Source organism: Strongylocentrotus purpuratus, unplaced genomic scaffold (assembly GCF_000002235.5).
Source record: "Strongylocentrotus purpuratus isolate Spur 01 unplaced genomic scaffold, Spur_5.0 spur5_scaffold_12, whole genome shotgun sequence".
Lineage (NCBI taxonomy): Eukaryota > Metazoa > Echinodermata > Echinoidea > Camarodonta > Strongylocentrotidae > Strongylocentrotus > Strongylocentrotus purpuratus.
The window spans coordinates 7780673-7852761 of record NW_022145597.1 but is presented as its reverse complement, the minus strand read 5'-3'; the positions used below and the strand labels follow the sequence as shown (position 1 = coordinate 7852761).

The following is a 72089-nucleotide window of genomic DNA, read 5'->3' as shown; positions in this document are numbered from 1 at the left end:
GGCCCCCTCTTCAATAACGGCTCCCAAGCCTTCGAGAATGACCCCAAAATTTCTAGATTACCATTCTGCCGCTCTTTGAGGGGCCGGGCGCGACCTTTTCAGAAGAGTGTTTCTACACTAATCTTTTCATGCACTACGGCTTAACATAAACAAGCATGCTAAGAATTTTTGAAAATAAGCATAATTCCGACTCAGTTTTGCATAACCTAAATATTAAAATACGGTCAGTCACCCCTCTCCCCCTCAATGCACCCGCATTTCACACACGCACCCTCCCCCTAGTCTTTCCCTTATTCGTCGTTACTGTCACTTAGTGCCATTTCGTTGTATTTCTCTTCCGGCTTCTGTCTTCTTTTTCTTTCTCTTTGTTGAGCTCTCTCTCTCTCTTACTTTTCTTCTCCTTTCTTTTCTCTTCTCCTTTTTTTCTTCTTCTTCTTTTCCTTTCTCTTTTTCTCTTCTTTTCTTCCTCTTTTTTTCCTTCTCAATTTATTTGCGCCGCCAATAGGGAAGGGGGGCCGCGGCCGTTTCGGCCCACCCCTGGATCCGCCACTGATTATAATCAATTATTGTGTGTGTGCCTCTCTCCGCAAATCTTGCAAGTGGTTGGTTAAGGGTTAGAGATAATTGGTCCAGTGTTGAAGTTAAGAATTCGGATAGTATAGGAAATTGGCTAGGAGCAAGTTTCGATAGAGCAAGTAGTGTCGCAAGATCAGCAAGTATCGTATATAAACAAAACTTACCAGAGCTACCATGTTTGCAGCAGATGGCTGTACTTTACTACGGAAATGGTTATGTCGAGCCAGGATTTTGTCTCTATCCCATTGATTATAGATTCCATTGACAACTGGGAGCCATTCCTCAGTCAGGTCGGTGACTTCGGCCATCTCTCCAAAGGAGACTGCCAAAACAAGCACGAGACTCAATGCACAGATCATGGTGATGTGGTGTGTTTGTATAGGTAGGCACTGCTCAGATATGAAACAGCTCTTGGGATGCTAACGTATATATTAGGCCTGGTTACCTACTGACCGACCGACGTAGGTAATTTCACCTTCGAAAGATTTATTAGACTTTCAATATGTCCTTCGGAATCCAATCAGAATATTAATTTTGTGACATTGAATACCAAATTATGCTCATAGCATGCCCATGAGGCTGCATGCACGCTACCGTTATAGCAGGGCTGTCAACAGGCGCGGATCCAGGATTTCTTAAGGGGGGGGGGGGCAAATTTGAAATTATGCGAGCCAAATATTGGTACGTAATGGTGACACCGGCAGTGGCAAAAACGTTGGGGGGGGGGGGTAGACCAAAAAAAATCCCCATCACCTCATTCACTTTATTACTGTCGGATGAACATATTTTGATACCTTACTTGTGACACTGGCAGGACACAAATTGGTGTTGGGTCCAGGGGTCGAAGCCCTCAGAAGTTAAGGGTTTTATACATCAAATTATCGTCAGATAATAATAATTTTATACCTTATTTGTGACACTGGCAGATCAAAAATTGGCGTGGGGTCCAGGGGGTGGATCCCCCGAATTTCAGGGGTTTAATTGGGGCAATAAATTATATGATCAGATGAGCATATTTTTAGACCTTATTTGTGACACTGGCAGGTCACGAATTGGCGTGGGGTCCAGGAGGCGGAGCCCGCGGAGGTTCAGGGGTGTTAGGAAATGGATTACTGTGAGATGAGCATCCAGGGGCCCGCCTTAGGGCCATTGGCTGGGTTCGGGTGGGGGGGGGGGGCAGAGCCTCGGAAGCTCAGGACTTTAGGCATTTAATTACGTCAGATGAGCATAATTATACCTTATTTGTGACACTGGCAGGTCACTAATTGGCGTGGGGTCCAGGGGGCGGAGCCCCCAGAAGCTCAGGAAATTTTGGCATTTTATAACGGTCAGACAAGCATGCAGGGGCCCGCCTTAGGGCCCCTGGTGGGGTCAAGGGGGTGGAGCCCCGGAAACTTAGAGGTTTTACGGTCAGATAAACATATTTTGATACCTTATCTGTGACACTCAGGCTGGCAGGACACTAATTGGCGTGAGGTCTAGGGGGCCGAGACCCCAGAAGCTCAGGGGTTTTAAGCATTAAATTACCGTCAGATTAGCATCCAGCCGTCCGCCTTAGGGCCCTAGGTGGGGTCCAGGGGGCAGAGCCACCGGAAGTCAAGGGGTTTTAGGCACTTAATTACGGTCAGATGAGCATATTTTGATACCTTATTTGTAGCACTGGTAGGTCACTAATAGAGGATTATGTTATAGTTTGATCTTAATTAAGGGTATCACCTTTATCTTATTTGTTTACAGACGGTGCAAATTGTTAAATTTTCGAGGGCCAAAAAATAGTGCTCATTAACCCCCCCCCCCCCCCGGCCACTGAGCGACTTTTCGGCCGGCGCGATTTTCGAATTTTCGGGAGCAAAAAAAAAAATTGGGCCCCCTCCCCTAGGAAATCCTGGATCCGCGCCTGACTGCAGGTCTTCCAGGGGTGGATCCAGGGGGGGGGGCGAGAGGGCCTTGACCCCAACCGCCACCAAAAACTTAAGAGAAGGAGAGAGAGAGAGAGAGAGAGAGAAGGTAAAGCGGAGAGTAAGGGAAAGTAAGAAGAGGAAGAAAAGAAAAGGGGGAAAAGAAGGAGATCGGGACGAAAGGCCTTCGCCATCCTCCCCTCCCCCTTCAGCAAGAGAGAGAGAGAGAAAGAAGGAAATTAAAAACAAAGGAAAGGTTAAGAAGAGACAAAGGGAAAGGAAAAGAAAAGAAAAGGAGAAAAAAGGAGATCGGGGGGCCGAAAGGGCTTTGCCTCCCAGGCTGTTGCCTCCACCCCCCCCCCCCCCAGCAAAAAGTAAGATAGAAGGAAGAGAAGGGAAAGAAAAAAGGGGGATATCAGTTGCAGTTTTCCCGCCAACAAGTTGAGGATCGGGGGCGGCTGTACTTCACTACGGAACTGGTTATGTCGAGCCAGGATTTTGTCTCTATCCCATTGATTATATATTCCATTAACCACTTGGAGCCATTCCTCGGTCAGGTCGGTGACTTCGGCCATCTCTCCAAAGGAGACTGCCAAAACAAGCACGAGACTCAATGCACAGATCATGATGATGTGGTGTGTTTGTATAGGTAGGCACTGCTCAGATGTGAAACAGCTCTTGGGATGCTAACGTATATTATATTAGGGCTGGTTTCTACTGACCGACCGACGTAGGTAATTTCACCTTCGAAAGATTTATTAGACTTTCATAATATGTCCTTCGGAATCCAATCAGAATATTAATTTTGTGACATTGAATACCATATGCTCATAGCATGCCCGTGAGGCTGCTTGCACGCTACCGTTAAAGCAGGGCGGTCAACAGGCGCGGATCCAGGATTTTTTAAGGGGGGGGGGGCAAATTTGAAATTATGCGAGCCAAATATTGGTACGTAAAGGTGACACCGGCAGTGGCAAAAAAGTTTGGGGGGGGGGGGGGGGGGGGTAGACAAAAAAATCCCCATCACCCCATTCACTTTATTACTGTCAGATGAACATATTTTGATACCTTACTTGTGACACTGGCAGGACACAAATTGGTGTTGGGTCCAGGGGGCGAAGCCCTCAGAAGTTTAAAGGTTTTATACATCAAATTATCGTCAGATGATAATAATTTTATACCTTATTTGTGACACTGGCATGTCAAAAATTGGCGTGGGGTCCAGGGGGTGGATCCCCCGGAATTTCAGGGGTTTAATTGGGGCAATAAATTATATGATCAGATGAGCATATTTTTATACCTTATTTGTGACACTGGCAGGTCACGAATTGGCGTGGGGTCCAGGAGGCGCAGCCCACGGAGGTTCAGGGTGTTAGGCAATGGATTACTGTCAGATGAGCATCCAGGGGCACGCCTTAGGGCCATTGGCTGGGTTCGGGGGGGGGGGCAGAGCCTCGGAAGCTCAGGGCTTTAGGCATTTAATTACGTCAGATGAGCATATTATACCTTATTTGTGACACTGGCAGGACACAAATTGGTGTTGGGTCCAGGGGGCGAAGCCCTCAGAAGTTTAAAGGTTTTATACATCAAATTATCGTCAGATGATAATAATTTTATACCTTATTTGTGACACTGGCATGTCAAAAATTGGCGTGGGGTCCAGGGGGTGGATCCCCCGGAATTTCAGGGGTTTAATTGGGGCAATAAATTATATGATCAGATGAGCATATTTTTATACCTTATTTGTGACACTGGCAGGTCACGAATTGGCGTGGGGTCCAGGGGGCGGAGCCCCCAGAAGCTCAGGAAATTTTGGCATTTTATAACGGTCAGACAAGCATGCAGGGGCCCGCCTTAGGGCCCCTGGTGGGGTCAAGGGGGTGGAGCCCCGGAAACTTAGAGGTTTTTACGGTCAGATAAACATATTTTGATACCTTATCTGTGACACTCAGGCTGGCAGGACACTAATTGGCGTGAGGTCTAGGGGGCCGAGACCCCAGAAGCTCAGGGGTTTTAAGCATTAAATTACCGTCAGATTAGCATCCAGCCGTCCGCCTTAGGGCCCTAGGTGGGGTCCAGGGGGCAGAGCCACCGGAAGTCAAGGGGTTTTAGGCACTTAATTACGGTCAGATGAGCATATTTTGATACCTTATTTGTAGCACTGGTAGGTCACTAATAGAGGATTATGTTATAGTTTGATCTTAATTAAGGGTATCACCTTTTATCTTATTTGTTTACAGACGGTGCAAATTTTTAAATTTTCGAGGGCCAAAAAATAGTGCTCATTAACCCCCCCCCCCCCCCCCCCCCGGCCACTGAGCGACTTTTCGGCCGGCGCGATTTTCGAATTTTCGGGAGCAAAAAAAAAAATTGGGCCCCCTCCCCTAGGAAATCCTGGATCCGCGCCTGACTGCAGGTCTTCCAGGGGTGGATCCAGGGGGGGGGGGCGAGAGGGCCTTGACCCCAACCGCCACCAAAAACTTAAGAGAAGGAGAGAGAGAGAGAGAGAGAGAGAAGGTAAAGCGGAGAGTAAGGGAAAGTAAGAAGAGGAAGAAAAGAAAAGGGGGAAAAGAAGGAGATCGGGACGAAAGGCCTTCGCCATCCTCCCCTCCCCCTTCAGCAAGAGAGAGAGAGAGAAAGAAGGAAATTAAAAACAAAGGAAAGGTTAAGAAGAGACAAAGGGAAAGGAAAAGAAAAGAAAAGGAGAAAAAAGGAGATCGGGGGGCCGAAAGGGCTTTGCCTCCCAGGCTGTTGCCTCCACCCCCCCCCCCCCAGCAAAAAGTAAGATAGAAGGAAGAGAAGGGAAAGAAAAAAGGGGGATATCAGTTGCAGTTTTCCCGCCAACAAGTTGAGGATCGGGGGCGGCTGTACTTCACTACGGAACTGGTTATGTCGAGCCAGGATTTTGTCTCTATCCCATTGATTATATATTCCATTAACCACTTGGAGCCATTCCTCGGTCAGGTCGGTGACTTCGGCCATCTCTCCAAAGGAGACTGCCAAAACAAGCACGAGACTCAATGCACAGATCATGATGATGTGGTGTGTTTGTATAGGTAGGCACTGCTCAGATGTGAAACAGCTCTTGGGATGCTAACGTATATTATATTAGGGCTGGTTTCTACTGACCGACCGACGTAGGTAATTTCACCTTCGAAAGATTTATTAGACTTTCATAATATGTCCTTCGGAATCCAATCAGAATATTAATTTTGTGACATTGAATACCATATGCTCATAGCATGCCCGTGAGGCTGCTTGCACGCTACCGTTAAAGCAGGGCGGTCAACAGGCGCGGATCCAGGATTTTTTAAGGGGGGGGGGGGGGCAAATTTGAAATTATGCGAGCCAAATATTGGTACGTAAAGGTGACACCGGCAGTGGCAAAAAAGTTTGGGGGGGGGGGGGGGGGGGGGGGTAGACAAAAAAATCCCCATCACCCCATTCACTTTATTACTGTCAGATGAACATATTTTGATACCTTACTTGTGACACTGGCAGGACACAAATTGGTGTTGGGTCCAGGGGGCGAAGCCCTCAGAAGTTTAAAGGTTTTATACATCAAATTATCGTCAGATGATAATAATTTTATACCTTATTTGTGACACTGGCATGTCAAAAATTGGCGTGGGGTCCAGGGGTGGATCCCCCGGAATTTCAGGGGTTTAATTGGGGCAATAAATTATATGATCAGATGAGCATATTTTTATACCTTATTTGTGACACTGGCAGGTCACGAATTGGCGTGGGGTCCAGGAGGCGCAGCCCACGGAGGTTCAGGGGTGTTAGGCAATGGATTACTGTCAGATGAGCATCCAGGGGCACGCCTTAGGGCCATTGGCTGGGTTCGGGGGGGGGGGCAGAGCCTCGGAAGCTCAGGGCTTTAGGCATTTAATTACGTCAGATGAGCATATTATACCTTATTTGTGACACTGGCAGGACACAAATTGGTGTTGGGTCCAGGGGGCGAAGCCCTCAGAAGTTTAAAGGTTTTATACATCAAATTATCGTCAGATGATAATAATTTTATACCTTATTTGTGACACTGGCATGTCAAAAATTGGCGTGGGGTCCAGGGGGTGGATCCCCCGGAATTTCAGGGGTTTAATTGGGGCAATAAATTATATGATCAGATGAGCATATTTTTATACCTTATTTGTGACACTGGCAGGTCACGAATTGGCGTGGGGTCCAGGGGGCGGAGCCCCAGAAGCTCAGGAAATTTTGGCATTTTATAACGGTCAGACAAGCATGCAGGGGCCCGCCTTAGGGCCCCTGGTGGGGTCAAGGGGGTGGAGCCCCGGAAACTTAGAGGTTTTACGGTCAGATAAACATATTTTGATACCTTATCTGTGACACTCAGGCTGGCAGGACACTAATTGGCGTGAGGTCTAGGGGGCCGAGACCCCAGAAGCTCAGGGGTTTTAAGCATTAAATTACCGTCAGATTAGCATCCAGCCGTCCGCCTTAGGGCCCTAGGTGGGGTCCAGGGGGCAGAGCCACCGGAAGTCAAGGGGTTTTAGGCACTTAATTACGGTCAGATGAGCATATTTTGATACCTTATTTGTAGCACTGGTAGGTCACTAATAGAGGATTATGTTATAGTTTGATCTTAATTAAGGGTATCACCTTTTATCTTATTTGTTTACAGACGGTGCAAATTTTTAAATTTTCGAGGGCCAAAAAATAGTGCTCATTAACCCCCCCCCCCCCCCCCGGCCACTGAGCGACTTTTCGGCCGGCGCGATTTTCGAATTTTCGGGAGCAAAAAAAAAAATTGGGCCCCCTCCCCTAGGAAATCCTGGATCCGCGCCTGACTGCAGGTCTTCCAGGGGTGGATCCAGGGGGGGGGGGCGAGAGGGCCTTGACCCCAACCGCCACCAAAAACTTAAGAGAAGGAGAGAGAGAGAGAGAGAGAGAGAAGGTAAAGCGGAGAGTAAGGGAAAGTAAGAAGAGGAAGAAAAGAAAAGGGGGAAAAGAAGGAGATCGGGACGAAAGGCCTTCGCCATCCTCCCCTCCCCCTTCAGCAAGAGAGAGAGAGAGAAAGAAGGAAATTAAAAACAAAGGAAAGGTTAAGAAGAGACAAAGGGAAAGGAAAAGAAAAGAAAAGGAGAAAAAAGGAGATCGGGGGGCCGAAAGGGCTTTGCCTCCCAGGCTGTTGCCTCCACCCCCCCCCCCAGCAAAAAGTAAGATAGAAGGAAGAGAAGGGAAAGAAAAAAGGGGGATATCAGTTGCAGTTTTCCCGCCAACAAGTTGAGGATCGGGGGCGGCTGTACTTCACTACGGAACTGGTTATGTCGAGCCAGGATTTTGTCTCTATCCCATTGATTATATATTCCATTAACCACTTGGAGCCATTCCTCGGTCAGGTCGGTGACTTCGGCCATCTCTCCAAAGGAGACTGCCAAAACAAGCACGAGACTCAATGCACAGATCATGATGATGTGGTGTGTTTGTATAGGTAGGCACTGCTCAGATGTGAAACAGCTCTTGGGATGCTAACGTATATTATATTAGGGCTGGTTTCTACTGACCGACCGACGTAGGTAATTTCACCTTCGAAAGATTTATTAGACTTTCATAATATGTCCTTCGGAATCCAATCAGAATATTAATTTTGTGACATTGAATACCATATGCTCATAGCATGCCCGTGAGGCTGCTTGCACGCTACCGTTAAAGCAGGGCGGTCAACAGGCGCGGATCCAGGATTTTTTAAGGGGGGGGGGGGCAAATTTGAAATTATGCGAGCCAAATATTGGTACGTAAAGGTGACACCGGCAGTGGCAAAAAAGTTTGGGGGGGGGGGGGGGGGGTGTAGACAAAAAAAATCCCCATCACCCCATTCACTTTATTACTGTCAGATGAACATATTTTGATACCTTACTTGTGACACTGGCAGGACACAAATTGGTGTTGGGTCCAGGGGGCGAAGCCCTCAGAAGTTTAAAGGTTTTATACATCAAATTATCGTCAGATGATAATAATTTTATACCTTATTTGTGACACTGGCATGTCAAAAATTGGCGTGGGGTCCAGGGGGTGGATCCCCCGGAATTTCAGGGGTTTAATTGGGGCAATAAATTATATGATCAGATGAGCATATTTTTATACCTTATTTGTGACACTGGCAGGTCACGAATTGGCGTGGGGTCCAGGAGGCGCAGCCCACGGAGGTTCAGGGGTGTTAGGCAATGGATTACTGTGAGATGAGCATCCAGGGGCACGCCTTAGGGCCATTGGCTGGGTTCGGGGGGGGGGGGGGGGCAGAGCCTCGGAAGCTCAGGGCTTTAGGCATTTAATTACGTCAGATGAGCATATTATACCTTATTTGTGACACTGGCAGGTCACTAATTGGCGTGGTGGGGTCAAGGGGGTGGAGCCCCGGAAACTTAGAGGTTTTACGGTCAGATAAACATATTTTGATACCTTATCTGTGACACTCAGGCTGGCAGGACACTAATTGGCGTGAGGTCTAGGGGGCCGAGACCCCAGAAGCTCAGGGGTTTTAAGCATTAAATTACCGTCAGATTAGCATCCAGCCGTCCGCCTTAGGGCCATAGGTGGGGTCCAGGGGGCAGAGCCACCGGAAGTCAAGGGGTTTTAGGCACTTAATTACGGTCAGATGAGCATATTTTGATACCTTATTTGTAGCACTGGTAGGTCACTAATAGAGGATTATGTTATAGTTTGATCTTAATTAAGGGTATCACCTTTTATCTTATTTGTTTACAGACGGTGCAAATTGTTAAATTTTCGAGGGCCAAAAAATAGTGCTCATTAATCCCCCCCCCCCCGGCCACTGAGCGACTTTTCGGCCGGCGCGATTTTCGAATTTTCGGGAGCAAAAAAAAAAATTGGGCCCCCTCCCCTAGGAAATCCTGGATCCGCGCCTGACTGCAGGTCTTCCAGGGGTAGATCCAGGGGGGGGGGGCGAGAGGGCCTTGACCCCAACCGCCACCAAAAACTTAAGAGAAGGAGAGAGAGAGAGAGAGAGAGAGAAGGTAAAGCGGAGAGTAAGGGAAAGTAAGAAGAGGAAGAAAAGAAAAGGGGGAAAAGAAGGAGATCGGGACGAAAGGCCTTCGCCATCCTCCCCTCCCCTTCAGCAAGAGAGAGAGAGAGAAAGAAGGAAATTAAAATAAAAGGAAAGGTTAAGAAGAGACAAAGGGAAAGGAAAAGAAAAGAAAAGGAGAAAAAAGGAGATCGGGGGGCCGAAAGGGCTTTGCCTCCCAGGCTGTTGCCTCCACCCCCCCCCCCCAGCAAAAAGGAAGATAGAAGGAAGAGAAGGGAAAGAAAAAAGGGGGATATCAGTTGCAGTTTTCCCGCCAACAAGTTGAGGATCGGGGGCGGCTGTACTTCACTACGGAACTGGTTATGTCGAGCCAGGATTTTGTCTCTATCCCATTGATTATATATTCCATTAACCACTTGGAGCCATTCCTCGGTCAGGTCGGTGACTTCGGCCATCTCTCCAAAGGAGACTGCCAAAACAAGCACGAGACTCAATGCACAGATCATGATGATGTGGTGTGTTTGTATAGGTAGGCACTGCTCAGATGTGAAACAGCTCTTGGGATGCTAACGTATATATTAGGGCTGGTTTCTACTGACCGACCGACGTAGGTAATTTCACCTTCGAAAGATTTATTAGACTTTCATAATATGTCCTTCGGAATCCAATCAGAATATTAATTTTGTGACATTGAATACCATATGCTCATAGCATGCCCGTGAGGCTGCTTGCACGCTACCGTTAAAGCAGGGCGGTCAACAGGCGCGGATCCAGGATTTTTTAAGGGGGGGGGGGCAAATTTGAAATTATGCGAGCCAAATATTGGTACGTAAAGGTGACACCGGCAGTGGCAAAAAAGTTTGGGGGGGGGGGGGGTGGGGGTAGACAAAAAAAATCCCCATCACCCCATTCACTTTATTACTGTCAGATGAACATATTTTGATACCTTACTTGTGACACTGGCAGGACACAAATTGGTGTTGGGTCCAGGGGGCGAAGCCCTCAGAAGTTTAAAGGTTTTATACATCAAATTATCGTCAGATGATAATAATTTTATACCTTATTTGTGACACTGGCATGTCAAAAATTGGCGTGGGGTCCAGGGGGTGGATCCCCCGGAATTTCAGGGGTTTAATTGGGGCAATAAATTATATGATCAGATGAGCATATTTTTATACCTTATTTGTGACACTGGCAGGTCACGAATTGGCGTGGGGTCCAGGAGGCGCAGCCCACGGAGGTTCAGGGGTGTTAGGCAATGGATTACTGTCAGATGAGCATCCAGGGGCACGCCTTAGGGCCATTGGCTGGGTTCGGGGGGGGGGGGCAGAGCCTCGGAAGCTCAGGGCTTTAGGCATTTAATTACGTCAGATGAGCATATTATACCTTATTTGTGACACTGGCAGGACACAAATTGTGTTGGGTCCAGGGGGCGAAGCCCTCAGAAGTTTAAAGGTTTTATACATCAAATTATCGTCAGATGATAATAATTTTATACCTTATTTGTGACACTGGCATGTCAAAAATTGGCGTGGGGTCCAGGGGGTGGATCCCCCGGAATTTCAGGGGTTTAATTGGGGCAATAAATTATATGATCAGATGAGCATATTTTTATACCTTATTTGTGACACTGGCAGGTCACGAATTGGCGTGGGGTCCAGGGGGCGGAGCCCCCAGAAGCTCAGGAAATTTTGGCATTTTATAACGGTCAGACAAGCATGCAGGGGCCCGCCTTAGGGCCCCTGGTGGGGTCAAGGGGGTGGAGCCCCGGAAACTTAGAGGTTTTACGGTCAGATAAACATATTTTGATACCTTATCTGTGACACTCAGGCTGGCAGGACACTAATTGGCGTGAGGTCTAGGGGGCCGAGACCCCAGAAGCTCAGGGGTTTTAAGCATTAAATTACCGTCAGATTAGCATCCAGCCGTCCGCCTTAGGGCCCTAGGTGGGGTCCAGGGGGCAGAGCCACCGGAAGTCAAGGGGTTTTAGGCACTTAATTACGGTCAGATGAGCATATTTTGATACCTTATTTGTAGCACTGGTAGGTCACTAATAGAGGATTATGTTATAGTTTGATCTTAATTAAGGGTATCACCTTTTATCTTATTTGTTTACAGACGGTGCAAATTTTTAAATTTTCGAGGGCCAAAAAATAGTGCTCATTAACCCCCCCCCCCCCCCCCCCGGCCACTGAGCGACTTTTCGGCCGGCGCGATTTTCGAATTTTCGGGAGCAAAAAAAAAAATTGGGCCCCCTCCCCTAGGAAATCCTGGATCCGCGCCTGACTGCAGGTCTTCCAGGGGTGGATCCAGGGGGGGGGGGGCGAGAGGGCCTTGACCCCAACCGCCACCAAAAACTTAAGAGAAGGAGAGAGAGAGAGAGAGAGAGAAGGTAAAGCGGAGAGTAAGGGAAAGTAAGAAGAGGAAGAAAAGAAAAGGGGGAAAAGAAGGAGATCGGGACGAAAGGCCTTCGCCATCCTCCCCTCCCCCTTCAGCAAGAGAGAGAGAGAGAAAGAAGGAAATTAAAAACAAAGGAAAGGTTAAGAAGAGACAAAGGGAAAGGAAAAGAAAAGAAAAGGAGAAAAAAGGAGATCGGGGGGCCGAAAGGGCTTTGCCTCCCAGGCTGTTGCCTCCACCCCCCCCCAGCAAAAAGTAAGATAGAAGGAAGAGAAGGGAAAGAAAAAAGGGGGATATCAGTTGCAGTTTTCCCGCCAACAAGTTGAGGATCGGGGGCGGCTGTACTTCACTACGGAACTGGTTATGTCGAGCCAGGATTTTGTCTCTATCCCATTGATTATATATTCCATTAACCACTTGGAGCCATTCCTCGGTCAGGTCGGTGACTTCGGCCATCTCTCCAAAGGAGACTGCCAAAACAAGCACGAGACTCAATGCACAGATCATGATGATGTGGTGTGTTTGTATAGGTAGGCACTGCTCAGATGTGAAACAGCTCTTGGGATGCTAACGTATATTATATTAGGGCTGGTTTCTACTGACCGACCGACGTAGGTAATTTCACCTTCGAAAGATTTATTAGACTTTCATAATATGTCCTTCGGAATCCAATCAGAATATTAATTTTGTGACATTGAATACCATATGCTCATAGCATGCCCGTGAGGCTGCTTGCACGCTACCGTTAAAGCAGGGCGGTCAACAGGCGCGGATCCAGGATTTTTTAAGGGGGGGGGCAAATTTGAAATTATGCGAGCCAAATATTGGTACGTAAAGGTGACACCGGCAGTGGCAAAAAAGTTTGGGGGGGGGGGTGGGGGTAGACAAAAAAAATCCCCATCACCCCATTCACTTTATTACTGTCAGATGAACATATTTTGATACCTTACTTGTGACACTGGCAGGACACAAATTGGTGTTGGGTCCAGGGGGCGAAGCCCTCAGAAGTTTAAAGGTTTTATACATCAAATTATCGTCAGATGATAATAATTTTATACCTTATTTGTGACACTGGCATGTCAAAAATTGGCGTGGGGTCCAGGGGGTGGATCCCCCGGAATTTCAGGGGTTTAATTGGGGCAATAAATTATATGATCAGATGAGCATATTTTTATACCTTATTTGTGACACTGGCAGGTCACGAATTGGCGTGGGGTCCAGGAGGCGCAGCCCACGGAGGTTCAGGGGTGTTAGGCAATGGATTACTGTGAGATGAGCATCCAGGGGCACGCCTTAGGGCCATTGGCTGGGTTCGGGGGGGGGGGGGGGGGGGGAGCCTCGGAAGCTCAGGGCTTTAGGCATTTAATTACGTCAGATGAGCATATTATACCTTATTTGTGACACTGGCAGGTCACTAATTGGCGTGGTGGGGTCAAGGGGGTGGAGCCCCGGAAACTTAGAGGTTTTACGGTCAGATAAACATATTTTGATACCTTATCTGTGACACTCAGGCTGGCAGGACACTAATTGGCGTGAGGTCTAGGGGGCCGAGACCCCAGAAGCTCAGGGGTTTTAAGCATTAAATTACCGTCAGATTAGCATCCAGCCGTCCGCCTTAGGGCCATAGGTGGGGTCCAGGGGGCAGAGCCACCGGAAGTCAAGGGGTTTTAGGCACTTAATTACGGTCAGATGAGCATATTTTGATACCTTATTTGTAGCACTGGTAGGTCACTAATAGAGGATTATGTTATAGTTTGATCTTAATTAAGGGTATCACCTTTTATCTTATTTGTTTACAGACGGTGCAAATTGTTAAATTTTCGAGGGCCAAAAAATAGTGCTCATTAATCCCCCCCCCCCCCGGCCACTGAGCGACTTTTCGGCCGGCGCGATTTTCGAATTTTCGGGAGCAAAAAAAAAAATTGGGCCCCCTCCCCTAGGAAATCCTGGATCCGCGCCTGACTGCAGGTCTTCCAGGGGTGGATCCAGGGGGGGGGGGCGAGAGGGCCTTGACCCCAACCGCCACCAAAAACTTAAGAGAAGGAGAGAGAGAGAGAGAGAGAGAAGGTAAAGCGGAGAGTAAGGGAAAGTAAGAAGAGGAAGAAAAGAAAAGGGGGAAAAGAAGGAGATCGGGACGAAAGGCCTTCGCCATCCTCCCCTCCCCCTTCAGCAAGAGAGAGAGAGAGAAAGAAGGAAATTAAAAACAAAGGAAAGGTTAAGAAGAGACAAAGGGAAAGGAAAAGAAAAGAAAAGGAGAAAAAAGGAGATCGGGGGGCCGAAAGGGCTTTGCCTCCCAGGCTGTTGCCTCCACCCCCCCCCCCCCAGCAAAAAGTAAGATAGAAGGAAGAGAAGGGAAAGAAAAAAGGGGGATATCAGTTGCAGTTTTCCCGCCAACAAGTTGAGGATCGGGGGCGGCTGTACTTCACTACGGAACTGGTTATGTCGAGCCAGGATTTTGTCTCTATCCCATTGATTATATATTCCATTAACCACTTGGAGCCATTCCTCGGTCAGGTCGGTGACTTCGGCCATCTCTCCAAAGGAGACTGCCAAAACAAGCACGAGACTCAATGCACAGATCATGATGATGTGGTGTGTTTGTATAGGTAGGCACTGCTCAGATGTGAAACAGCTCTTGGGATGCTAACGTATATATTAGGGCTGGTTTCTACTGACCGACCGACGTAGGTAATTTCACCTTCGAAAGATTTATTAGACTTTCATAATATGTCCTTCGGAATCCAATCAGAATATTAATTTTGTGACATTGAATACCATATGCTCATAGCATGCCCGTGAGGCTGCTTGCACGCTACCGTTAAAGCAGGGCGGTCAACAGGCGCGGATCCAGGATTTTTTAAGGGGGGGGGGGGCAAATTTGAAATTATGCGAGCCAAATATTGGTACGTAAAGGTGACACCGGCAGTGGCAAAAAAGTTTGGGGGGGGGGGGGGGGGGGGGGTAGACAAAAAAAATCCCCATCACCCCATTCACTTTATTACTGTCAGATGAACATATTTTGATACCTTACTTGTGACACTGGCAGGACACAAATTGGTGTTGGGTCCAGGGGGCGAAGCCCTCAGAAGTTTAAAGGTTTTATACATCAAATTATCGTCAGATGATAATAATTTTATACCTTATTTGTGACACTGGCATGTCAAAAATTGGCGTGGGGTCCAGGGGGTGGATCCCCCGGAATTTCAGGGGTTTAATTGGGGCAATAAATTATATGATCAGATGAGCATATTTTTATACCTTATTTGTGACACTGGCAGGTCACGAATTGGCGTGGGGTCCAGGAGGCGCAGCCCACGGAGGTTCAGGGGTGTTAGGCAATGGATTACTGTGAGATGAGCATCCAGGGGCACGCCTTAGGGCCATTGGCTGGGTTCGGGGGTGGGGGGCAGAGCCTCGGAAGCTCAGGGCTTTAGGCATTTAATTACGTCAGATGAGCATATTATACCTTATTTGTGACACTGGCAGGTCACTAATTGGCGTGGTGGGGTCAAGGGGGTGGAGCCCCGGAAACTTAGAGGTTTTACGGTCAGATAAACATATTTTGATACCTTATCTGTGACACTCAGGCTGGCAGGACACTAATTGGCGTGAGGTCTAGGGGGCCGAGACCCCAGAAGCTCAGGGGTTTTAAGCATTAAATTACCGTCAGATTAGCATCCAGCCGTCCGCCTTAGGGCCATAGGTGGGGTCCAGGGGGCAGAGCCACCGGAAGTCAAGGGGTTTTAGGCACTTAATTACGGTCAGATGAGCATATTTTGATACCTTATTTGTAGCACTGGTAGGTCACTAATAGAGGATTATGTTATAGTTTGATCTTAATTAAGGGTATCACCTTTTATCTTATTTGTTTACAGACGGTGCAAATTGTTAAATTTTCGAGGGCCAAAAAATAGTGCTCATTAATCCCCCCCCCCCCCGGCCACTGAGCGACTTTTCGGCCGGCGCGATTTTCGAATTTTCGGGAGCAAAAAAAAAAATTGGGCCCCCTCCCCTAGGAAATCCTGGATCCGCGCCTGACTGCAGGTCTTCCAGGGGTAGATCCAGGGGGGGGGGCGAGAGGGCCTTGACCCCAACCGCCACCAAAAACTTAAGAGAAGGAGAGAGAGAGAGAGAGAGAGAGAGAGAGAGAAGGTAAAGCGGAGAGTAAGGGAAAGTAAGAAGAGGAAGAAAGGAAAAGGGGGAAAAGAAGGAGATCGGGACGAAAGGCCTTCGCCATCCTCCCCTCCCCCTTCAGCAAGAGAGAGAGAGAGAAAGAAGGAAATTAAAATAAAAGGAAAGGTTAAGAAGAGACAAAGGGAAAGGAAAAGAAAAGAAAAGGAGAAAAAAGGAGATCGGGGGGCCGAAAGGGCTTTGCCTCCCAGGCTGTTGCCTCCACCCCCCCCCCAGCAAAAAGTAAGATAGAAGGAAGAGAAGGGAAAGAAAAAAGGGGGATATCAGTTGCAGTTTTCCCGCCAACAAGTTGAGGATCGGGGGCGGCTGTACTTCACTACGGAACTGGTTATGTCGAGCCAGGATTTGTCTCTATCCCATTGATTATATATTCCATTAACCACTTGGAGCCATTCCTCGGTCAGGTCGGTGACTTCGGCCATCTCTCCAAAGGAGACTGCCAAAACAAGCACGAGACTCAATGCACAGATCATGATGATGTGGTGTGTTTGTATAGGTAGGCACTGCTCAGATGTGAAACAGCTCTTGGGATGCTAACGTATATATTAGGGCTGGTTTCTACTGACCGACCGACGTAGGTAATTTCACCTTCGAAAGATTTATTAGACTTTCATAATATGTCCTTCGGAATCCAATCAGAATATTAATTTTGTGACATTGAATACCATATGCTCATAGCATGCCCGTGAGGCTGCTTGCACGCTACCGTTAAAGCAGGGCGGTCAACAGGCGCGGATCCAGGATTTTTTAAGGGGGGGGGGCAAATTTGAAATTATGCGAGCCAAATATTGGTACGTAAAGGTGACACCGGCAGTGGCAAAAAAGTTTGGGGGGGGGGTGGGGGTAGACAAAAAAAATCCCCATCACCCCATTCACTTTATTACTGTCAGATGAACATATTTTGATACCTTACTTGTGACACTGGCAGGACACAAATTGGTGTTGGGTCCAGGGGGCGAAGCCCTCAGAAGTTTAAAGGTTTTATACATCAAATTATCGTCAGATGATAATAATTTTATACCTTATTTGTGACACTGGCATGTCAAAAATTGGCGTGGGGTCCAGGGGGTGGATCCCCCGGAATTTCAGGGGTTTAATTGGGGCAATAAATTATATGATCAGATGAGCATATGTTTATACCTTATTTGTGACACTGGCAGGTCACGAATTGGCGTGGGGTCCAGGAGGCGCAGCCCACGGAGGTTCAGGGGTGTTAGGCAATGGATTACTGTGAGATGAGCATCCAGGGGCCCGCCTTAGGGCCATTGGCTGGGTTCGGGGGGGGGGGGGGGGGGGGGCAGAGCCTCGGAAGCTCAGGGCTTTAGGCATTTAATTACGTCAGATGAGCATATTATACCTTATTTGTGACACTGGCAGGTCACTAATTGGCGTGGTGGGGTCAAGGGGGTGGAGCCCCGGAAACTTAGAGGTTTTACGGTCAGATAAACATATTTTGATACCTTATCTGTGACACTCAGGCTGGCAGGACACTAATTGGCGTGAGGTCTAGGGGGCCGAGACCCCAGAAGCTCAGGGGTTTTAAGCATTAAATTACCGTCAGATTAGCATCCAGCCGTCCGCCTTAGGGCCATAGGTGGGGTCCAGGGGGCAGAGCCACCGGAAGTCAAGGGGTTTTAGGCACTTGATTACGGTCAGATGAGCATACTTTGATACTTTATTTGTAGCACTGGTAGGTCACTAATAGAGGATTATGTTGTAGTTTGATCTTAATTAAGGGTATCTCCTTTTATCTTATTTGTTTACAGACGGTGCAAATTTTTAAATTTTCGAGGGCCAAAAAAAAAGTGCTCATTACCCCTCCCCCCCCCCCCCGCCACTGAGCGACTTTTCGGCCGGCGCGATTTTCAAATTTTCGGGAGGAAAAAAAAAATTTGGCCCCCTCCCCTAGGAAATCCTGGTTCCGCGCCTGACTGCAGGTCTTCCAGGGGTGGATCCAGGGGGGGGGGGCGAGAGGGCCTTGACCCCAACCGCCACCAAAAACTTAAGAGAAGGAGAGAGAGAGAGAGAGAGAGAGAGAAGGTAAAGCGGAGAGTAAGGGAAAGTAAGAAGAGGAAGAAAAGAAAAGGGGGAAAAGAAGGAGATCGGGACGAAAGGCCTTCGCCATCCTCCCCTCCCCCTTCAGCAAGAAAGAGAGAGAGAAAGAAGGAAATTAAAATAAAAGGAAAGGTTAAGAAGAGACAAAGGGAAAGGAAGAAGAAAAGAAAAGGAGAAAGAAGGAGATCGGGGGGCCGAAAGGGCTTTGCCTCCCAGGCTGTTGCCTCCACCCCCCCCCCCCAGCAAAAAGTAAGATAGAAGGAAGAGAAGGGAAAGAAAAAAGGGGGATATCAGTTGCAGTTTTCCCGCCAACAAGTTGAGGATCGGGGGCGGCTGTACTTCACTACGGAACTGGTTATGTCGAGCCAGGATTTTGTCTCTATCCCATTGATTATATATTCCATTAACCACTTGGAGCCATTCCTCGGTCAGGTCGGTGACTTCGGCCATCTCTCCAAAGGAGACTGCCAAAACAAGCACGAGACTCAATGCACAGATCATGATGATGTGGTGTGTTTGTATAGGTAGGCACTGCTCAGATGTGAAACAGCTCTTGGGATGCTAACGTATATATTAGGGCTGGTTTCTACTGACCGACCGACGTAGGTAATTTCACCTTCGAAAGATTTATTAGACTTTCATAATATGTCCTTCGGAATCCAATCAGAATATTAATTTTGTGACATTGAATACCATATGCTCATAGCATGCCCGTGAGGCTGCTTGCACGCTACCGTTAAAGCAGGGCGGTCAACAGGCGCGGATCCAGGATTTTTTAAGGGGGGGGGGGGCAAATTTGAAATTATGCGAGCCAAATATTGGTACGTAAAGGTGACACCGGCAGTGGCAAAAAAGTTTGGGGGGGGGGGTGGGGGTAGACAAAAAAAATCCCCATCACCCCATTCACTTTATTACTGTCAGATGAACATATTTTGATACCTTACTTGTGACACTGGCAGGACACAAATTGGTGTTGGGTCCAGGGGGCGAAGCCCTCAGAAGTTTAAAGGTTTTATACATCAAATTATCGTCAGATGATAATAATTTTATACCTTATTTGTGACACTGGCATGTCAAAAATTGGCGTGGGGTCCAGGGGGTGGATCCCCCGGAATTTCAGGGGTTTAATTGGGGCAATAAATTATATGATCAGATGAGCATATTTTTATACCTTATTTGTGACACTGGCAGGTCACGAATTGGCGTGGGGTCCAGGAGGCGCAGCCCACGGAGGTTCAGGGCTGTTAGGCAATGGATTACTGTGAGATGAGCATCCAGGGGCCCGCCTTAGGGCCATTGGCTGGGTTCGGGGGGGGGGGGCAGAGCCTCGGAAGCTCAGGGCTTTAGGCATTTAATTACGTCAGATGAGCATATTATACCTTATTTGTGACACTGGCAGGTCACTAATTGGCGTGGTGGGGTCAAGGGGGTGGAGCCCCGGAAACTTAGAGGTTTTACGGTCAGATAAACATATTTTGATACCTTATCTGTGACACTCAGGCTGGCAGGACACTAATTGGCGTGAGGTCTAGGGGGCCGAGACCCCAGAAGCTCAGGGGTTTTAAGCATTAAATTACCGTCAGATTAGCATCCAGCCGTCCGCCTTAGGGCCATAGGTGGGGTCCAGGGGGCAGAGCCACCGGAAGTCAAGGGGTTTTAGGCACTTGATTACGGTCAGATGAGCATACTTTGATACTTTATTTGTAGCACTGGTAGGTCACTAATAGAGGATTATGTTGTAGTTTGATCTTAATTAAGGGTATCTCCTTTTATCTTATTTGTTTACAGACGGTGCAAATTTTTAAATTTTCGAGGGCCAAAAAAAAGTGCTCATTACCCCCCCCCCCCCCCCCCCCCCCCCCCCGCCACTGAGCGACTTTTCGGCCGGCGCGATTTTCAAATTTTCGGGAGCAAAAAAAAAATTTGGCCCCCTCCCCTAGGAAATCCTGGTTCCGCGCCTGACTGCAGGTCTTCCAGGGGTGGATCCAGGGGGGGGGGCGAGAGGGCCTTGACCCCAACCGCCACCAAAAACTTAAGAGAAGGAGAGAGAGAGAGAGAGAGAGAGAGAGAAGGTAAAGCGGAGAGTAAGGGAAAGTAAGAAGAGGAAGAAAAGAAAAGGGGGAAAAGAAGGAGATCGGGACGAAAGGCCTTCGCCATCCTCCCCTCCCCCTTCAGCAAGAGAGAGAGAGAGAGAAAGAAGGAAATTAAAATAAAAGGAAAGGTTAAGAAGAGACAAAGGGAAAGGAAGAAGAAAAGAAAAGGAGAAAGAAGGAGATCGGGGGGCCGAAAGGGCTTTGCCTCCCAGGCTGTTGCCTCCACCCCCCCCCCCCAGCAAAAAGTAAGATAGAAGGAAGAGAAGGGAAAGAAAAAAGGGGGATATCAGTTGCAGTTTTCCCGCCAACAAGTTGAGGATCGGGGGCGACAAATGGCCCTTGCCTCCCCCTTTCTATAGCAAACTTAATAGAGAGAGAAAGGAAGAGAAGGGAAAGGGAAAGAAAAGAAGTGCACGGGAGATCAATTGTGATTTTTCCCATCAACGCAGTGTGGATCGGGGGGCGAAAGGCCTTCGCCTGCCCTCACCTGGCCCCTCAGCAAACAAAAAGAGAGAGAGAGAGAGAGGAAGGAAAAGAAGTGAAAGAAGAGAGAGGAGGAAAGGAAGAAGAAATGAAAAAGGGGAAAAGAAGGAGATCGGGGGAGACCAAAAAGGGCCTTGCCGCCCTTGCTGTTGCCTCCCCCCCCCCCCCGCAAAACAAGAGAGATGGAAGATCGTGCACTGGCCAAGTGCTAAATCTAACCCAGCACATCGAGGATGGTTTCGAGAAGAATGAACCGACTGGAGTTGTGTTCGTCGACCTGAAAGCTGCATACGACATTGTGAACCACCGTATACTTCTCGACAAGCTCTGTACCGTGACAAAGGACTCCCATCTGACTAAGATTATCCAAATGCTCCTGGAAATTAGACGCTTTTATGTTGACTTCAATGGGAAGCGCCGCAGATGGAGGAAACAAAAGAATGATCTACCTCAGGGCAGTTTTCTTGCTCCTGTGCTATTTAATGTATACACCAACGACCAGCCAGTGTACCCATGCAGTGACAAGAAGCTTCATATATGCTGATGAACTTGGCATAGCGGCCCAGAGTTCACACATAGACAAGATAGAAGCCACTCTTTCATCAGCCCTAGACAACCTGACAGACTACTAAAACAACAACTATTATGAAGGCTAACCCTGCCAAGACCCAGGTTAGCTTGTTCCATCTCCGCAACCACAATGCTGGGAGGAAGCTGTCCCTGAAATGGAACGATGTCTCTTTGAAGCACTGTGATCATCCTGTCTACCTTGGAATCACTCTTGACCGAACCCTTTCATGCAAACAGCATGTTCAAAAGGTAAAGGGTAAAGTTGGGACAATTAATGAACAACCTCCTTCGCAAACTGGCAAACTCGTCTTGGGGTGCCAATTCCTCCACGCTGAGGTCAACTGCTCTTGCGTTGTGCTACTCTGCAGCAGAATATGCCTGCCCGACAGCTACAGATGCATCACTTGCTGCCTCAAGCTCACGAATGTAGACAGCTTGCACATCCTGGCCGGCATTGCTCCATCCGATGTCCGCAGAACAGTTGCAATTAGACTGAACGCAGCAGACAAGTTGAGGACACCCGCCATCCCCTATACTCCCATCAACCGGTCCCTACCAGCCTGAAGTCAAGGAAGAGCTTCCTTCATATAATAGTCTAGCCACTGTCACAATCTCCTCATTCAACCAGAGTGATCTTGTGGGAAGAGAAACGTTGTGAAAACCACCACCATGAAAAGCTACCAATCCCGACGAAGGAACAATTGCCACCTGGCCATATATGTGACTGGAAGACAAGAGTGGGGCAATGCAAATACAACATGCATAAATAGGGATACACTGATAACACAGACATCGACTGCGAGTGTAAAACATCCATGCAATCTATGTCGCACTTATTAAGATGCCCACTCCTAGACGACCAATGCTGCCTGGAATACCTAGTGGCAGCAAATGAGAAGGCTCTTCAGTGTGCAAAAGCCTGGCAGAGCATTTGAGGTCAGATGATGGAGACGAAAGAAGAATACAAAGTGTATAAATCCTTTTCTTGAACATGATATTATTTATTTTTGTTGCTTGATAAATCTTTATAGATATTTATCACAATAAGATGGTTTGCAACTTCGTGTTTCTGCGCGGAAGCTTTGACGTTACCATTTCGCTATTTTAAATTCAGTTCTGAGTTTTGAGTTTTGATCGATCGGGTGGGTGGTACATGCACACCATTACTTATTATAGGCTCTGTATAAGCTTGGCTTGTTAGAACTCTTGTGAGTAATGTGCCCAGGGGCGTCGCTAGACCTTTTCAGTGGGGGGGGGGGGGGGGGGTGTAGAGGCCAACGATAACCCACAAAACTAGCCACCAATTATACCGACAAAATTAAATGTCCCAATATCTACAAATTTAACCCTATAAACCCGGCGCCGAAGGCTAAATTGTTTTTCCTATGGACTATCTATAGTACTTGCGTATGCGCAAATGGTCATTTTCCTCGATGACATAAATATATGAATTATTTCGTCAACTTAGTCAGCATCATAGCTACATATTTAAATGCAGGCGCGGAGCTAAGATCTTATTTTATGGAGGAGCGGTAGTGAGCAAGCGAATCACTTAGGGCACGCGAGGCGCGCTCATTAGGGGGGGGGGGGGGTGGTGGTAGGCCTCCCGTGCGAAGCGCGGACGCTTAGGCGTTTCCTTAAATTATTATGAAAAAAGACGATTTAGTTGTTGGACCGTGCTCGACTCTTAATCCTTATCTGAATTCAGTTCTCCCCCTCCCGTGCGAAACTCGGAAGCTTTGACGTTTCCTTAAATTATGAGAGAAAGGAAACGATTCATTGTACTGTTCTCGACTCCTAATTGGTCTGAATTCAGTTTCCCTTCTCCCGCGCGAAGCGCGGAAGCTTTGACGTTACCTTAAATTATGAGAGAAACCATTTTTTCCGACTCTTAATCCTTATCTGAATTCAGTTCTCCCCGTCCTGCGCGAAGCGCGGAAGTTTTGACGTTTCCTTAAATTATTAGAGAAAGCAAACGATTTGTTGTACCGTTCGCGACTCCTAATTGGTCTGAATTCAGTATCTGAATTGACGTTACCTTAAATTATGAGAGAAAGAATTTTTTTCGACTCTTAATCCTTATTTGAATTCAGTTCTCCCCGTCCCGCGCGAAGCGCGGAAGTTTTGACGTTTCCTTAAATTATTAGAGAAAGCAGACGATTCGTTGCACCGTTCGCGACTCCTTATTGGTCTGCATTCAGTTTCCCTTTTTCGCGCGGGAAGTTTTGACGTTTCCTTAAATTATTAGAGAAAGCAGACGATTTAGTCGTTGAACCGTGCTCGACTCTTAATCCTTATCTGAATTCAGTTCTCCCCCTCCCGTGCGAAACGCGGAAGCTTTGACGTTTCCTTAAATTATTAGAGAAAGCAGACGATTCGTTGTACCGTTCACGACTCCTAATTGGTCTGAATTCAGTTTCCCTTCTCCCTTAGATATAGGAGAAAGAAGATCAATAAAAAAATTCGATACAAAATATGCGACAAGGTGCATATTCTGTAGCGTATAATTCACGACGAAATTCGCGACAAAATTTAATATGCGATTTGTCGCATATTTCATCACTCATCACTTCATCATTCGTTGTACCGTTCGCGACTCCTATATTGGTCTGCATTCAGTTTCCCTTTTTCGCGCGGGAAGTTTTGACGTTTCCTTAAATATTATTATTAGAGAAAGAAGACGATTCGTTGTACCGTTTTCGACTCTTAACCCTTATCTGAATTTAGTGCTCCCCCTCCCGCGCGAAGCGCGGAAGTTTTGGCGTTTCATTAAATTATTATAAAGCAGACGATTTAGTCGTTGAACCGTGCTCGACTCTTAATCCTTATCTGAATTCAGTTCTCCCCCTTCCGTGCGAAACGCGGAAGCTTTGACGTTTCCTTAAATTATTAGAGAAAGCAGACGATTCGTTGTACCGTTCGCGACTCCTAATTGGTCTGAATTCAGTTTCCCTTCTCCCTTAGATATAGGAGAAAGAAGATCAATAAAAAAATTCGATACAAAATATGCGACAAGGTGCATATTCTGTAGCGTATAATTCACGACGAAATTCGCGACAAAATTTAATATGCGATTTGTCGCATATTTCATCACTCATCACTTCATCATTCGTTGTACCGTTCGCGACTCCTAATTGGTCTGAATTCAGTGTTCCTTCTCCCGCGCGAAGCGCGGAAGTTTTTGTTGTTGGTAATAGTTTAATGGCGTTCATTCAGTATTGAATATATACGCCATAAATATCTTAAAATGTTATAAGAAAATCAGTTATAATCTACTTAAGAAAACTGAGAATAAAGATTTGTAATGAAATAATTGATTAATCAGTAACGCAATTTATGAGGAGTCTCTTTATGGTTTGCAACTTCGTGTTTCTGCGCGGAAGTTTTGACGTTTCATTAAATTATTAGAGAAAGAAGACGATGCGTGTACCGTCCTCGACTTGTCTCAATGAAGTTTCCCCCTCTCACGCGAAGCGCGGAATTTTCGGCGTTTCATCAAATTGTAGAGAAACGAAGACAATTCGTCGTACCGTTGTTGACTCTGAATCCTTATTCGAATTTATTTCCCCGAAAATTTTAAACCTCTGATTTCTTTAGCTGATGTTATGGGAAAGTAAACTTCGAGAAAATACAAGTATTGTAGTTGTAGTCACTCTCGAAGTCGTCACAGCGGATAAAAAGTCACAGTTCGTAGGAAAAAAAAATTTGTTGGCCGACCGACAATATACATCTCACCGACTTCAAAATTCTGCATTGATATAGTACACGAGGATCGAGCAAGAATACCGACACAGCTGACCCGACATAGCAACATATTTACACGTGTCTTTCTTGCTCCCTCGACGAGACTACTCCACCCAACAACCCCTCTCTCTTTTACTCCCACTCCTCCTATATCGGGCTCTTACTTCCCCTCTCTCTCCTCTCTTTCATCCCCGTTTCTTTTGCTTCCTTTTTCTCTTTTTTCTTCTTTTTTTCCTTTTTTTTTCTTTCTTTTCCTTTCTATCCTCTCCTCCCTCTTTTTCTTTGTTCTCTTTCTTTCTTCTCTTTTCTTTCCTTTCTTTCCCTTTTTCCTTTCTTTTTCTTTCTTTCTTTTCTTTTCCTTTTTTTTCTTCTTTTCTTTCCCCTTCCCTCTATTTTTTCCTCTCCCTTTTCCCTTTTTTCCCGACGGCAGCGCAATTTTACCGACAATATCCTGACAGGTGGGGGTGTCGCACCCCATACCCCCCCCCTTTGGCGACGCCCCTTGTTACACTTTAGCAGCAGGTCAAGCTTTAAGAGCAACTTACACTTTAACAGCAACTTACACTTCAGCAGCAGGCTATACATTTTAACAGGAGATTACAACTTAGTAGCAGCTTACACTTTACCAGCAAATTACGCTTTAGAAGCAGTTAACAGTTAACCAGTGGCGAATCCAACAAGTAGTGTCATCATCTTTCACATGATTGCACAATTAAAGTGAACTAAAGCCATCAAATTTTGGGGCCTCCCAATAATAAGCCAGTTCACAGTTGCAGTCTAAGCATGAGCAGATAAAGGTCATTACAGACCAAAATGTGAAATACGCGGAGACAAAATACTGGATGCGTGCTAATGAAAGTTATGTTATCATTATTGATTTATGCACAAGCAGTGCACTCCATGATACACAGGTAGAAGTATTCTTTGAAAAAAGGGGTAAAAAGGCCAGTTTAATATGTAGCACATACATTGCTGTAGGAGTGATAATTTCAAAATGTACAAAGTGGGACCTCTTCATGTTTTGAAGATCTGAGGATACTCGAGGTCATTTGGGACATGTTCTAACAGTGAACTGGTCTATTTAGAGAGGCTTAAAGCTTGGCTGTAGCAAAACAGCAGTCTTTTTTACACAGAAGGAGAGAAGAGGGAGAAAGAAAGAGAGAGAAAGAAATAAATTGAGAGAAAGAGAGAGAGAGAGAGAGAGAGAGAGGAGGGGGAGAGAGAGAGAGAGAGGGGGGGAGAGAGATAGAAAGAGAAAGACGGAAACGCAGAAAGGGAGAGAAAGATACATAAAGAAAGAGAGAGAATAATAACGAGAGAAAGAGAGAAGGAGATTTTTTGTTTTGTAGCATTCTTTATTGCATTCATTCAGTACAACAACAAAAATCATACATCTTCATTGAGCTACATAACATATCAAAATGTAAAGAAAATTGTACATCCCTCAGAAATACACAATATAGTTTAATAAATAGTACATAATGTCTTAAAATTAATTACACTGAATGAATATTATAGATCAGAAGCCTTACGCACAGTCAGACAGACACACCACACACGCGCACATACATACAATCTTACCTATCCCCCTCCCCCTTCATTCCCAAAGCTTCCCAAGCTCTACAACCCCCCCCCCCCCTCCTTTCCCGAGCCCAGTCACATCTACACAGTTGTTGGAAATCCAGTCTCTTCCTTTTCCTTATGACCAAATTATATAAAAATGTTTGAGTCTGAGAAAGAAATGTTTGCCTTGCCGTCCTTAGATGAGAGAGATAGAGAGAGATAGAGAAAGAGAGAGAGAGAGGGGGGTACAGATAGAGAGGGAGAAAGAGAGAGGTTATGGAAGTGAGAGTAATTAAGACAGGAGGGAGAGAGAGAACGAAAGCAGAGATATAGGAGAAAGAAGATAACTAAAATCAATCAAAAAATTCGATACAAAATATGCGACAAGGTGCATATTCTGTAGCGTATAATTCACGACGAAATTCGCGACAAAATTTAATATGCGATTTGTCGCATATTTCATCACGAATTTCACAACAAAGTTTGTGATTCGAGGTATGGTTTTGCGTGTGAAAACGGATACAGGGGGCCGAGCGGGCCTTGGCTCCCCCTGCCCCCCCCCCCAAAAAAAAAAGAGGGGCAGCAATTAAAGTTATACAAAAAAGTCCCCCGCCCCCATTTTCATATGTTCGGGGGCAAAAACAAAATTAATGCTCACTACCCTCCCCCCCCCCCCCCCCTCACTGAGCAAAATATCGGCCGCCACGATTTTTAATTTTCGGGGGGGGGCAAACAAAAAATTAGTGCTGCCCCCCCCCCCGCTTTTTCAGAGGCTGGCTCAACATTTTCTCACGAATCGGACCCCTTATTTGCCCCCACCCCTCCCTTGCAGCAGGCTGGATCCGCCCCTCTCTCATATATCTCCTTCCCAGCGCAACCATAATTCAGCATAATGCTAGATTGACCATATATCAACTGTTGGTGACCGTGCCTTTTCATCGATTGCCCCCGCCCTTTGGAACAAACTTTCACCCCTTATTCAAAATGCCCCATCCATTGAATCATTCATAACCCTTCTCAACCCCCCCCCTTTTTTTTCCCCATCAGTTATAGTATGCTGGAGGCGCACACATGTAGTTAATTCCATCCAACTGAATTGTATTGTATTAATAATAATAATAATAATACTCAGTTTTTATATAGCGCTTATTATAATCACTAAGCGCTTCCAAACTTGGAGATTATTAGCTGTGCTGCCATTGCGGCGCTCTAGCATTTCAAAGAATTAATTCCTGCCAGGTACCCATTTACATCACCTGGGTCGAGTGGGGCAAATATTAGTAATATTCTATTTTATCTTGTTGCTTTAAACTATTGAACATGTTGAATAATTATACTGAGTTAGACAGTACCACCTGTGCGCTTAGAAACGCCTGTATAAAGCGCCCAATAAAATTATTATTATTATTATTATTTTCATCATTTAATCGACCCCTTTATTTGTCGGTTCATCGTTGAATTCAGTTGAAGAGATGCACTATGTTTTGTATAGTGATGTTCTTCCCGATCGTTTTTCGACAAATACAATTCTGAAAGGTTTAAACTAACTTTCTTACTCCTTGCACTAAATTTGTAACTAGCTTATTTCAGAAGTGTTGATATGAAAACGGAAGTTACGAAGTTATGTATAAGATGGGAATATTACATGAAAGTACCCATGGTAGATATTTTCATATTAATGACAGTTATTGTTTATCATATTCCACGTTATTGATAAATGATTATTTGCTTGAAAGAAGATGTTTACTACTTCATTGAATGGAAATTGATGCATTAGACCGTTCATTTACAGTTGGTTCGCTTGTAATAGGTAATTTTTTTTATTTAATTTTATTTCTACCGTAATTTATTACTATATCATTGTCTCCATTATAATGATGAATTTCTTTAAAATTTGAATAGAGATTAATTAATATCTTGCAGTGTATTAATTCATATTTTGGTGTACTTATGGTTTTAATAAAAAGATGCCCTTGTGTTTTATGTCATTGCTCTATGAAAACCCGGGGTGATAAAAATAATGGGGTATGTTGGGCACTTGTTGTAATATTAAGTGAATTCACACATCATGTGCTAGAATTGCTGTTAATATATTATGATGACCCGTCTGAGCATTTTATAGGATGGGAATGCCCGAATGCATTTTCAAACATTATGCCCTTTTTTGAAGAAAATGTTGATGTACAGGAAGACCAGGAAAACGAAATACACGATTTAATGAAATGCGATGATTTGAATTTTAAGTACAAACAATTTTTGATAAAGCTCTGAAGTTTGCTCATCTCAATTTTGTAAGCTTGTTGAAATATTCAATTCAATTCAATAATGGTTTTATTAAAAAACAATGCCTCGCAGCCAAAATGCTGAATTGTGCATGTTTACATATACATGAGCTCCATTACATAACATTATATTTCATTTGTTACAATCATTCATTCAACCAGTATAGGTAATACATAACATTACTACTGTGTAGCTATTTAAAATCAATCACTATATCTTATTTACATTTTTAAAATATGTTAAAGATGACAATAGTAATAATAATAATTGATCAAAACAATACAATACATAACATACAAATAAGTAAAAAAGCTAATACTGAAATGATTGCACCTGTGTCCTTAACAATTCATATTCATTGAAAATTAAAAGTCAGCAAAATGTTGCTCTATGTTGCCAGTTCATCAAAGGTAAGTAAATAATGACATATTGATGTCTTTATACAAAGATTAACATATTCAAGAGTGGGTTGTAAAATATATAGTTCCTTACATTAACGCTTAATCAAAGTTGAGTACGTATTAAAACATTAAATAATGGTAAAAATATTTATCAAATATTGTTACTATATACATTATGTAAAAATTCATTTCAATTATTCATTTTGTAAAAGGTATGGTATTTGACTCTTTCTAAATCTGTTAGTTTTGAACTTGTACTGGGTGTACTTTGTAGTTGTCCTCAGGCAGTAGCGACTTTCCTATTTTTTAACTAGCCAATTCGATGAAAAAGGACTTTCTTCCAGATTATGAGCAAATGTAAGACATAATTGTTTTCTTCTTTCCTCAAGAGTCATTAAGTTACATGTTTCTAAGGTGCCAGGTAAAAATGTTAGAGGAAAAAATGTCAGAGGTAAAAATGTCAGAGGTAAAAACGTCAGAGGTAAAAATGTCAGAGGAAAAAATGTCAGAGGTAAAAATGTCAGAGGTAAAAATGTCAGAGGAAAAAATGTCAGAGGTAAAAATGTCAGAGGTAAAAATGTCAGAGGAAAAAATGTCAGAGGTAAAAATGTCAGAGGTAAAAATGTCAGAGGTAAAAATGTCAGAGGTAAAAATGTCAGAGGTAAAAATGTCAGAGGAAAAAATGTCAAAGGAAAAAATGTCAGAGGTACAAGCAAAATAAATGAGTGCCGTCATAATATTTCGACCCTTTTATCACACAGAATGTCGAGACGTACAGCTACTGCATGGGCTAGTCTATTATATTTCTTTCTTCCATAACGTAAATTTAATAAATGGCTGTGTGTTGTATTTCGTACATGTCCTGAGGATAATAAAATGTGGAAAATAGATTTTGAAATTTATTTTTTTGTGATCAAGCTTGCATATGTATGAATGTCTAACATTTTTTGATATTTTGAATTGGTTGATGTGTTAATGTTTGTGAAACGGACCGGTTTGGCCGGTGGCAGCCTACAACCTAGCCCGTGTAACGTTTCAGAGACGAACAAAGTCCAAACGAAGAAATGAAAGTTCTCGACAAAAGTCAAGAGTTAAAGTGAGTAGATTATTTAGTACAAATAATTACATATAATCACAAGGAATCACGAAAAGTTACATATATGGGCTGGGCGACCCGAACTCTGCTATTTAAAGCTTTATCACCTCATGGCGGCAAAGGAAGTGGAGTAAGAATAAGAAAATCAAGAAGTCGCTCCGAAAAGTAAAAACTCGCTCCGAAAACTAAAAACCCGCTCCAAAAAGTAAAAGACCGTCTCGATTCAGAAGCTCATCCCCAGGCGTGTCACTACGACGCATTGCGTCAAATTAATCCCCGGCACCATATACACACCCATGTCGAAAGGAACTTTATTAATTTTGCGAACTTAACCTCCAGAGTTGAGCTTTCCGGCCCGCAATAATCATCGGCCTCGTAACTTACATAACTCTCACATTTGTGCTCTTTCGATCTTAAACTCTTTCACTCGACATCTTTATTAAATCCGAAGAACGCAAACAGGCCAGAAATATAACAATCCTGGAGGTAATTATTTGAATGATAATCTGAGCATGCATTGACAAACCTACGAACTCGCACAGAAACATTCTGAGATAGGGCACAGCAGTCCTATAGTAACGATGAACCTTAACAACAAGCTAGCCCCCCCCCTCAAAAAAAGAAAGTTGTTTACTCCATTAACTATTCCGTTGAATATAACCCAATTTACACCCTCTTTCTTTTTTCCCTTTTTACCAATATTGTTTCCTCCATATTTGTATAATTATGTATCCATTGAGGGTAGTCATGCTATCAAGCTATGCTTACTTTGTCATCAACCCTCCTGGTTGAGGTTTTCGATTAGTTACAGCCAGCCTTACTGTAGGGGGCCCGCCCCCCCCCTTGTTCCGCCACTGCTCTTTTGGCATGTGTTAAATTTGCAATGATTTGTTTGTTATATGTTTGTAAAACTGCAAAAGATAACAAACTTTGGCCCAGTCTTGGTAAAGTAACAAGCACTGTATAGATATTGATATGGGACTAAACAAACATATGGCATACAAATCGGGCCTCATTTTAAAGCTGTTACTTGTCATATCTGGGATATGAAGTCATTTGAAATAGATTTTAAGGGAATAACTTGTTTCTTTGATGTTCTTCCACAATTGCATGATAAGAATGATAACAAACGCTTACACATTATTGTTCGCCTTTCCCCAGAACTCAACCTTCTCTTTAATTGGTTTAACATGGGCGGCTGCTTATTGATTTTCTCCCAGACTAATACCGCAATAGTAATCGACAATATTTTATTGCAACGCGCGCACTTCGTGAATGTGATGGTGCGGTTAGCATTGATAACATGGCTTTCTGCTTTGTTTCAGAGTATTTAAATACCAAGCCCACAAGAAAGTGGAATTGTCGGAAATATGCATTTATTGGGAATTACATATAATAATAGTCATTGTCACGCAGTTGAAATATCCAACAGTCCTTCAAAAGTGAAGGAGATTAAGTGGGGGGGGGGGAGGTTCATAGATACCTGACCCTATTTGGGGGGCTGTACTGACTTTCCTTTTTATTTAATGATTACACCATGGAGCGACAACTCAGCCTATAAAACATGGCCAAACTTCTCGATTTTAGAAATCTTTTTCCCCAGAAGTTTGCTCAGCGTACCAGTACCATTTTCTTATACAAAAGCATAATATACCGATATATAAATATTGAATAAGGGAGACTAATGGGACATGCATGGTTGCATCTTCGAGTTTCACGCCTTGCAAGAAATCATCAGACAACTGATAGCCTCTTCAAAGTACATGATTCCTCTACAACCTTGGTACAAATATGCTCAAAGTAAGACTTAAGTAATACAATACAATACAATAAGACTAATACAATACCTGAATACAATACAATAAGAATTACTCATGAGTAATTCTAATCGTATTTTATTAGTTAAGTATTATTGTAGGGGTATTTGTACCAAGGTTGTAGGATAATCATGTACTTTTAAGAATGCTATCAGTTGCCTGATGATTGCTTGCAAGGCGCGAAACTCGGAGTAGAAACCATGTCCCATTAGTCTGCCTGCTATGCCTAGGCATTGACCACTGTTCGGAAGGATAAAAAGCAAAGCATATATATAAGAGAAAGGGGGAGAGCAGCCGGGTCACCGTGCCCCAGAAGAAGAATACCCCCTCCCGTCTTCCTTCGGCAATAATCGGGCAAAAAAGTCAAAATTTGGGGCCGAAAGGTAAATAAATTTAAACTGGGAAAGTGGAAAATAAAGCAGCAGTGAAATAACGACTGCAGAATATCCCTCGCTGTTCTTTTTCGATAAGCCTAATATATATAAACCCGGGTGTAACCATAACAAACTTGTCACATGCTTTTGTTTTTATTTTATACCTCTGACATTTTTACCTCTGACATTTTTTCCTTTGACATTTTTACCTCTGACATTTTTCCTCTGACATTTTTACCTCTGACATTTTTACCTCTGACATTTTTACCTCTGACATTTTTTCCTCTGACATTTTTACCTCTGACATTTTTACCTCTGACATTTTTTCTTCTGACATTTTTTCCTCTGACATTTTTTCCTCTGACATTTTTACCTCTGACATTTTTTCCTCTGACATTTTTACCTCTGACATTTTTTCCTCTGACATTTTTTCCTCTGACATTTTTACCTCTGACATTTTTTCCTCTGACATTTTTTCCTCTGACATTTTTACCTCTGACATTTTTTCCTCTAACATTTTTACCTCTGACATTTTTACACCGAGCCGAAAACAGGGGGCACAGTACTCTACAATCGGTCTTATGTATCCTCTAAATTCAGTCTCCTGAGTATGTATAACCTCTTGTTATTTTTCTTCAAGAGATCAGTTACGTGTTTATTCCACTTTAGGTCACTCTGAACGATTAAACCCAATGTTTGGGAGATTCTACGTTAAGTAGTTGGGTATCATCAATAACCAAGGCCATCTGTTGTACAGGTTGCTTACAAAAGGAGATCTGCATAACTGGACATTTAGAGGCATTTAGTTTCATATCATTACTATTAGACTATTCTTGTAGTTTGCGAACTTCATCTTGTAATTTTGAGGCTTTATATATACTCCTGCTTTTTACCATTGCCAGATCGTCTACGTATTTAAAATACGGAGTAATGGAATCTTGGCATGCACCATTCATTAGTATAAAAACAATAAAGGTCCAAGTTTTGTTCCTTGTGGAACTCCTGTATTTGCAATCGATTATCCAAAAAGATCGTTATCCAGTTAATAAGGCATGGTCTAACATCAAGATTGAGGAGGGTTTTTTAAAAACTAAAACAGTGTGATTTATTCTATCAAAGGCTTTCGAATAATCTGTAGTCGATATCGTTGATATAAATTTCAACAATATGGTCGAATTGAAGATGCAGTCAATAGATGGGACTGAGGAACTGTTGTTCAGGGTGATGGATAAACATATGCCTCTAAAGCCACGCAGGGTACAAAAAAAGCATTCATCGTGGCTGAATAATGTTTGTTTTTTGGTATTTATTTATTCTATTTACGTATTTATTTATTTATTCTCTACTCATGGGATGGATTGCCCTTGTCAGCAAATGGGTCCAAACCAAGATAAAAACATACAATCAGATTATATACTCATGAGAATAGACAAAATATAATTTACATATTGTATTTTTATTTGTATATATTTTTTTAATATTATTAATATAAAAATAAAAATATACTAAAAGTATACTATCTACAACAACAACAATAACATGCACTATGGGATGAGGCATCTACAAAAGGAGGAACGTGTCCTTATATGGTAAAAACGGATAAGGGAGTAACGAAAAAAAGATACGAATAAGAAGAACATAACGAAAACCGTGGTTCTTGTATTTTTAGCTTAAAGGTAATACAAAGTTTTGGGAAATTTTGAAAATTGGGTAGATAGTGATTCTTTACAATTTTGATATATTTGGGTGCCCCTGTAGATTTATTATAACCACTAGAAAAATTAGCCCTCATAACACTGCTGCTTTCGAGAAAAATCGAATATAAAAATTTACCGGTGCTCCCGGTAAATTTTTGATAAATTTCAAATAGCGCCTACGGCCGTACAACGGTAGCTGCGACCATGAAAATCTCAGAATATGTAGTTGTGATATATAATTTCCAAATGGGAATAGCTAATCGGCCAATTTTAGTCAACAAACATTGTTTTATAGCTTAATTACTATCTTGACCTTGAGAGGGAGCTATACAACATAAAGAGTTAATTATTTACAATTTCATAACTTTAGGCTCGATTTCAACCGCGACAACGATCGCTGAATATTGTACACTCTAAAAACTGAAATGTTAAATGTCAATTTAAGAAGGCCGAGGAGTGACCACTCTTTCAAAATGTCAGATTGTTTCTTGTAACCTGCTAGATTCAACCTTAATAGTGTTGGATCCAGCATGTTCAAAGTGTTAATCTACCATTTTGAAAGAGTGGCCACTCCTCGGCCCTTTTAAATGGTGATTTAACATTTCAGTTTTTAGAGTGTAGGATCGCATAGGCCTATGCTTCCAATATCAATTGAACCAAATTCATGACCCCATACCAAAACTTTGTATTACCTTTAATTCCGTCTGCTAAGAATGGTCATGATGATGGGGTTACTATTTATGTGACGCTTGAAGGCTTCAATTGATACAGTGGTGGAATAAGGGTAATTCAGCTCATTCCAAATCTTGGCCCCTCGATAAGAGAGTGATCTTTTCCCGTAATTGATCTTTGAGTGAGTCTTAATTTATGCGGACCGGACCTTGTACAATATACTGATTCACGAATTACAAAGATACTGCTAAGATAAGGTGGAAAAATGTTATGAACAGAGCGATACATAGTACATGCTAATTGTTTGGACCATCGTATATATAAGCGATCTAATTTCAAGGTATCATATAACTTATTTGAAGGATACATTATAATCAACATTCATAACAATACGATGTGATCTATTTTGTAATACTTGCAATTGACTTAATAGATGAGTCTTTAAAGCATTTGCCCAGACTGCGCTACAATAATAAAAATGGCATTGAATAATTGATTTATAAAAAGTCAAAGCAGTGATCTGATTAATGTATGGACGCAATCTTTTTAAGAGATATATACATTTAATTACTTTTTTCTTTACATGATCAACTTGATTTTTCCATAACATATTTTGATCAATGACAACACCTAGATATTTACATGGCTGGACCCTTTTAATTTCGTTATTATCTACATACATATAACAATCATCAATAATATCGTGTAATCTCTTCAAACGCTGCTGAGTGCCTATAAACATTACTTCACATTTGTTTGGGTTAACCATTAATTTATTATCTTTTAATCAGCATGATAAACTTGAAAGATCTTCATTTAGTTTGCTACAAACTTCGACTGGGTTTTTTGATGACGTAAAAATACAAATGCGTCGTCGGCATATAATGCTATATCACATGAGTGCACATTATGGGGCATATCATTAACAAATATTGAGAATAATAGAGGGCCCAATGAAGAGCCTTGGGGTACCTCTCGTATAATTTCCCTTTCATCGGAAGTATAGCCGTTTACAGATGTAACTTGTTTTCTCCAAAATAGTTTGTGAACCACTTTAAAGTGCATTGACCAAAGTTATACATTTTCAATTTTTCTAATAAAATACTACGATCGACCGTATCAAACGCCTTTTTGAGATCGATCATAACTAAACTAACAATACTGCCTTTATCTATAGCATTTAACCATTTATCTGTTACGTTCAAAAGGGTCGTTTGTGTAGAATGCATGGGTCTAAAACCCGATTGACAATCAGATAATATATTATTTTCCATTAAATATTCAATTAATGATTATAAACTACCCTTTCCATTATTTTGGCTAGGATAGGTATGACAGAAATCGGTCGTTAGTATTTGACATTTTCAGCTCGGTTACACATTTGGAAAATAGGTCTATTATTGACTGTGAAGTACCTAGTAAATGGAAGAAAGCTAAATTGTTCCTTTACATAAAAAGGGAGACGAATCTGATCCAAATAATGACAGACCAATTTCTCTCCTTACTTCCGTTTCCAAGTTACTAGAAAGAGTTATTCAGCAACAATTGTTAGAGTATTTGAATGATAATGAAATACCAATCCCACATAATCGGGATTTAGGTCGCCACACTCTACCGTCACTGCTTTAACTAAAGTTACAGATGACTGGTTAAGAGCAACAGATAAAGAATTATATACAGGTGCATTTTTTTGTGGATCTACAGAAGGCATTTCACTCCATTCTAAAGTTGATATATCAAGCTACCATTCTCCCACATCTTGATTACGCAGATGTTATATTGCAATCCTTCAATAAAACACAGCTCGAAATGTTACAAACAATTCAAAATAGAGCTGGAAGAATTATTTTAAGAATAAATCCGTGCCTGCACACATCTTTGCATCAAATTCATGCTTTTTTGGATTGGGAACCATTAGACCGGTGACAAAGTAAGGACATATTGGTATTGATACATAATATTTAATTTATGAATGATATTCTGCACGGCCGCAGTTGTGAGTCGGTCAAAGGAGGTGCACACCATATTATTCCTCGTTTGTTTGATCTTATGTTTGATCTCATTTTTATTTTTATTATTATATATATGCATGATTTATTGAATAAAGAACAGATTTACAGTTTGTATGCTTATTAAAAGTTTTGGTTGGTAATTTGTAGAAAGACAATAGTGCGTTTAGAATCAAAAGTGTTAAGCGCCTAATAAATGCTGTGTATTATTATTATGATATGACTCTAAATCATTTGAAAAAAAAATTCGAAGAAAAAATACGAGATACTTACTCCGTTCAAAAGATGATTTGCTTTTACCTAAACCACGAGCAAATTTATGTAAGCGTATATACTGTAGGGCCATTGAATTAAACAATAAGTTACCCGTATATATACGTTGTTCTTCGTCATTATGTACACAAATTGCCAAGATGCTTATCAGTCTGTGACGTCATGTCCTCACTATCCACTAATTATTTTCTTCATATTGAGGATATAAATTTCCTATTTTCTCCTTAAGAATCTTATTTCTTCACACCAGCATCCAAGTTAGATAAATAGTAATATGTTTTTGTGTGGATGCACTAATATAGGGAATTTTTTTCCAGATAATCATAAAAAATGTGAATTTTGATAAACTATTTATATAAAAATCAATAATTATGAATATACAATATTCAGAAATTAACATAAATTCTTCAAAGTTCACAAAAGTTTTTGGAAATGTCATGCACGCAATATGATAAAATCATATAACCTGGGAAATTAATGGGATTAAACCATATAGAGCAATTGATGAATAGTGACAACATGACGTCACAAACTGATAAGCATCTTGGCAATTTGTGTTGTGATTCTTATTGTTCCATAGTTTTACATACTTTTTCAAAAATTCATAACTTTTGTATTAGTTATCCGATTTTGCTCAAACTTTTTTCGATTGGTTTGTCTGATTTTTCTGCTTTTATTGAAAATAAATAATTTTTCGAGTGGACTTGTCCTTTAAGCACAATTTATGTACAATTGATATGTTTGAAACAATGAGTACGAATTAGATAAAACTTTTTTTTGTGAAATAAAAAATGTTCCACTTATTCTATTACTTGCGTGGATAACATTATTCATTAAGTTTGCACATCATAGTTAAGATACTGTTATTCTAATTTTTATCTTTATTTTCATTTATGATGAAAGATGAAAGAGTGTTTAGATGAGCTCCTGCTATTTATAACTCAACTTATAAATCTATCCTTGCCGTGCGGAATAGTACCTGCAGCATACACGAAATCTCATGTGATTCCACTTCTGAAGAAGAAGCAATTGGATCCAGACGAATTCAGGCATTACAGGCCAATCTCCAACTTGATGTTCATTTCAAAGGACCTTGAGAGGATTGTAACAGCTCGACTTCGTGCATACCTACAGACGAATGACCTGTTCCCGTGCATGCAGTATGCGTACAGATAGTTCCATTCAATAGAGACTTCCCTCATCAAATTCTACAATGATCTGCTACTGGCTGTCGATAGAGGACTAGTATAGAGGCTGTTTTGGTTTTGCTTGATTTCTCGGCTGCTTTTGAAACGATCAACCAACCAAATTAGAAAAAGAAGACGATTCGTTGTATCGTGTCCTTGTCTGAATTCAGTCTCCCCTTTCCCGCGCGGAAGCTTTGAAGTTTCATTTAATTATTACTCTTAATCCTTGTCTGTATTCATTTTCGCCCATCCCGCGCGAAGCGCGGAAGCTTTCACGTTCCATTAAATTATTAGAGAAAGGAGACGATTCGTTGTACTGTTTTCGACTCTTAATCCTTGTTTGAATTCAGTTTCATCCCTCCCGCGCAAAGCGCGGAAACTTTGACAATTCATTAAATTATTAGAGAAAGAAGACGTTTCGTTGTACCGTTCCCGACTCTTAATTCTTTTTTGCCCCTCCCGCGCGAAGCGCAGAAGCTATGACGTTACATTTAATTATTAGAGAAAGAAGGCGATTTATTTATTTTATTTATTTATTTCACTTCTTTATTCAGGGTAGTCTGTTCAGTATACAAAAAATAAAAACCTGGTCTTCAACAGAGCCCTGATTATATAAACAGCACATTAAAAATTACATAAATTACAATTAGAACTGTACAATATCGGATTATTAAACATTTAACACAATGTATGCATGGTTTAGATAATAATCAAAATCAACTACAAAATAAGTTAAACAAAAACATGGGAATACATTAACTGAGTATAAGATTACACAAAAGAAGAACAGTTCATTAATGATAATTGTAGGCATTGTATGGTAATGGAGTCAAGTAACATAACAAAACTGAATCATAATAGATAATGATAAAATTAACTATGAAAATAAGTTAAACAAAAACATGGGAATACATTAACTGAATATAATATTACACAAAAGAACAACAGTTCATTAATGATAATTGTAAGCATTGTATGGTAATGGAGTCAAGTAACATGACAAAACTGAATAGATAATGATAAAATCAACTATGAAAATAAATTAAACATTGTATGGTAATGGAGTAAAGTAACATTTCAAAAACTGAATAGATAATGATAAAATCAACTATGAAAATAAAATAAACCAAAACATAGGAATACATTAACTGAATATAATATTGCACAAAAGAACAACAGTTGGAGTCAAGTAACATGATACAAATCAACTATGCAGAAGAACACCTTATCATGTGATATTTTCTTTTAGAGCTCTCTTAAAGACTGCTAGGCTCTGTGCTTCTTTAAGTTCAAGTGGAAGATCATTCCAAATTTCACTCCCTGAATAAATGAATGACTTCCTGTAAAATTCTGTTTTACATTTTGGCAATCGCAAAATTTTCTTATCTGTGTTGCGAGTTATTCGTTTTGAAACATCGTCGACGAGTATAAATCTGTCATGAACGATTCCGGGTGTTATTCTATTTACACATTTATACATTAAACAGCACATTGTTTTCCAGAACAATTTATCAAGAGTTGGCCAGCATAGTGACTGTAATACATCCAGGGACGCTTTTACGCTTCATTTAATTAGTAGAGAAAAAAGACGATTCGTTGTACCGACTCTTAAACATTGTCTGAATTTTCAAAAATATTTCTTTGTCAGATCAAAAGTCACAGTTCGTAGGGGAAAAGAATTTGCCGGCCGATACAGCTCACCGACTTCGAACTTCTTCATTGATTTAGCACACGAGTATTTAGGACCCAGCGGACCCGACACAGCAACATAATTATATATGCGTATCTTTCTTGCCCCCTCGACGTGGTGACTCCACCCAACACCCCCCTCTCTCTCGCTCTTACTCCCACCCCTCTTCTCTCAGGCTCTTACCCCCTCTCTCTCCTCTCTTTCACCCCCGTTTCTTTCCTTTCCTTTTTAACTTCTTTTTTTTCCTTTTCTCCTTTTCTTTCTTTTCCTTTCTTGCCTCTCCTTACTCTTTTTCTATTTCTTTCTTCTGTTCTCTTTTCCGACAATATCCTGACAGGTGGGGGAGCTCCTTTTCCGCCTTTTCTCCCCTCTCTCTTCCCCTTTCCCCTTATTTTTTCTCCTCTCCCCTTTTCTTCTTTCTCTCTTCCCTTTTCTTTCTTTTCCCCCTCCTTTTCCCCCTTCCCCCCCCTTTTTTTTTACGGGGGGGGGGGGGGGGGGGACAGGGGGGCTGAATGCGCCACTTGTACATAATAGTGCTCAAGCAAAATGATGCTTCCAGTAGCATTTCCGAGCTCAACATGTGCGTCAGTGACGTGAAAAGTTGGTCCTGCGGCAATAATCTTGTGTTCAACGGGAAGTTATCCATATAACTTTCATGTTTCGAAATTCCAGTGTGCTACCTGATCTTGACATGGATGGCACAACAATCACTCTTTCCCAATCCGCCAAGGATCTGGGAGTCACAGTGGACAACGTGTTGAATGTGAACCAGCATATCCGCAAAGTATGTCGTATCGCAGCTTTCGGGATCCACAAAGTTGGAAAACTGCGAACATTTCTGGATCAAAGTTCCTCTCATCGTCTAATTAATGCCTTTGTAAATTCCCATCTTGATTACTGCAATATATATACACTGTATATATATATAATATATAATATCAACATATTCAGAACACAGCAGCACGCCTCATCATACGTACAAGAAAACATGAACACATCACGTTGATCATTCTTTCTCTACACTGACTCCCCCTCCAACAGCGTGTCAAATTTAATATTCTCATGCTGACATACAAGGCCTTTCACAAACTTGCTCCCTCATATCTCTCGGAACTCATCACTCCTAAAACTCATACATCATTATATGCGTCTCCGAGCATTGTCCACAGCACATCTTCATCTAGCCCCAGGCCCTCTCACCCACACTCGATATGGCGATCGTGCCTTTTCTGTTTGTGCTCCCCAACTTTGGAACAAACTTCCCCTTGAAATACGCGAGTACCCAACGTTAGAAATCGTCATGAGTAAACTTAAGACTTCTCTGTTTAATTTAATTCTATCTTGTTTGTTAAATTATAAAGCGTTATGTAAATATTAAGTATTATTATTATATGATTGTTATTAGGAATTTGTTATTAGAATTATGTATCATGTAGCTCGTTATTGTTGTGTGTTCATTACTTTTGTCAGCTTGGAACTAATAATTGATTTATTAATTACTGTTTAATTCACTAAAAAAAAAAAAAAAGTATTTCAGCGGGGGAGATTGGTTAAAGATATTCCTATAGCATATTGTTATAACATCAAAGAGTTTCAGATGAATTAAATATTTTTACCAACACTTTGTAATACCTTTAAGAATATCAGCTATCTTCTTTACCGTCTTGACTGGCCTTATAACGGAAATCGGTGTAATCGTACAAAAGCATACAATAATCAAGCCTCCTACTATTCCAATCACCAATGGCGTGTTGTACGTTGGGAGTATGGTTTTCATGTTGAACGGCTTCTTGTTTTCATTGTGTTTGATATACTGCTGCTCGTAAGTCTTTATCTGAGCTAAAAGTTTCTCCTCATATTGATGGCTGTACTGCCTTCCTCCCATCTTGCGTACTTTTCTGAATTGATTAATGGCTGCTTCCTCAACTTGATTGTGTTTCTTCTTTAGCTCATCTGGACTCAGGTATGGCTTGTCACCTCCACATACCTGTATCACATACAAGAAGGATATAGCCCTGCATAAGACTGAGAATGGATGGCAAAACTGTTATGCCTTCAAAAGAGGTTCCGACCATCTGCTAGCTCATATATCCTATTATAATCTTTGTCCAAATTTTGATTCAGCAGATAGGAATTCAGCTTTCCATTTTATATACACCAAGTTATAAAACTATTCATACAGTCCAAGATCTAGTACACTCAGTGAAAAATACATCCAGCTAACATATGTGACTACTACCGTTTGCGACTATGTATAGTGGCCCTATAAGGTCGTTTAACAATGTTGTATTTCCCTTTGCGACCGATCCCAAAATCATGAAATCTACGGTCGGCTTTTTAATCAATTTTTTTTATTTACCGTTTTTTTTGCGGAAAAGTCAGCCCAAAGAGGGAGAAAAAAAAAGATTTCCGACCGACCGACCGACCCATGTTTTGGCACCTAAAGAGCAATACAACATTTTTTTTTTTTTTTTTTTTTTTTTTTTTGGGGGGGGGGGGGGGGCCTAATTGCTATTGGCCGTAGATATTTTAGACCCCATGGCCGCCGCGGCAAATGTGACCTAGGCATAAAGGCTCGTTTAGATATGGCGGGGTAAAGCGCCACAAAAAGCTGCAACTTTGTATTTAAACGCAGAATGGCAACTACGCGCAGCAAAGGACTTGCACTTATTCACTGAGCTCTGTATTATAAGACAAAGAAATGTTACGCCTATATATAGCTATTACACTTTACGTCCAAATTAAAAAAAACTGCTGCAGTTCTTGCCGCGTCATATATGAACAAGCAATATATCCAACTGTTTCCCATGTAATGTAACCCATATTGTGACTCTCAAAATACACGAACATGCGAGCATGCACCCAACCAAGAACTTTTGATTCTTATCAACAAATTAGAGTTGTTGTGGCATGACAATAGTAAATGCTAGGCACTAGCGTAGTACAATCACTTTAATGCATGAAATATGAACATGGCAGCATTTATACTGTTGTTGTTCTATCTACTACAAAACTTTCCTCACCTGTTCCATATCCTTAGTGTATTTGTCCAAAGCACTTGCTACTGCAGCTAAGTTATTGGCCTCTGCTGTCGCCTATACAACAAATTAAGTAAATGCATACCCGGCGGATGGTTAAACACATCAATTCTATGATGGATAAAATACAAATTGGAATCATATCAACAGCATTAAAACAATGTAATTCTTTCAATGCCTTAAAGCATCACAGAAACGTGTTTTTTTATGTAATAAGGCTATTACTATTAATGTACTAAAAATTATTGGCCCATTTCAAATTCATATGTCTTGATGAAAATAACCAGCTTGAACTTAACACAGAACTCGTTATATGAAATTATATTTATAATGAAATGACTTTATTCTTTCTAGGTGAAGTGTTATGGGAAGTTGAATCAAAGTTTATATTGATAATATATAGATGATTTCCTTTACTATTCCCCTGCAATATTACAAAAGATACATGTTAGATGCAATTGGAAACTGTAACATCATTAATTTTCTTGTCATACATCTTTCTTCTTACCTGTAGTATAGTCTTAGGTTCAGGTAAAACGTCTCCCTTGTAGATAGTGATGTAAGCCTGAACCAAACAGCATGAAAAGATAGAGTATTGTGCAAATACAAACTACAGTCAAACCTGTCTCTAGCGACCGCCAGAATGGGAAAAACAAAAATTGATCTTTGTAGTCAGGTTCCTTTAGTACATTTTTCAAAGAGAAACCATTTTCAAGTGGAACAAAAATGTGGTCTTTGTAGACAGGTGGTCACTAAAGCAGGTTTGACTGTACATGGAAACACATTTAAAACTCAATTACAAGAACTAGTAGAGAAAAAGGATATAGCCAATTTTAGGAATATGAGTTTGGACAAGAAATCAAATGTATATGAATGTCTGAATGCATATTGCGTTATGGGGCTTTCAAATATACACTCCGGGGCCCGTACGGCGAGTAAAAACAGACATTTTGGGATTTTTCGGCCGGTGTCCGGCCGGTTGCCGTAAAGTTCCTACAGGGCGCCGGGATAGTTTTTAAAGCCGTACGGGCGCCGTGGTGCTGAGTTGGCTGCTCCCAATTCCCCCGGCATTTTTTCCTGCCCGTTAGGCCGTAGAAAGGCCGTAAGGGGCCCGTAGGTAGGGCCCCTCACGATTTTGTTGGGTAAATTCCTTTGAAAAATCTTTACGGGCGCCTTGCGGTGCTCGAGGGTGTCGTACGTGTACCCTACGGTTCCCTCACGGGCCACTCAACAGCCCTGGTGATATGCACAACACCGAGCGTCTGCTGTCCGGGGGCCAATTGAAATGAATATTGCCCGTGCGGGCCCCTCACGGCGGCATCTCAACATGTACAACGCAGCTTTGAATTAGAATTATGAATCATGTATTATTATATTGTTGTAATTTGTAGGTTAACATTACTTTTTATTTTTGTTAAGCGATTAGAAACATTGTATTAAGCGCTTTATAAATGTAATATATTAATATTATTGTTTATTTCTACCCTTTAGGGGAAGTTAGCTCGTTATTGTTGTGTGTTCATTACTTTTGTCAGCTTGGAACTAATAATTGATTTATTAATTACTGTTTAATTCACTAAAAAAAAAAAAAAGTATTTCAGCTGGGGAGATTGGTTAAAGATATTCCTATAGCATATTGTTATAACATCAAAGAGTTTCAGATGAATTAGATAGTTTTACCAACACTTTGTAATACCTTTAAGAACATCAGCTATCTGCTTTACCGTCTTGACTGGCCTTATAACGGAAATCGGTGTAATCGTACAAAAGCATACAATAATCAAGCCTCCTACTATTCCAATCACCAATGGCGTGTTGTACGTTGGGAGTATGGTTTTCATGTTGAACGGCTTCTTGTTTTCATTGTGTTTGATATACTGCTGCTCGTAAGTCTTCATCTGAGCTAAAAGTTCCTCCTCATATTGCTGGCTGTACTGCCTTCCTCCCATCTTGCGTACTTTTCTGAATTGATTAATGGCTGCTTCCTCAACTTGATTGTGTTTCTTCTTTAGCTCATCTGGACTCAGGTATGGCTTGTCACCTCCACATACCTGTATCACATACAAGAAGGATATAGCCCTGCATAAGACTGAGAATGGATGGCAAAACTGTTATGCCTTCAAAAGAGGTTCCGACCATCTGCTAGCTCATATATCCTATTATAATCTTTGTCCAAATTTTGATTCAGCAGATAGGAATTCAGCTTTCCATTTTATATACACCAAGTTATAAAACTATTCATACAGTCCAAGATCTAGTACACTCAGTGAAAAATACATCCAGCTAACATATGTGACTACTACCGTTTGCGACTATGTATAGTGGCCCTATAAGGTCGTTTAACAATGTTGTATTTCCCTTTGCGACCGATCCCAAAATCATGAAATCTACGGTCGGCTTTTTAATTAATTTTTTTTATTTACCGTTTTTTTTGCGGAAAAGTCAGCCCAAAGAGGGAGAAAAAAAAAAGATTTCCGACCGACCGACCGACCCATGTTTTGGCACCTAAAGAGCAATACAACATTTTTTTTTTTTTTTTTTTTTTTTTTTTTTTTTTTGGGGGGGGGGGCCCTAATTGCTATTGGCCGTAGATATTTTAGACCCCATGGCCGCCGCGGCAAATGTGACCTACTAGGCATAAAGGCTCGTTTAGATATGGCGGAGTAAAGCGCCACAAAAAGCTGCAACGTTTTATTTAAACGTGTAAATGAAAGGCAACTACGCGCAACAAAGGACTTGCACTTATTCACTGAGCTCTGTATTATAAGATAAAGAAATGTTACGCCTATATATAGCTATTACACTTTACGTCCAAATTTAAAAAAAAAACTGCTGCAGTTTTTGCCGCGTCATATACGAACAAGCAATATATCCAACTGTTTCCCATGTAATGTAACCCATATTGTGACTCTCAAAATACACGAACATGCGAGCATGCACCCAACCAAGGACTTTTGATTCTTATCAACAAATTAGAGTTGTTGTGGCATGACAATAGTAAATGCAAGGCACTAGCGTAGTACAATCACTTTAATGCATGAAATATGAACATGGCAGCATTTATACTGTTGTTGTTCTATCTACTACAAAACTTTCCTCACCTGTTCCATATCCTTAGTGTATTTGTCCAAAGCACTTGCTACTGCAGCTAAGTTATTGGCCTCTGCTGTCGCCTATACAACAAATTAAGTAAATGCATACCCGGCGGATGGTTAAACACATCAATTCTATGATGGATAAAATACAAATTGGAATCATATCAACAGCATTAAAACAATGTAATTCTTTCAATGCCTTAAAGCATCACAGAAACTTGTTTTTTTTTATGTAATAAGGCTATTACTATTAATGTACTAAAAATTATTGGCCCATTTCAAATTCATATGTCTTGATGAAAATAACCAGCTTGAACTTAACACAGAACTCGTTATATGAAATTATATTTATAATAAAATGACTTTATTCTTTCTAGGTGAAGTGTTATGGGAAGTTGAATCAAAGTTTATATTGATAATATATAGATGATTTCCTTTACTATTCCCCTGCAATATTACAAAAGATACATGTTAGATGCAATTGGAAACTGTAACATCATTAATTTTCTGGTCATACATCTTTCTTCTTACCTGTAGTATAGTCTTAGGTTCAGGTAAAACGTCTCCCTTGTAGATAGTGATGTAAGCCTGAACCAAACAGCATGAAAAGATAGAGTATTGTGCAAATACAAACTACAGTCAAACCTGTCTCTAGCGACCGCCAGAATGGGAAAAACAAAAATTGATCTTTGTAGTCAGGTTCCTTTAGTACATTTTTCAAAGAGAAACCATTTTCAAGTGGAACAAAAATGTGGTCTTTGTAGACAGGTGGTCACTAAAGCAGGTTTGACTGTACATGGAAACACATTTAAAACTCAATTACAAGAACTAGTAGAGAAAAAGGATATAGCCAATTTTAGGAATATGAGTTTGGACAAGAAATCAAATGTATATGAATGTCTGAATGCATATTGCGTTATGGGGCTTTCAAATATACACTCCGGGGCCCGTACGGCGAGTAAAAACAGACATTTTGGGATTTTTCGGCCGGTGTCCGGCCGGTTGCCGTAAAGTTCCTACAGGGCGCCGGGATAGTTTTTAAAGCCGTACGGGCGCCGTGGTGCTGAGTTGGCTGCTCCCAATTCCCCCGGCATTTTTTCCTGCCCGTTAGGCCGTAGAAAGGCCGTAAGGGGCCCGTAGGTAGGGCCCCTCACGATTTTGTTGGGTAAATTCCTTTGAAAAATCTTTACGGGCGCCTTGCGGTGCTCGAGGGTGTCGTACGTGTACCCTACGGTTCCCTCACGGGCCACTCAACAGCCCTGGTGATATGCACAACACCGAGCGTCTGCTGTCCGGGGGCCAATTGAAATGAATATTGCCCGTGCGGGCCCCTCACGGCGGCATCTCAACATGTACAACGCAGCTTTGAATTAGAATTATGAATCATGTATTATTATATTGTTGTAATTTGTAGGTTAACATTACTTTTTATTTTTGTTAAGCGATTAGAAACATTGTATTAAGCGCTTTATAAATGTAATATATTAATATTATTGTTTATTTCTACCCTTTAGGGGAAGTTAGCTCGTTATTGTTGTGTGTTCATTACTTTTGTCAGCTTGGAACTAATAATTGATTTATTAATTACTGTTTAATTCACTAAAAAAAAAAAGTATTTCAGCTGGGGAGATTGGTTAAAGATATTCCTATAGCATATTGTTATAACATCAAAGAGTTTCAGATGAATTAGATAGTTTTACCAACACTTTGTAATACCTTTAAGAACATCAGCTATCTGCTTTACCGTCTTGACTGGCCTTATAACGGAAATCGGTGTAATCGTACAAAAGCATACAATAATCAAGCCTCCTACTATTCCAATCACCAATGGCGTGTTGTACGTTGGGAGTATGGTTTTCATGTTGAACGGCTTCTTGTTTTCATTGTGTTTGATATACTGCTGCTCGTAAGTCTTCATCTGAGCTAAAAGTTCCTCCTCATATTGCTGGCTGTACTGCCTTCCTCCCATCTTGCGTACTTTTCTGAATTGATTAATGGCTGCTTCCTCAACTTGATTGTGTTTCTTCTTTAGCTCATCTGGACTCAGGTATGGCTTGTCACCTCCACATACCTGTATCACATACAAGAAGGATATAGCCCTGCATAAGACTGAGAATGGATGGCAAAACTGTTATGCCTTCAAAAGAGGTTCCGACCATCTGCTAGCTCATATATCCTATTATAATCTTTGTCCAAATTTTGATTCAGCAGATAGGAATTCAGCTTTCCATTTTATATACACCAAGTTATAAAACTATTCATACAGTCCAAGATCTAGTACACTCAGTGAAAAATACATCCAGCTAACATATGTGACTACATACCAAATTCACAAACTACAAAAGGTTCAAAACGCAGCTGCCCGCCTTGTCACTAAATCTAAACGTTCGACCCATACTACTCAAATACTCAAGAACCTTCACTGGCTTCCAATAGAACAGCGTATCAAATATAAAATTCTACTACTCACCTACCGTTCACTAAATGGATCAGTCCCTGAATATATTTCCTCTCTTCTTAATATCTCTTTAAGTTCTCGTGCAGGTCTTCGTTCCTCTAATTCAACAAATTTAACACAGTTAAGAACAAAGAGGAGTTGGGGAGACAGAGCTTTTACAGCTGCTGCACCCCGGTTATGGAACTCCCTACCCCATTCAATCAAAATGTCAGCGAATCAAAATGTGTTCCAAAAACAATTGAAAACCTATCTAATGTCTGAATTCCTTATTTAAGACGTAGTGTATTTCACAATCTGATGTAATTAACGTTGTTGAATTATATTTAATTATGTTATATTATTTTCGTTCAATGTACTTACCTTGTTAGGCGCCTTGAGCATCTCTTGGGGTGGATATGTGCGCATTATAAATGTTGTTATTATTATTGACTACTACCGTTTGCGACTATGTATAGTGGCCCTATAAGGTCGTTTAACAATGTTGTATTTCCCTTTGCGACCGATCCCAAAATCATGAAATCTACGGTCGGCTTTTTAATCAATTTTTTTTATTTACCGTTTTTTTTGCGGAAAAGTCAGCCCAAAGAGGGAGAAAAAAAAAAGATTTCCGACCGACCGACCGACCCATGTTTTGGCACCTAAAGAGCAATACAACATTTTTTTTTTTTTTTTTTTTTTTTTTTTTTGGGGGGGGGGGGGGGGGGGGCCTAATTGCTATTGGCCGTAGATATTTTAGAGCCCATGGCCGCCGCGGCAAATGTGACCTAGGCATAAAGGCTCGTTTAGATATGGCGGGGTAAAGCGCCACAAAAAGCTGCAACTTTGTATTTAAACGCAGAATGGCAACTACGCGCAGCAAAGGACTTGCACTTATTCACTGAGCTCTGTATTATAAGACAAAGAAATGTTACGCCTATATATAGCTATTACACTTTACGTCCAAATTAAAAAAAAAAACTGCTGCAGCGTCATATATGAACAAGCAATATATCCAACTGTTTCTCATGTAATGTAACCCACATTGTGACTCTAAACATACACGAACATGCGAGCATGCACCCAACCAAGAACTTTTGATTCTTATCAACAAATTAGAGTTGTTGTGGCATGACAATGGTAAATGCTAGGCACTAGCGTAGTACAATCACTTTAATGCATGAAATATGAACATGGCAGCATTTATACTGTTGTTGTTCTATCTACTACAAAACTTTCCTCACCTGTTCCATATCCTTAGTGTATTTGTCCAAAGCACTTGCTACTGCAGCTAAGTTATTGGCCTCTGCTGTCGCCTATACAACAAATTAAGTAAATGCATACCCGGCGGATGGTTAAACACATCAATTCTATGATGGATAAAATACAAATTGGAATCATATCAACAGCATTAAAACAATGTAATTCTTTCAATGCCTTAAAGCATCACAGAAACGTGTTTTTTTTATGTAATAAGGCTATTACTATTAATGTACTAAAAATTATTGGCCCATTTCAAATTCATATGTCTTAATGAAAATAACCAGCTTGAACTTAACACAGAACTCGTTATATGAAATTATATTTATAATGAAATGACTTTATTCTTTCTAGGTGAAGTGTTATGGGAAGTTGAATCAAAGTTTATATTGATAATATATAGATGATTTCCTTTACTATTCCCCTGCAATATTACAAAAGATACATGTTAGATGCAATTGGAAACTGTAACATCATTAATTTGGTCATACATCTTTCTTCTTACCTGTAGTATAGTCTTAGGTTCAGGTAAAACGTCTCCCTTGTAGATAGTGATGTAAGCCTGAACCAAACAGCATGAAAAGATAGAGTATTGTACAAATACAAACTACAGTCAAACCTGTCTCTAGCGACCGCCAGAATGGGAAAAACAAAAATTGATCTTTGTAGTCAGGTTCCTTTAGTACATTTTTCAAAGAGAAACCATTTTCAAGTGGAACAAAAATGTGGTCTTTGTAGACAGGTGGTCACTAAAGCAGGTTTGATTGTACATGGAAACACATTTAAAACTCAATTACAAGAACTAGTAGAGAAAAAGGATAAAGCCAATTTTAGGAATATGAGTTTGGACAAGAAATCAAATGTATATGAATGCCTGAATGCATATTGCGTTATGGGGCTTTCAAATATACACTCCGGGGCCCGTACGGCGAGTAAAGACAGACATTTTGGGATTTTTCGGCCGGTGTCCGGCCGGTTGCCGTAAAGTTCCTACAGGGCGCCGGGACAGTTTTTAAAGCCGTACGGGCGCCGTGGTGCTGAGTTGGCTGCTCCCAATTCCCCCGGCATTTTATCCTGCCCGTTAGGCCGTAGAAAGCCCGTAAGGGGCCCGTAGGTAGGGCCCCTCACGATTTTGTTGGGTAAATTCCTTTGAAAAATCTTTACGGGCGCCTTGCGGTGCTCGAGGGTGTCGTACGTCTACCCTACGGTTCCCTCACGGGCCACTCAACAGCCCCGGTGATATGCACAACACCGAGCGTCTGCCGTCCGGGGGCCAATTGAAATGAATATTGCCCGTGCGGCCCCCTCACGGCGGCATCTCAACATGTACAACGCAGCTTTGAATACAGGAGGTGCGGATGTCACAGGACACATAGTTCAGTGCACCGCACGTCACCCGTCCGGGCGCCTTGAGGCCCCAGCCGGGCCCCGGCAAGGCACCTTCCGGGAGCCCTGGGTGCACCTGCTCATCGGACGGAGCCCGTGAGCTCACCGGCCGGCACTTTTACGGGCGCCTTGCATTTCACTCGACCAATTTTCGCCGGGCACCTCCTGAGCACCGCAGAAAACGTGACCACACATGCCATAGAAATGACAATCGGAAGGTTCCCGCACGGTCTTTAAATCCACCGCAAGCCGCCGGGTAGGGAAAATCGTACGCGGCCCGGTTTATATGTGACCTAGGCATAACTTAGAACGTACCCATCGATGCATAAATAAATGATGATAACATAACCACATTGCATACACGTATCCAGTATTCATCTCGGTGGGTTTTACAATTTTGGTATAAATTGCCCTTATCTGCCCATGTCTGTTTATACAATACGACAAATCCTTAGCAGCGATTCAGGTCGAGTGCTGGGAGCCCCCCTCAGAGTTCCGTAGACAGGCTTCCAATACAGCAGTTAAATTGTGCATTGGAAAATATTTCAATAAAATGAAATAACTATTTGAAGATTAAATAGATGGATCCAAACTTGATGATGGTCTAACAGGTGCAGCTTTTTATATTACAAAATTTAAGATAAGTAGAGTTTATAGAACCACCCCAGTAAATATTATGACTACCAAACTGACAGCGACCATCCTAGCCCTACAATAAATAGAGGACTTTCTTTGAGTATCTGTAGTAACATCATCAGATTCGATGCCTGCCCTGCAGGCTATTAAAACATGAACAAATCTAGTATAATTATAGAAATATCGGAGAAAGTGACACAATTAGCGCTTTTGGTATAGACATAAAGTTTGAGTGGATACATGCGCATTGTGAGCTACAGGGAAACTTAAGAGTCATCAGTTTAGCTATAAGCCCATTACACACAATTATACATGTTTAGCGTCCCCGCCCTCTTCCTTTTGGGGGCCGCCTCCTTTTTTTTATTTTTTATTTTTTAATAATTTTTTTAAAGAAAACAATTTCACTGCTAAAATGATCTTTTTCTGAAAAATAAAAAACAAAAATAAAAATGCCGGTGGGCATCTTGAAAAATAGGCCGACTGTCAGGGAAAATGAACCGAGCGGCCACTTTGAGCAGTATAGCACACACAACTGTAAAATACGTTTCGTCTAGTTCTGTGGTATAGCCAGATTGGAAGGCCTTAAAACCCAATAACAACAACAACAATGTGTGTATTATGTATATGAAGCGCTCAGGCCTGTCAGACTCTATAATCCCGGCGCTCCACAATTATTACCCCGGCTTTAGCTCGGCTGCATTTGGCAAATGTAGATTGCTGTATTACCAGAAGGCCATTAAAGCTGCGACATTGATTATGTAATTATTTGGTTTGAATTAGAAGTATATCTTTCTACCGAATAATAGGTTAGAGTCAGTGTAATATCAAATCTGACCTTGAAGTACTCTAGAAGTGCCTGACACGTGACCTTAGTGCCATTGATCTCCTTGACAATCAGATTTTCCTTCGAAAGAAGAAGAGGAGCTAATTCCTGCAGATAGGTCTTGAAATCTTTACTGATACCTGAAATCAAGAAGAAAACAAAATGATTTTGGATCATGAGCTGAATTCTTAAAGCTTTAAAAAGTACTATGTCCCATTTGCAGGCCAACAAAATGGAAAAAAAATGCTAATTTAAAATTTCCCTCCAAACGAAAGGGCTTGAAAAAGTCTTTCAGACCATTAGTTTTCGAATTGACTTTAGTGATTGCAATCACTAAAGTAATAGTCTGATTTTTAGACCATTGTGCCGGATCAGGCGCGGATCCAGGATTTCTTAAGGGAGGGGGCCCAACTTTTTTTTTTTGCTCCCGAAAATTTGAAAATTTGCACCCCCCCCCCCTCTTGAGCGCGCGGGGGGGGGGGGGGGGTCCAACCCCCCACAAAGGTAAAAATCACGTGTTTTTACATGATTTTGTTTCTCAAGGCCCCCCCCCCCCCCCCTGGATCCGCCACAGGCCGAATGGTCGTACGTTTTATGCTGCGCCAAGATTCAATCAGTTTAATTTTGGCTATTACTAGAATTGGGTTATTGATGTAGACGAAAAATGCTCATGTACGCTTTGCAGCTCATTTTACGTATGTTATTACCAAAGAAAAAAAAAGAAGTCAGTCAGTCACTTAATAGTGTCTGACAGTGAAGTCTAGAAAGTAAACGGGTTTCCTTGCATAATTTGAATATTAGGACACTGTTAACGTTTAAATTTCATAGATAGGACATACGTGACATGTTCATAATTCCTGCAAAGTTCTAAATAATTTGATGTTGGCTGTAAATTGGTACCTTTAAAAGGGTTTAAACAAACTGACAAATTTGAATCCCTTCCCGTCTTAGTTCATTGGGTTGTTACGAATAACATTATTTTAAAATGAAAATTAACATTAATTTCTTGAAATTGATAGTAATGTTCATATATACTTTGTCAACAGAATGTAGGAATTTAGAAATTTCATTTTTCCTTTAGATATTCGGTTCCTCTATGTGTTAATAAGACAATAATAATAGACGATAATACAAAAAAGCGTCTTGCACTATATCAATCAATTTGATATTTATTAAAATACAGGAGTCTTTATCCTTTTCATTGGGAATTTTCCTAGTAGGTGAAACGTATTTAATGATAGCATAACTTTCAATTATTGTTTAGGAAGTTAAATCACCTACCTGCTAATCTACCATCAAAGTCTTGATTGTTAGCTACAGCTAGACCAGGATGAGGCATCAAGAAGCAGCCAAGTCTCTTGAAGCAGCTTGTGATATGACGTCTCACATCCTGTAAATCTCTATGCCTAGCTGATTCCTGTCAGTACAACATAGATGAAAACCACAAAAGAAGATAATTCAATAATACCGTTGATTGGCAACCATTATATGAAAATAAACAGTAAGGAGAACTTCCAACAACAACAAGTAACAACAAGGGTGAAAAATATGTTAGTGGACACTTCCAAAATGCAAAAGTACTTCGATCGTTTCACACCATCCTTCTAGATCAAATTCCTGATTGAATCTTACATAAACATGTACAATATGGCACCGGACACCTACCCCCTGGACATCCACCCCTGGATAACAATCCCCAGTCAACTATCCCCTAGGACAACTACCCCCTAGGACAACTACCCCCGGACAACTACCCCAAGACACCTACCACTAGGATAGCTTTCCGGGGGGTGGTTGTCCTAGAGGATGGTTGTCGTAGGGGGTAGTTGTCCGGGGGTAGTTATCCGGGAGGTAGTTGTCGTAGGGGGTAGTTGTCGTAGAGGTTAGTTGTCTGGGGTAGTTGTCTGGGGGGTAGTTGTCCCAGGGGGTAGTCGTCCTAGAGGGTGGTTGCCCTAGGGGTAGTTTTCCTAGGGGGTTGTTGTCCTAGAGGGTAGTTGACTGGAAGTGGTTATCCGGGGGTGGATGTCCAGGAGTACCTGTGATCAAAGGTATTTAAAGCACAAGCCATTTTTTTAACACGAAAATAAAACTCCTTTCTGATATAATTTTATGCATTTCACGTGTAATTAAAAAAAAAGAATACACATTACAAATAAAGGTGAACCCAATTCAAAACTAACAAATAAACAAAAACTGCAACTAAACATCAATGTAGCTAGGATTATTATAACTCATCTTAATAGCAGAATATTTACTTATAACATGAAACACTATATTGATTGTGTGTTTAATACTTACATTCAACCTCTTGTCAAGGAACTTGGAACCTCCACTTCCCCCATAGTCATATTCATAGTGGTAGCTCCAATCACGAACCAGGATCATCAAAGACTAACATCAAAATAGAAATAAGTAATAGCATGAACTTATTATTGTTAACAAGACAAACACAGATACTTCTCATCTTCAAGTGATTCAACAAGCGTGAAATATCAGACATATTATCAAAATATCATGCAGACGAATAACTACAATACTAAGAACTGATCGTTTTACAGTGTTTTCTTACCACCCAGCATTATTGGAATTATTTAAAATCCTGCACTCACACAGGGCATACTTGGCAACCATCATTTAAATGCTAATCCAACTGTAATGATTGATGTTTGCATTTAATTCACCTAATTATATACATTGGTGGAGAGAAGTGTAGCGTCTCATACATTCGCACTACTTTTACTGTACATTCATGTTCTTAGTAATTTTCCATCACGCTACTTATTTATATTCATTTATTCGGACCACGTGTGTTCCTCCAATCGAGCACCGTGGTTTCGCCCCGCCCCCCACTCAGTGTTATTTAGGTTAAGCATAATATGCGTGTTCCCAGCACCCCCTTTTTTTCAGCATAAGTCCGGTGTGTAAAGTCAATACGGGTAGACCTTTTTCTTTTGTTATATACGAGCCTTTTCAGCACCCCCCCCCCCCTTTACAGCATAAGTCCGGTGTGTAAAGTCAATACGGGTAGACCCTTTTCTTTTGTTACGAGCCGGAGATTTTGGAAACACGCATGCGGTCCCTCCGTTCCCGGAGGGGGAGGGGAGGGGGGGGGGGGGTTCGCGCATCGTTCACACCGCGTATCTCAACACGTGAGGTTTGGTTCAATCCTACTTACACCTCAGTCGAGTTGACAACACCTGCTACCATGACAGTCGAGTCAAGATTGTCTCTCTGGGCTTATTATTTTGCCGTGCATATCACCCTCTTGCAATGGCACGTTTACTCTCTCTCTCTCTCTGCCCTCTCCAGTGCGCTAGGAGTCTTTCAGTGGAACGTTTAATCAGGACCGACATCAGGACTGACGCTTGGTTCTCCGCTGGGAGCTACCAGTTCCTTCGCTCCGGTAGATTGTTCACCCACACAAGCTCGACTCACCGTAGCCTTGCCTGACCATTCACCACGAGCTCGATTCACCGCAGCTCTCTTAAATTGACCATACATCACAGTTTGGCTCATCCATCGAGCGACTCACTGCTCTGATCTGCATTACCACCGGCTTTGATGTCTTCATTTCTTCCTTACCCTCCGACATCGAGCGACTCACTGCTTCGTCTTCGAGAGCCACATCTCTTTTCTTCTCTTCTCGCCTGAGAGCGTCTTCATCATCACGAGCATTCGCGTCGACATTGCGTCTTCACGGTTCTTCAGGCACGACATCGAAGACGCATTTTCGTCATCAAGCCACCGCATTATCATCGCGTGAGCCCCTTCCTTCGTTCTTCACCCGTCGTCATTATTGGACTTTCGACATCATTTCTACTATGTCGTAAACTCTATATTTATTCATTAAATTGATCATGTCCATCCATCTAATTTATTATTGGCCATTAATGTAACCTCCGTGCAATATTCTCAATTCTCATTCATGTGATTCTTATTCTGAATCATTTATTTGCTTGCATGACTACACTTTGTGTTTAGTCTACAATTTATATTTCTCAATAAAATAACGAAGAGGGAAAACAGTTTATCACGTATTTTATTGTCAGTGCAACCTTGCTGCCTCGTAGCTAAAAATAAATATAGAGTTATGTTGTGTGATCAGTGAACAAGCTTTTACAATCTTCATTCACAATCCATACACACTTATAATTCTACAGAAGCAATATTGATGAAAAACCTTGCTAAATTCACAAAGTGGCTAGCCCCCCCCCCCCCCCCAACTCCGGGGTCGGAATGACAGCATGCGTGTTCCCAAAATGTCCGATATAGGGGTACTTTCCAGTTTCCACGCACCAAAGTCCGGCTCGTAGTACACAAAAATCCGGCCCGTATTGACTTTATACACCGGACTTAGAGGGGTGTTTTCAAAAGGAGGGAACACGCATATGCGTACCCTAAATAACACTGAGAGGGGGGCTAGGGCTTGAATGCATGATTATTGCAACTCATTCCAGTGCCAATCCACTCAACAAAAATATGATGAAGATATTGATGCCATTGGATTTCAGGTTAGGTATTATGATTGGGCTTATGAATAGAGCTGAGTCTAACGTTCGGAAGTTAGGAATTTGACTAGTTAAAGATTTTGCAGTTGTTGCCAATACATTAGTGACTGACCTGGAATGGTTTGGCTTCAGAACTCTCCTCCTCCATAGCCAGTCTTCCATACTCAGTAAACAATTGTAAATGCTGTAGGTCATCCTCCTGAATATTTTGACTCAAGTTCAAAACCTGTAAGGTATAAAGAACAGATGATAACAATTTTACTCTACAGTGATGTAGGGATTTAATACAAGGATATAATTATACCAGTATATAATGAATCCTGTATTTTTGAGCCATCAGCACTTATCAGTAAAATATTCCCTCAAAACCAACAGCACATCTTAAAGGGCAAGTCCACTCCAAAAATAATTTACCTTCAATAGAAGCAGAAAAATCAGACAAACCAATCAAAAAAGTTTGAGCAAAATCGGTTAACTAATAATAAGAAAGTTATGAATTTTTAATGAGATGGAAAACTTTGAAAATCACAGGACAAATTAGCAACTCACTCATGAGTCTGTGACGTCATTGGCAACTCACCCATGAGTCTGTGACGTCATTGCCTCACTATCCACTAATTGTTTATTTTATATTGATAATATAAATTTTCCATTTTCCTCCTAAGAATCTTATTTCTTCACACCAGCATCCAAATTATATTGATAGTATGATATGTTTTTGTGTGGATGCTCTAATATAGAGTAATTTTTTTTCATTTGAATCATGACAAATTTGAATTTTGGCTAAGTATTTAATATATAAAACTCAATGATTATGAATATACAATACTCAGATCAATAGTGTCAATTCTTCAAAGTTCACAAAAGATTTTGTGAAATGTCATGCACGCAGTATTATACAAATCATATAACCTGGGTATATAGACAAGGGAAAATCAAGTTTTAGGGGATAAAAATGGAAATTAATGGGATAAACATATGTAAAGCTATTGATAAATAGTGAGACAATGACGTCACAAACTGATAACTAAATTCGCAATGTGTGTAGTGATTTCTATTGTTCCAAAATTTGTCATACTTTTTCAAAAATTCATGATTTTACTCAAATTTGTTGTGCAATGTTTCTCTTGTTTTTCTGCATCTATTAAATGCAAATTATTTTTGGAGTGGACTTTAATTAGCCTGTAAGCTTTGCCTCTATATTTTTATAGAGGCTCTTTCAGATATGCCTTGGTAAACCGCAGCGTATTTTTTAAATGGATAAATAAATGGCAACTTCTCAAAACAAACAGACATGTCTCAGAAAGGTGCATGGCCAGTTGTGACCTTGGCTTAACTTATTACACATGTTGTGCAGATAGTTGAGTCAAGAAGACAATTCATCAGTAAAGGCCCTATGATTTTGAACGTAGCGAATTTAAGGGCCTATCTAACTGAGCAGCGAATGCTTGCGAACGTTGCGAATTTGGATTCGCCAACTTTTCTGACGAATGTTGGCGAAAATCAGCGACATTAAGTGACGTTTAGCGACAATTAGCAACATTTGAGCCAATGTCTCCGAAAGTGTTTGCGAAAGGCAGTTAGCGATTATTAGCGACTGTAAACAAATATTTGCGACAACTTTTGCGAAGATTAGCAACTATTTGCCAATCCTTTGCCACTATTTGTGAACGTTTGAGACCTTTTGCTAACTACTGGTACTCAATGGGTCGATTTTATAAAGGAACCATTTGGTAACGTGGTCGCTAGCTTTGGCGAAACACAGAGAACTGACGAAAACAAAGAGCAAAACCGTTTAACAACCGTTTGCAAAGGCTTACGACTGTTTTGCAAACGCTAACGACTGTTTTGCAAACGCCTGCAACTGTTTACGGAAAAATAAATTCGCAAAGAAATTTTGAACATGTTCTTTCTTTGCGACAAGAAAAACTGTTTACAACAAAGAAAACTGTTTGCGATCTTTCTTGCAACCTTATACAACATTTTACAAACTCTGGCGAAACCCCAAATTCGCTACGTTCGCAAGCATTCGCCGCTCCGTGAGATAGGCCTTTTAGGGTTTCGCCAGGGTTCGAAAAAGTTTGCAAAAGGTTGCAAGAAAGTTCGCAAACAGTTTTCATTGTCGCAAACAGTTTTTCTTGTCGCAAAGAAATGTTGAACGTGTTCAAAATTTCTCTGCGACTTTATTGTTTCGCAAACAATTGCAGACGTTTGCAAAACAGTCGTAAGCCTTTGCAAACCAATCTTTAGCCTTTGCAAACGGTTGTAAGACGGCGTCGCTCTTTGTTATCGTCGGTTCTCTTTGTTTCGCCAATGCTAGCGACCACGTTACCATATGGTTCCTTTATAAAATCGAGTACCAGGAGTTCTCAAAAGGTCTCAAACGTTCACAAAATTTCGTTCCTGTTTTCACGAAGTGACGGTAGTGAGGAAATTCCGCACACAAATTGTATGGGATTACCATTCACTACCGTCACTTCGTGAAAATAGGGACGAAATAGTGGCAAATGATTGGCAAATACTTGCTAATCTTCGCAAAAACTGTCGCTAACATTTGCTTACATTCGCTTATAGTCGCCAACTGCCTTTCGCAAACACTTTCAGAAACATTCGCTCAAATGTTGCTTATGGTCGCTAAACGTCACTAAAAGTCGCCGATTTTCGCCAACATTCGTCAGAAAAGTTGGCGAATCCAAATTCGCTACGTTCGCAAGCATTCGCCGCTCAGTAGGATAGGGCCTTTAAAAGGTTTATCAGATATTTTTTTAAACATGTAAATGAAAGGAAACTACGTGCATTGCAGGACTTGCATATTCATTGAACACTGTGTTATAAGATACAGAAATAAGAAGCACATTGCATGACAAAAATAATTTAAAAAAAACTGCCGTAGTTTTACCACGTCATATCTGAATGAGCATATAAGTTGTACAGCAACCAACCAACTCACCTGATGTGAGCTATTCATGATACTTAGAGCAAACATCTTAGCGCATTCTTCGACAGTTGACCCTGAATCAAAGGCTCCCTGTGTGTCCATTAAGATCACTGCAACCTACAAATAATAACAAGTTTAACTTTCACTTTCAAATACTGGTTATACATACATAAAATCTTTTTTTAATTTTTTTTTAAGCAACTCAAATTTGCACATATGCATGTGTCTATTTCTAATTAATCAATTTACTAACCATTAAGTTATGAGAACCATGGCAGAAAAGTAATGTATACAATATCATGTTTTGAAATTATTTTTAACAGATACGTTTTAACTAGGTTTACATCTAAATCCTATATTAGGCAGGTTTGGGATCCATTTAACTTGTAATTCAGACACTATTCATTCCAGATTTAAGTTCTAGGTCTTCACTAGAAGCTATCCTACATGTGTAGTTACATGTAATGTAAAAACTAATCTAGTTCTTCATTAAATCAATTGTTTACACCACTGAAAAGAATCTGTACCTACTTCTATTCTGCACCTACTTCTATTCCCCATGAATTCACCGCCGCCCCCCCCCCCCCCCAAAAAAAAAAATGGGTTTAAAAAATCCACCCTGCATTACAAAGTTTCATTATAGGAATATATCAATAGTAATGTGTTTAGGTCAATATAAAATATGCCCATTTTTTCATGATACCATAAAGATAAATTTATTTATTGCTGCTTTTGTTTAATTATTGTGAAGCACTGTGTAAAGACTGTAATTATTTTTTGTATCCCATTATATTGTAACCTCCAGAATTTAGTATTCAGACTATAAGAACAGAATTTACTCAATTATTCTTCAATAAGATTTTATTAAATAATTATCCATCTTTGCGGTCAACATTGAACTTTAGACTACCAGGCAATGCTAATGGATGTCAACATGCCCAATTGTTGTTGCTGTTCATAATCATATGAACAAATAAAATAATTTTAGATGGTAACTAAACATGCTTCATGTTATGTGTTAATAAGTTTATAAAAATAACTCATAGCTCACCGAATCTACACATTTCCATAGACTGAATACAGGGATTTAATTTTGACAGTGCTTTAAAACCAAAGACTGAATTGTGCATTCAAAATCATTTAAGACAAATTATATTTATTTCAGGATACAATGATTGATTGAGAATATTTAAGGATCACATTATTTCTTTTCCACAATCTGTCACATGAGTGATTGGAGAAAGTAACAAAGTACATCACTATATGGTATAAAATCTGTAGCTCTAATATGGCATGCCTGCCTGTCAGGCACACATTTATGAAAAAGAGATGACATCATTCAAGTATGGTGTTTCTGAATAACCTTACCTCTTCACCATCTGGTCCAGGACATAGGAATACTTTACTCCAAGCCCAGATCCCTGTGGTTTCCCTCTCAGTACCTCCCCTCCAGGGAAATCCTGCTAACGGTTGGTCTTCTGGTCCAAGCCAATCCTTTGATCCCTGATAGATAAAACATTACATGAAGGAACATGAAAGTATGTACACCCTTTCTTTCCTTTCTTTCCTTTCTTTTCCTTTCTTTCTTTTCTTTTCCTTTTCTTTTTTCTTTCTTTCCCTTTCCCTCTCTTTTTTCCCCTCCCCCTTTTCTCTTTTTTCCCGACGGCAGCGCAATTTTATCGACAATATTCTGACAAGTGGAGGGGGGCGGGGGGGGGTGTCGCACCCCCACACCCATCCCCCCCCCTTACGAACGTTGCGAATTTCGATTCGCCAACTTTTCTAGCGAAAATCAGCGACTTTTAGTGACGTTTAGCGACAATTAGCAACATTTCAGCGAATTTTTGCGAAAATGAAAAATGTTTGAGAACTTTCCTGCAACCTTTTGCAACCTTTTACTCACCCTGGCCAAAACCCAAATTCCCTACGTTCTCAAGCATTCGCCGCTCAGTGAGATATGTTCTAAATTTCTTGCGACAAGAAAAACTGTTTGCGACAATGAAAACTGTATGCGAACTTTCTTGTAACCTTTACGAAACGTTTGCCAACTTTTACAAACTGTGGCGAAACCTAAATTTGCCGCTTAGTGAGATACCCCCTTACGTAGATTCCACAAAGGGTTTGTACAAGGGAGTGACAAATCACAAGTTAACATGACTGTATAAAATATGAAAGTTCTGAGAATAAGATACAACAGAGGATTATCAAATTCCTGTGAATATGAGCAATCAGCAAAAACCGGAAAAATACGACATAAGTCTCGACAAACATTTTGATTCGAATCAAATTTTATGTCTTATCCATCGTGAACATAAGAATTAAAAGGGTCTGCATTATACGTGGATAAAAAAAATTAAGTCTGAAATTATCATTCACAACGACCTCGATTCTGAATGCATTTGAAGCTTCTTTTATCATACTGTTTCGCAGCTGAAAGAAACATCTGACATACCTCTACTTAGGTTCTATGAAAGCCAGTAACACTATAAAACAAGAATCAGAGAAGTACTACTTTTTCATACGTACATTTATGGGCAACTGACTTACTTGCTTGTTGAGGTATCTGAGCATGAAGTCTAGGAGGAATGACTTCCCTTTCCTAAACGCTCCTGCAACTGAGACGACACACACATTCTTGTGTCTTACATCCTCATTGAGAAGCAGCTTCTTTAAGGCTTCATGGTTCAACTCAAAGGAATGATTATCAGTGGTGGTGATGATCTGGACTGGTTTGCCTATCCGGGCAGCCTCATGTATGGGAGGCATTCTGACTGCAAAGAGATACAGAGAGACAATAGTAATGGTTCAGCTCAAACCTCTAAAAACCACTATTACCTAGGCATAAACCAAGTTTCCATGATACAGTGCTCAAGCATCAAAGGTAGGCTTATTTTTTTTTCCAACCGCAGGGAATAGAACCCATTATGTGAGGTCCACATTCTTCTGGTAACTTTGTCCATTTGACTACCTACCAGGGGCTTTATCCTTTTCTTCATTAAAGGGAAGATTATCTACAATGTAGAGAGATATACGACTGTCTTCAACATAATTTAGCATCTGGCAAAATCTCACAAAATATTTCAACTAAGAAAAATATCTCTTTGAAGAAACATACTTATTTTGGCAGGGTATTTCAGCTACTCAATAGCAATTGCACAAAATACTATGGAGAGGGTTCTAGATTGAAAGCAGGAGAACTGCATACAAGTAATTTCATATCTTGAATGGCAAAGGTTGTTAAAGTGTCTTCATGTTCACGAGCACTGTATCCTATTTATAGTTCAGAATCTGGCTTCCAAACATACAATCTATAGCATGTCCTTGCTTTGCAAGAATGTCCATTTTTGGGGTTGAAATTCCATCTCTAATATTCCTGCTAATTCATTGGATAAGATATTCTGTCTACACTCAATGTGTCCTTGTATGCTATGCATGTTTTAGAACCTTTACAGTATTGTGAACACGACTAAAGCTGCCCACTGATATTGACCAACGCATCCACATTTAATCACCTTTAAGAGATGTCGCTCATCATCTGAATAGTTTAGTATCAACCTATGCTGCCCAATTTTACACAAAGCACTTATCGTTAGAAAGAATTTAAAACTTCTTGAAGAAGGCGCTGATGCCTGGAAAAAGCTATGAATGATGGGTTTAGGAATTGTGTTATAGCATAATTATGATTGCCTAATTTTTGTTGACGACTTTCCATCAATGCCTTGTGCTCGTTCTCAATCTGAATTTGTATTACATTGACGACCTTTCGTCAATGCCTAGTTTACGTTCACGTTCTAAATTCCTATTCTTCTTTGCATTGACAACTTTCGTCTATTTATTTATTTTATTTTTCCCCCATTTTCTTTTTTTCGAATTTTTTTTACCCTTGAAAATTACTTTTTCCACATTTTCTTTTTTCCCCAAAAAATGTTTTTTGGGGTAAAAAAAAAAAAAAAAAAAAAAAAAAAAAATCATTTTTTTTTTTTTTTTTCAATTTTTTTTTTCCCCAATTTTTTTTTATAATTTAAAAAAAAAAGTTTTTTTCTTTTCTTGAACTGTCTCGACAGATTATTTTCCCGTAATTTTGATTGTCCCCGAAAAAAATTAAAATTTCGGGCAACAAAAAAAATGGACCCCCCCCCCCCCCCAAATAAAAAAAAACCCAAGGCTATCTAATATAACAGTTATTGACTGGCAGGGGGTATATAACATTCTTTGGACCTGAAGAGAGTTATATTTTTCCCTCGTGACCATATTTCCCTCAGCGATGCGCGCTTCGGGAAAATATAACCACTTGGGAATGTAACTCCCTTCAGGTCCAAAGAATGTTATATTACACCCCCTGCCAGTCAATAACTGTATAATAATGAGACTAAATACAAGTACATGTAATACGGATTAAATATGAATATGAACACAGCTACTCTAAATTCATAAACAACATTGGCATAGACATCTGGCTGCTTATATTCTAATCCGAACACGGCTCACTGTAATTATAGACCAATGTGAACTAGTTTAAAGTCGTTTTGTGTCTTTTTACACATTAACCCAACTTTCTCTAATTTCCCGACCTGTCTATAGTCGCATTAACCCTAAAATCCTTTTCTGAAATAATACAAAATTACTTTCTCAATTCTAGCAAAACTCTTCTCTATATGCAGTGACAAAAGTATAATAAAAGATACAAGGAATATATTCAAACAAAATCACACTCAGTCTTCACATATGATATTAAACAGCAAAAGAGAGAAAACCAGTTATGAAAGGGAATAAAAGAGAGAGAGAGAGAGAGAGAGAGACGAGAGAAAGAGAAAGGGATTTAGAGTTAGAAACTACAAATACATAACAAACTCATTTATCAAGACCTGAAACTTGTACTACAAAACCAAATTCTCTCTTTTGTTGGTGGACTACCGCTGACCAAAAGCCATAAGTCATGACATGTCACCAGTTATCTCTGATAAAAACAGGAGAAACTTCTCCCAATGCACAGACTATTGAATTGGTATCAGGATTAACTCTACTACTACTCGCTCCACTAGTATAGTAGGGGTATGAACTCGTCACTATACATCTCACATTAATCATACACATATTATGAGGTGTGTTCACACTAGTTGGTTTAACCTGACTTAGTATGAATATATAACGATTTTCTACTTCTACTACATAATCGGGAGCGCCAGGAGGGTCAAATCTGACTGACATGAGCGCTATACAAGAACCCACTATTATTATAATAACACGACCATAATATAATCTAAATGCTTCGTAAACATAACTAACACCGTATACAATAGATGTCACGTAGGTAAATATATTAAGCCTGCATCTCTCAATGATACGTCTGGTTTTATAAAATACCGTAATTGGTTCTAATATCACTAATGGCATTCACTTTAAAACAATCATGAGTTGCAGCACAACAATGAAATATAGGGCCCCCCAAAAAAAAAAATAGGTGTTGCATTGCCCTTTAGGTGCCAAAACATGAGTCGATCGGTTGGAAATCTTTGTTTCTCAAATCTCACGTGCTCCCCAAAATTTGCTTGATCGGATGAACTTTTTTAGACCCCTCCCCAGGACGTCGATCGAGTACATGTATGTGCCCCCCCCCCAAACATCAAACTCTGGCTACGTGCCTGCAGGCAGGAACCACTAACATGACCAACGCCTTCGATTTAGTTTCATTTTTGGAAGAAGGCACAATATGGTTCACCCGTTGCGGCACAAGTTGTCGACGACGACAATAATTTGTGCCGGTCTTGCTGAGTTCAAATTTTCGCCTCCCTAGCGACAATTTGTGCCGGGAAAACAAAAGCTGGCGGCACAAATTGTCGCCAGTCACTGAATATGTAGCGGTAAAGACAAATGAGTCGTGACTGAGGGTGGTGCGGAGTGGCGGAGCGACTTCCAAAGAAGGGAGGGCACCAACAAAAAAAGGGCACTTTCTGGAGAAAAAAAATTGAGATTTGTGAGGTCGCCGTGCGAAAATTACATCTTATGAAGAGGAAAAAGCCCAATCCTGATGGAGATAGAAGCACATTATCATAAGTCCTACTCACATCAGAAGCCTAAAAAGAATTTTGATAAGTAACATAAATATATCAGCTATAAATGCGAGTGAGTGAGGCGAACGAGCTTTGGGGGGGGGGGGGGGGTAATTGCTCTTAGTCGCTTTAACATAGGGGTACGTTTACGGACACCTATTAGAAAAGGACAGGAGCACGTGTCAAACAACAAAGGGAAGTTATCATAGGTAAAAATGGGACACTTCATATACCTGAAAAGAGGCACTCACCAGGGATTACAAAAGAGGCACTTGTGAGAATTGTAAATGGGTATTTGTCGACGGAAATGGGGTCTCATCATATTTTGATAGGGGCATTTACAAGAGGTGAAAAGCGGCATTTATGAAAAGGGGGATTGGTCCCTATAGAAAGGAAAAGGGGCATTTACAATAGGTGAAAAACGGCATTTATGAAAATGGGGATTGGTCCCTTACTAGAAGGGAAAAGGGGGCACTTATCGCACCTGAAAAGGGTCACTGACCAGATATGAAGAGGAGTACTTATGACAAGGGGACGGAGCTCTTTTTTTAATGGGGGCACTTATCATAAGGAAAAGGGGCACTTATTCGAAAAGAAAAGGGCCACATGTGAAGAAAAAAGGTGCGCTTTTCGGAGTTAAAAGGGGGAAGGAGCACTGTAAACAAAGGAAAAGGGGCGCTTGTCAAAGTAAAAGGGGCACCTCCCAAATTTGAATAGGGTAATAATCAGAGGTGAAGGGGGCACTTATCAAAAGTGAAAAGGGGCACTTACGAGAACGGACGATGGACACTTATAGCAAAGGAAAATGGGGCCTTGTCGAAGGAAAAGGGGTACGTGTCAAAACAAAAGGGGCACTTATCATAGGTGAAAAGTAATAGGGCACTTTTCAAAAATAAAAAGGGCACTTTAATATGTAAAAGGGTGCACTTTGGGGGTAATTGAAAATTAGGGAGCCCCTCCCCTCCCCCCGAGCGTCGCCTCTGAATAGGGGGGGGGGGGAGTGAAGGGAGATCTCGTATATCGCTCTCCAAGAAATTAGTTGGGGTGGTCTGACAAAATTAGTTGGGGTGGTCTGAAACATTGTCCCCCTACATTTAAAAGTTGATAACAATGATGACCACTGCTATTGTCCACACCGAACTAAGTTCTCAAGGGGATTAAAAGACAGCCATAGACGAAAGACTTCAAACTCCCCTATTTTCAGTCAAGTATTTTATTGTATTATGTAGTTTCGTAGGTTTATTTTACTAACTGCTTAATTATCAGATATCAATGTCATATTATGGTAGTTTAAAGATATGGAAAAGCTAGGCGTTGTGGCGTGCGCCTGTAATCCAGCTAACAGTGGAAGTTACAAACTGATTCAGCCGAGAACGCAGGTTCGAAACTGAGTCACGTCTTTCGGATGGTGACGTTAAAAGTCGGTCCCCAGACGTAAATAATCATATCTGATTGATACACGTCTGTAAAAACCCAATTACACACACACACTGGAAAAGGTTTTTGTATTTTATATTTAGCAAAGCAATCTCACATACAAAATCACTATCAAGTGTCGTCTGCCCGGCCCCCCCCCCCCACTCAGTGTTATTTAGGGTACGCATATGCTCGTTCCCTCTTTTTGAAAGCACCCCCTATCTGAGGACTGCCAACATTTCCGAACCCCCCTTTCGCGGGCTTTTCCTGCCTTGGAGACCCCCCTAAATCAGGAAAAATGCTCAATGTACCCCCCTAAATTCGGAATAATTTCTCAGGAGTCCAAAGAGATGAGAGAAAAAAAGAAAAAACACCCCTTTTTTACAATTCTCGGGCCGGACTTTGTCGCACGAAAAGTACCCCTTTACTGGACATTTTGGCAACACGCATGCGGTCATTTCGAAACCTGAGTGGGGGGGCCGGGGTCGTCTGATCCGCCGATTGCCGTCTGCTATATACGTTCAAGACACATATATCTGTGGACTGTGATGTACAGTTTACTCGTCATTGTAGATTTATGATTAGCCATCTGTCATGTGATAGTCGTTAATTGTTGACACAATGAGAGTGTTCATGCGTGTGGTAATTGTATATGTCTATACAATTACCACACGCATGAACACTCTCACTTCCCCTCCTCAACACACCATTTCCGCGTTGTCCAATGAGACTATTCGGAGCCATATGCTTTCGTTTGACACGTAGAGACGCAGTCGTCAAGGCTGTGATTGCAGTTCTACTTGACAATGAAAAATGCTTAACTACTATGTTGTGCACGCAAAGGAATTGGGGTATTGAAAAATAGATTTAATGAATACAAACATAATTATGTTTGCGATGTCATTAATATGTTAAAACATCGAAATCTAGATTATCAGAAATACATGTATACACACGAGGGGGAGAGAAAAACAAATAGAGATATGGTGTCGATTTGTATCCGTGGTTGGGGGGGATGATAGGTGCCAAAATATTTTCGGCAATGGATCAAAGCAACCAAGAGGTAGAAGCGTGTGGCAGTTTGCACCCCCTCCCCTCCAAGTTATTAACTTTTTTCAAGTCACCCTCAATAAAGATAACATTTCAGAGAATATAAGAGTGGTAATAAAATCAATAACATGCTAAATGTTAGTCCTGACTCTTGCCTGCAGTGTAGGCCTACCAGACTGATATCATCTATTTTTAAACGAAATTTAGACATTACCACACAAAAAAAATCCAAAGGTGAGGGATATCAACTTGTAAAAGTATTATGTTACCAGTGGGCAAATGCATTAATAAGCAACCAGGAAATGTTCATGTAGACAGAAAATTCTTTATTTCCTGGTGATAGAAACATACATTTTATGAATATTGATGTCTCCAAACAACATTCATCGTGAAAAAACCCATTCCAATATTCTGTGTAAGGAGATCTCAAAAAACAAAGTTCTAATTAATAAATGAAAAACATATTGCTTTTGGTTCTTAATTTGACTCTCTTCCTTCTTTAATTAAACCAACTGAATCCTCTCTGCGGAAACTCAATTCAATGAAAAAAAATATCACTGATGCAAAATTTGGTTCTCAAATGACAGAAAATTTCCACTCCTGATCTCATACAAACTGTCTGTTTCTTAAAAACATAATATAAAACTTACGTTCCAACTACCTAACAACAAACTTCCATTATCTCCTTCTTCACCCAGATATACCAGATACGCTCTAAAATATAAGCATAATATTCCCCTAAGGCCCTGACCAGAGCACTATTTTTTTATTCAAAAACTGTAACCAGTCTTAGAAGGTGAATTATTGTTGGAAGGGTGTTATGAACAAAACTTCAAACTAAATAACATTCTAATCTTAAAAAAACACCTTAACTATCTTATGCCTGTTATGTTTGAATACAATACATAGACCTACATCAGCTTTTCAACAACAACAAATAATAAGTTGTGACATAATAATCTTTCTCCAAAATATCGAACTGGAGTATTCTGTTGTATTGCTTGTTTATGTACATACAAACAGCTTATGTTCAAGAGGCACTAGATCCATGTATGTAACTCAGGGGCGGCCGAGGGACTTTCAGAGTGGGGGGGGGGGGGCACTTTCTGGGGAAAAAGGGCACCTGCAAAGGAAAAGCTCAAAGCGAAAATATACAAGTTTTTGATATTGGTATATACCCCTACATTGTGATTACAACTATCAGGGATGATTTCATTATTTGTTTCACTTTATACACCATACAAGATGTTGCTTAAGCATCATGCTTTGCAGTTAGGTTTGATTGTCGACAACATTATTTGCGAATTCGAATTCGTCACAGAGTCCACATTGGCTCATCTTGGACCCCATGGAAGAACAGGTGCGTAGCCAGGGGGCGATGGGGGCGGTCGCCCCCCCCCCCCCCAAAAAAAAAACGCCAAAACACCGGCCAAAAAAAAAAGGGAGAAAAAAAGAAGAAAGGACGAGGACGTAGAAAGAAAAAGAATTAAGAGTCGAGAACGGTACAACGAATCGTCTTCTTTCTCTAATAGTTTAATAAAACGTCTAAGCTTCCGCGCTTCGCGCGGGAGGGGGGGGGGAGGGACTGAATTCAGATAAAGATTAAGAGTCGAGAACGGTACAACAAATCGTCTTCTTTCTCTAATAATTTATGAAACGTCAAAGCTTCCGCGGGAGGGTAGGAGGGGGGGGGGGGCTGAATTCAGACAAGGATTAAGAGTCGATCGAGAATGGTACAACGAATCTTCTTCTTTCTTTAATAATCTAATAAAACTCAGAGCTTCCGCGCTACAGCTTCCGCGGAGGAAGGGGAACTTGATACAAAAAAGGATTAAGAGTCGAGGACGGTACAGCGAATTGTCTTCTTTCTCTAATGAAATGTCAAAAGAAACTGAATTTAGATAAGGATTAAGAGTCGAGAATGGTACAACGAATCGTCTTATTTCTTTAATAATCTAATAAAGCTTCAGAGCTTCCGCGCTACGCGCGTAGGCAGGGGAACTTGATTCAAACAAAGATTAAGAGTCGAGGACGGTACAGCGAATCGTCTTCTTTCTCTTATAATTTGATGAAACCTTAAAGCTTTCGCGCTTCGCGCGGGAGGGGGTCTATTCAGCTTTAAAGCCTCAGTTTATATAGAAGAAAATAGAGGTAAAATACACTGCTTCATTCCGCTTCATCCACATCATATCACCTTGTTTTCTCCTCCTGTTTGCCATTACAACACTTCTTACAAACCTAGAAATACACCACAAACCACATAGTCTACGTACTACCCACACACACTCGTTTCATCTTACTTCCGTGTTTAAAATCCCACATTTTGTCATACTCCATCAAATCGACACACAAAAAATTCAATCTCACCTAAGCTATACGCCAGCTGCTATTCTAACCGTCGTAATGTGAATTCCAAAAGAACGTTGACAACGCAGATCGAGACTCCTTTGATAATGAAACATTTTTCGGAAGAATAATAATTCATCAATATCTACTCCTAATGTGTGCTTCAGACACAATCAAGATGGCGCCTAGTTGCATACCGTCGTCCGCCCAACTTCAAATTATTGCGGATTTGGCAGTGATATGCAAGTACATTTTTACATACAACACACTCATACTCACATACGTACATACATCACACACACACATACTCACATTATGCAGACATACGGTGGAAAAGAATGGCAATCAAGATACCAAGTGGAGTGTGTTTCATTCCTTTCATTTAAAGGTAAAGACCAGTATTGGAAACGCCCCAATTTAAAAAAATGAAATGGAAGCTCTCATTACCAATCATGTGAAAGAATATGTTTTGACTAATACATGATGATAAAAAAAATTGCCGGGAAACCGCCTACTAATTAATATATTTGGTAAATTTGTTTCTCTCATGGTCTGTGAGAGATATAGGGTAGTCCCATATACATCTTTCTGTGTATAGTGCTTGTAACTTTACAAAGAATGGGCCAAATTTCTTATCATTTTGATGATTCCAGAACCTTGCAGATGCTAGATGCTACATGATCAACCTTTTCTGATCGATTCCACAACGTTTCTTTCACAATGCAATCGCATGACCATAACTGGTCTTTACCTTTAATACATTTTCGGGTGTAACGGTTGACAAAAAGCTTTCTTGGAAAAATCACATCGACAATATTTTTAAAATCATTTCCCGAATTATTCGTATTATTTACAAAGTAAAGACATGTCTTCCTCTTAATTCCTATATGATTTATAGTTCTTTTTAACTCCCATACTTGAACTATGGTATCTAATTATTATTATTATTTATTTATTTATTTATTTTTTTATTTATTTTTTTTTTTTTTGGGGGGGGGGGGGGGTAACACACGTCAAACGTCATTAGA

General features: G+C 41.0%; 3 protein-coding genes and 1 long non-coding RNA gene across 4 annotated transcripts in view; all 4 read right to left on the bottom strand.

Moving 5' to 3' along the window:
- The window catches only part of LOC115922840 (GLIPR1-like protein 1), a 10043-nt gene extending 9108 nt beyond the window's left edge, over positions 1–935 (bottom strand). Inside the window, exon 1 of the mRNA XM_030982566.1 lies at positions 741–935. Coding sequence (XP_030838426.1) covers positions 741–935 — 195 coding nt within the window. The remainder of the gene's footprint in view (positions 1–740) is intronic.
- Positions 936–41939: 41004 nt separating this feature from the next.
- Positions 41940–43767, bottom strand: LOC115922598. Its single transcript, XR_004063497.1, has 3 exons — positions 43628–43767; positions 43105–43176; positions 41940–42068 (listed from the first exon to the last, which is right to left on the bottom strand). It is a non-coding gene; the product is annotated as an uncharacterized LOC115922598 (long non-coding RNA).
- A 778-nt stretch (positions 43768–44545) lies between these two features.
- On the bottom strand, positions 44546–46885 carry LOC115922596 (atlastin-1-like). Its single transcript, XM_030981740.1, has 3 exons — positions 46746–46885; positions 46221–46292; positions 44546–45170 (listed from the first exon to the last, which is right to left on the bottom strand). The coding sequence occupies exons 2-3, from the start codon at positions 46227–46229 to the stop codon at positions 44796–44798; spliced, it is 384 nt and encodes a 127-aa protein (XP_030837600.1). The 5' UTR covers positions 46230–46292; positions 46746–46885; the 3' UTR covers positions 44546–44795.
- A 778-nt stretch (positions 46886–47663) lies between these two features.
- LOC115922597 (atlastin-2-like) lies at positions 47664–71244 on the bottom strand. The gene is made up of 11 exons (XM_030981741.1): positions 71083–71244; positions 62747–62970; positions 61568–61702; positions 60212–60316; positions 57374–57487; positions 55048–55144; positions 54035–54163; positions 52766–52893; positions 50414–50470; positions 49893–49964; positions 47664–48285 (listed from the first exon to the last, which is right to left on the bottom strand). The coding sequence occupies exons 2-11, from the start codon at positions 62963–62965 to the stop codon at positions 47911–47913; spliced, it is 1431 nt and encodes a 476-aa protein (XP_030837601.1). The 5' UTR covers positions 62966–62970; positions 71083–71244; the 3' UTR covers positions 47664–47910.
- Between the last annotated feature and the right edge of the window lie 845 nt (positions 71245–72089).

Coding starts and splice junctions, on each gene's coding strand:
- LOC115922597 (XM_030981741.1), bottom strand. CDS start 62,965: ATGCCTCCCATACATGAGGCTGCCCGGATAGGCAAACCAGTCCAGATC. Junction 60,317..61,567: donor CTGGACCAGATGGTGAAGAG/GTAAGGTTATTC, acceptor TATTATTTGTAG/GTTGCAGTGATCTTAATGGA. Junction 57,488..60,211: donor TCATGAATAGCTCACATCAG/GTGAGTTGGTTG, acceptor TATACCTTACAG/GTTTTGAACTTGAGTCAAAA.